This window comes from Cannabis sativa, chromosome 2 (genome assembly GCF_029168945.1).
Source record: "Cannabis sativa cultivar Pink pepper isolate KNU-18-1 chromosome 2, ASM2916894v1, whole genome shotgun sequence".
Classification (NCBI taxonomy): Eukaryota; Viridiplantae; Streptophyta; class Magnoliopsida; order Rosales; family Cannabaceae; genus Cannabis; species Cannabis sativa.
This window is the reverse complement of record NC_083602.1, coordinates 53,110,318-53,182,406: the sequence shown is the minus strand read 5'-3', so window position 1 is coordinate 53,182,406 and position 72,089 is coordinate 53,110,318. Positions and strand designations below refer to the sequence as shown.

The window sequence follows — 72,089 nt, the reverse complement described above, 5'->3', positions numbered from 1 at the left end:
CAATTCGATATCATTTTCATCATTGCAGGCCAGAAAAGGATCAAGCAAGAGTTCTTTTGCTGATAATCTCTTTGAAGCAGTGACTAAGCATTTCCCAATGAAATGTTGAGCTTCAAAATCTTGAATCTTGTAAAATGCTGCTGGCAGTTTCCCCTGACCAAATGAAAGTAACATGTTTGGTAATCTAAAGACTAAAAAAACAAGCAAAAGGGTTCTTTCACATCAGAAAACTCAGCTTACCGAGGTCACTTTCTTGTAAATTTGAGCTGGATTGGAACATTCACTGTAAGGGTATTCAGAAGTAAACATCTCCAAAACACACATCCCAAATGAGTAAACATCAACTAGCTCATTGTAATCTTCCTCATACAATTCTGGTGCCATGAACTCTGGAGTGCCTAAAGATAAAAAAGGTAGAAATTAGAGGTACAAGTTTTGGCACTACTCAAAAATTTATACTAGTTACGTAGTACCTACCTATAACACTGTGTGCTGATTGAGAGCCACGAAGAACTGCAGCAAGACCCAGATCACCAATCTTGACCTGTCCAAGATGACCATTTACAAAAATATTGTCACACTTAAGATCTCTATGAATAACAGGAGGGTCATGGCCATGAAGGTAAACAAGACCCTTTAGAATCTGTCTAGCCCAATTCTTAATGGCCTTGATATCAAGCCTCTTGTATTTTCTTCTGTATCTGCAAAAATACATATCAGTACTTAGAGAGGCTAATATCAAAAGGGTATTATTAATTATGGTAAGTAATGAAGGTAATTACTTACTCTCTTAAGGTCCCAGAAGTGAACATTTCTGTGATGAAGTTGAAAGTTCTATTATCAACATCGATCCAAGAGGTGTAGAATCGAATGATGGAGTCATGATTGAGTGTGCTGAGTAGATGAACCTCAGAATAAAGTCTCTGTAAATCATCTGGTGATCTAAGGACTTCATTCAGTTTGACTTGGCTCCATGCCACCTCCATTCCCAGCTTCTCATCTATTGCTTTGTACACTGTTTTCATTGCTCCTTTCCCAAGAACTTCTTCAATCTTTTCCAGAAAGTATACATGAAAAAAAAAGATTAATAATTTATAGAAAGTGTAATCATGGCATACTTAAAAATTTATAATAATAATGATAATCAAGAGCAGAGATAGAAAGTTAATTCATCATCACCAGTCACCACTACCAACTTATTATTGCATATAATATTGAACCTTCATATACTTTTTTACTTCTATAAAAAAAAAACATTATATATTATCTGGGTGGGAATAGATACACAAAACCAAAAGGAATCAATAAACAAAGAACAAAAAAAAAAAGACGAATTAATTATTAATTTCTCCAACCACATAACATAACTACATAAGTATACCAACACAAAAAATTTCCCAGAATTATAATAGTTTGAGGGGATTATATTACAGAACAAAACACAAGTAGTCAACGTTAATTATCATCTGATGTAACAAACAAAACGACATACCCGACCGTACCGACCAGTGGGATCGGTTTCGACATAACCGCTGCAGTCTGCTTCGTCTTCATGATCATGTCCAAGTCCAACAACAAGCTGTTTTTTCTTGTACATGTTCTTCTCTTTTGTTCTTCCAATGTTTTTTTTTTTTTTGGAGGGGTTGTTTTAAACTCGAAAAGAAAAAAAAAGTTTAATTAATTAATAAAGGAAAAGTGATGATGATTAATTTAAATTAATTAATCCAAGGCTTTTCCCTCGTGATTTTCATAAGAGATTACACCGAAGAAGAAGAAGGAGAAGAAGAGAGTTGAGTAATCAATCCTCGTCATCATCAGCATTATCATAATCCAATTCCAAAGAAACGATGTCGTATTATTCAGTATCAGTATCAACAACAACAATGTAACTGTTTTTTGTGTTTTGCGACTTTTCTCAATCCCAAACGACAACCAAAACACTCGAAAACGACAACTGATTATACTATCCTATTTTAAAACAAGTGACCAAAAGAAATTGAAGTTAAACTAGTTGTCAATGAATTGAGGAACTTGTGGGGACAATTTGGGAAATGAGAGGTTTTTATTTCGAGGTGTTACTGTTACGGAACTTGAAGAATCTTTGGCTGCGTGAACCATTTGTGGATAGGTATAAGAGTGAGCATTAATTAAAACAGAGAAGACAAAAAAACAAAAAATTACACGAAAAGATTTTATTTTAAGTTAAGGTGGCTGGAGTTTAATTTTATTTTTAAATAGTATTAAGAAGTAATTAATTGTAAGGAGATAAAGAAATGAAGGGAACCGTATGGAAATGGTACCATACAATATGATTACGTATAATAAAATGGGGTATCAAAGAATGGAATGGAGTGGAGCCCATGATGGTATATAGGTGGCGGCACCTTAATTCTTTAGAGTTTGAGCTTGTTGTCATTGTGTGTTCCAATTACGTATTGCTTTTCCCATGCCTTGACTACTTCATTTCCTTTCCTACAAAAAGAAATAGAGCATTGCTATCATATATTAGTTGTGTCTAACATCTTTTATAAGTATTATTTTATAATTAGTTAGCGATATTTTTTAAAAGTTATTTTTTTAAGTTATATAGAATTCGATAATTAATTATATCAATAGCAGTTTGACATCTAGAAGCATACTAGGCACCAATAATATCTTTTAACAATTCTCAAAAAAATAAAACAAATTAAGATTTTTACCCTAATTTTATCATGTAATAAATTATGTCTCTTGAATTTTTTAAGCCATAAAAATTTTCTTGAATTATTAATATTATTAGATTCAAAGACTTCTATTGTTCAATTTTATTAATGAGGTGATTGTTCATTAAATTACATTTAAAAAATAAAAATAAAAAACATGTATATTATTTTAAGTTTGGTATTTAATTCTAATTTTAGGATAAAAATAAAAATTCTGTTCTAAAAATGTAGTTCGGATAACTCATTAGATTTGGTCTAGGTGAGAAGTAATTAGAAATTGGGATGAGACCAAAATTTGAACTTTTAATCTCTTAGTACTGAGACTCTTAAGCCAACTCCAATCTTAAAAATAGGAGTGTTCATAAAATAGCTGATCCAATTCAATCCGCACGATCCAATCCAATCCGCAAAGTGCGGATATCTGCACTTGTGCAGATTTGATTGGATTGAAAAACTTAAAATCCACACTTGTGTGGATTGGATGTTGATTGACAAGTAAAAGTAACCGATCCAATCTAATCTACACATATTTTAAAAAAAAAACTTATATATACAAATAATATTTTAAATGTAAAGAAAATAGTAATTTAAAAGTCTAATACATATAATACAATTATATTTTAAAACTTTATAGATCAAATGTCTATTTTATTCTTATATATAATTTTTTTCTACATACAATTTAAAATAAAATTAAATATTTCTTTATACATACAATTTTTTTTGTTCTTTTGAATTTGTTATTTTATTTATTTTAATATGTTATTGGAGACATAAAATAACTATAGTTTGTTTTGTTTTGTCTCTAGTTTATGTGAAAAAAAAAATATTTTTTTCATAAATATTAAAAGTAACCAATCCAAAATAACTGATCCAATCCGCACTTTTACGGATTGGATTTGAGCTATTGTTTGGATTGGATTGGATCCAAAAAATGAATCTTCAATCTTAGAAATCTCCTACTTGATATTGTTTCCCAATTGATATAAATCCTCAATCTTAGAAATCTCTTACTTGTATGGGAAAATCTAACTTAGAGTTAAATTAGTAGTGGTGGTCCAAGATAGAATTAATCATAATATTTGGTATAAATTCAAGTCTTTGACTTTAATTTTAGATTCCAAACAGATATTTTCTTATATTTCTAATTCCAGGATGCAATACAGTTACACCTTCACAAGGGTTTAATATCCATCTTCTATTAATGGATTCAAACTGTATGGAATATGAGTTAGGTATTCTGTGACCAGGATCCACTTGCACTATTCTAAGAATTCTTTGATGTAACTAAACCTAAGTCATCAAAAGACACTACCACATTTTTTTTAATCTATGGCATTTGTATCTTGTTCATAGTGGATTTGACAAGATCAATCTCTGCAAGGAGTTAATGTGCCTATATCCATTGAAAGTAGTTCATCTCATTCGCAGATGGATGTACATTCAGGGGTGGATATGAGTTTTTCGTTGTATTCTTAAAACGATCACTCTAGATTATACCTTATGCAAAGAAATTTGAAATGTTTAAAAATTCATTACTTTCTAGCAATGGTTAAAACCATTAAGGTAAGTGGTTAAAGATCTTGCGAACTGATAGGGGTGGAGAAATAGTTAGTAGATATGCAGTTTAAAGATCATTAAATTAATTTTTGAATTATATCCAAACTTACCTCCCCAGAAATTTCGAGTTGCATATTGATGATTAGTTACTAGTCGTTGCCTAATTCCTTCTATGGTAATACAATTTCAGAATGATGTAATGGTTGTATACTTAATGTAAATCATTACTAGATTCATGGATGACCTAATCAAAATCTTAAGAAAAGCTAGAACTGTTAACCATGGTTTGTTAGCTATTCTAAGTGATTAGGGGTGGACCATCCCATTGTCAATAGATAAGAAAGTGTTTGTTCAAACAAATACTACTTTTCTAAGATAATGACTAAGTCTGAAAATAAAGTAGCAAATAAAGGAGATATTTTTCTTGATTCCAAAAGTGTTCTATCATCTTATTTGACATATGATGATCCCACTGCCTCTGTTGTCTTGTCACAACCAAAGAGGTTAATACCATTTAGTTTTCTTAGACATAATTCACGGTACCTTGTCGTAGTGGGAGAGTTTCTAGGAACTCACCTTCTTATGACTTGGGAGATACTAGTGATTAAAATCCATTGTAAGTTTAAACAAGTAATGGATTGTCAAGATAAGAAAATAAGAAGAAAGCCAATAGAACTATGGTTTAATCCATTCACATGGAGTAACCTAAAGTTTTCTATTACAAGGACATAAAAGGAAATTTTCGTTTATAAGTCTATTCACTGGACTTAACAAAACTTCATGTTCCTAGTATTATAGGTTTGAGTTTATCTAAACCTATGGCTTGTGGTATACCTGGTAATTACTTACTCTAATGCAAGCAACTTACTTTAGTAAGATGCTGAAGCATTTTCTTTCTAATGGCAATCTATAGAAGCTTCACAACTTCTTAGGCATAGATTTTATTTATCTAAGGAAAAGTCTCAACTATTCCAAAAAAGATAAAGTCATGAAAGAATTTCTTAAATCAACAGTGAGAGGTCTTAGATATGCTTTTGTATGCCTTAGACCAGACACCTGTTGTTGAGTGGGAGTAATGAGTAGGTATCATATTAATCCAGGAGAAGAACATTGGAAGACAATCAAGTAAATCTTAAGATTAAGAAGAGGAACTATATGTTAGTCTATAAGGGTGTGTTTAAAACTCTTAGACTACACCATATCAGATTTCGAAATTTGCCTTTGTGCTAGAAAATCTTTCTGATAAGATGGTGATTACTCTGGGGGTGGAATAGTGATTTTGGAGAAGTGTAAAAACCTATCTGAAGTCTCTAGGTCTACCAGAAAGGGACTGAATATTAAAGTTGCAGGAAAGGTACTTATTCAGTCTAAGGAAAGTTCTATACATTTTTGGCACCATTCCAAATTGCCTAAACTACTAGTGTTAATTTCCTAATTAACCAAAAGTAGTTGCCAAAGGTATAGAATCCAGTATCCCAAGAGAGTAGACATATAGAGAGGAATTTCACATTATCAATGATTTTTTGATTAAGGAAGAGTAATGGTGGAGAAAAGGTTGTGGTTAATTCAACCTTTCAGATCCTATTACGAGGAGTTTACTACTACTACACTTGATTTGTATATCAAGGTGTTGAGATTATTTGAAACTCACTTTTTGTTTTATATTAGTGTAAGTGGGAGTTTGTTGGGTTTTATGCCCTAAATAAAACTCATTTCAATATAATCAGATTTGCTTATTTAATATAGATCAGAAATAACATTTAATGTTGCATGGTTCACATGATTTATTTCATGATTGTATGTACATAATGTATGAATTCGTCTGAAACCCTTTTCACATACTTGATCCTGTTTATTGTGCTGTCAACACATTGGAAAGTAAACATGACTATGTGAATAAAGTTTCCTAGATTTATCAAACACAGGGTTTTACTGATATGATAATCTACAACAAGAGTTTACTTGCATTTGGAGAAATGCTATGTTCTTTCCAGAGCATTGGTTAAAGTAAAGCTCAGGTTGGATGCATGGAGTATGCATCGGAAGGGACCGATATTGAACTTTGACTTAGATTTATTAAACTTACCGTAATATCTATTCAAGTCAATATCGCCTAGTTGATCCTAGATCAAATGATCTTAATCCTGTTATGATTAGGCTCAATCTCAAGAGGCTATTCGTGTTCTTTGATTTGTTAGTTAAGCCTACTTTTAGGTCAGGGTGATACGTACATTTTGGAAACACGGTAGTTCAATTGAGTGGGAGCGCTAACATAAACATAGAATTTATAGCTTCTATCTGGCGAATAGTAAGTAAAGGATGATCTCCTTCGAGCTTAACCAAACGAAAATAAATGGTGGAGATCTCATTTCACATAAGCTGAAATATTATTTATACAGGGTTAAGTGTTTTAAGGATTAAATACATTGTAGGGTGTAACGGTAATCTAATCCCTTTACAGTGTAGATCATTCATATAGAGGATCATTGATCAAATTAAGATTATAACAATGGATAACTAATGATGTGTCTATATGGTGGAACATATAGAGCATTCTATATACTGAGAGTGCAATTCTAAGTTCTATGCGTGGATTCAACAAAGAATTAATAAGTTAGTGAATTTTAGTAATAAATTCTTGATCTACTTATTGGAAGCTCGGTTATATAGACCCATGGTCCCCGCACTAGTTGAGATAATATTGCTTGTAAGACTCATATAATTGGTTTTGATTAATCAATTATAATTCTCAAATTATATGTCTGTTTGTGAATTTTTCACTAAGTAAGGGCGAAATTGTAAAGAAAGAGTTTATAGGGACATATTTGTTAATTATGATACTTTGTATGGTTCAATTAATAAATATGATAAATGACAATATTATTTAATAATTATTTATAGTTATTAAATAGTTAGAATTGGCATTTAAATGGTTGAATTAGAAAATTGGCGTTTTTGAGAAAATCAGATGCAGAAAAGATAAAACTGTAAAATTACAAAAAGTAAGGCCCAAATCCACATGTATAGGGCCGGCCACTTTTGTAGGGAATTTAAACTGATATTTTCATTATTTTAATGCCAAATAATTCAAACCTAACCCTAGTGGAATGCTATAAACAGATAGTGAAGGCTTCAGGAAAATTACACTTAAATTTTCTACTTTTTTCATTCAGAAAAAACTGAGCTTTCTCTCTCCCTATCTTTGGCCGAACCCACGCTCTCTCTCTTCTTCCTTGAATTTTGAAATTCTTAGTGTGAGAATAGTGCCCACACACAGCAAGTGATACCTCAACCATAGTGAGGAAGATCGTAAAGAAAGACTTTCAGCAAGAAGGAGTTTCAGCACTAAAGAATCAGAGAAAGAGATGCAGGTTCAGATATTGATAATGCTCTGCTACAGAAAGGAATCAAGGGCTAGATATCTGAACGGAAGGAGTCATTATATTCTGCTGCACCCAATGTAAGGTTTTCTAAACTTTATACGTGTTTATTTCATCGTTTTAGAAAGTTCATATTTAGGGTGTTAATCAACATACTTGTGAGTAGATCTAAGATCCTGGTAAAATAATTCACAACAGTATTTACCCCTATAGTGGGCCTAGTTTGCACAATAAGCCTAGCGGGTCACGGGTATGCTGGGATTCGGATCCTAGCTTATAAATACTCTTTTATAGGGGTGTACGTCGGTCGGTTTGATCAGTTTATGCTACATTTTCTTCAGCCCAATGTAAAGATCGGGTTACAAAAATATAAGTGCAACCTGCCTAATTAAAAAAAAAAAGAAAATAGTAACTCGCCCAATGAAATTGGTCGATTTGGTCGGGTTAACCTGTCCGAATCGACCACTAATATTTTTTTTAATTTTTTCATTTTTACATTCAAATATTTATATTTTATTTAATTATAATAATGAGACAAATAAATATAGATTGAATTCAAAGTTCAAATCAACTACCATAAAAAAAAATATTAGTTTCAACTTTATATTTATTTAAATAGTCCTATAAATTATATGATATATATAAATATATATAAATATATATATAAAGCCCTTTTAATCGGGTTGATTAGGCGGGTTGGTATTATTTTCAACCCGCTCAATATAAAGATTGGGTGAGTTATATTTTCGTCAGGTTTCTCGGTTTGTATCTTTTGTCGGGCTATCTCGGTTTGGTTTGGACAGGTTATTCAGGTTTGGCGGTTTTCAAAAATTTATATACAACCCTATTCATTTATACCTTCATGCAAGGGGGACGAAACCTTTCATATTCTCTCTAGACTTTCTTCTACTCTAAGTTAGAAAAACCAGAGGGAAAACAATATAGCAAGAAGCTAGGGTTTCTTAACATGTAGGATAAGAGCCCATTGTAATACAACAAATTCTTTCGACCAATACATTAATTCATAAATTAGAATTAATTAACACTCAAACTACATAAAAATTTTCATCTCCATTATTTATCTACTTGTTTAATTTCTTAAACTTTTATTTAATTAATTTTCAAAAATTTTGATAAATAATATATATTATGTTTTGTGTAGTAATAACATGTTCTCCACTATTGCCCAAGTCACATTGAATGGCTAAACTTTAAATTAATGTATACCATTGATCACAAAGTCTATGTATGACAATAAATTAGAACGAAAGAAAACAGAACTGTCCATTTAATTAGCTTTAAAGAAGTACGTACCTCCAACTTATGTTTGACTTTACCTTCTAATTATTTAAAATAATTGTACAATTTATGTATAGTAAACTTAGGTAAAGAGATGAGATTAGAAGTTTTTCATACGAGTTTGAGTTATCCAAGAAATTTGTCAAATATATGGTTTTTGATCACATAATTAATTTTGTTTGGTTTAGGTTTTATTTTTTTTAATGAATATATATAGTCACCCATAATTATATTCTATATACAGATGTGAAATATAATGGGCAATAAAAAAAAAATCGGGCTCTTATTTAGAAGAAAATGTAATATTTTTCAAAATCAATTAAAAATGTATAAATTTAAAAGAGAAAAAAAAAATGAACCCCTAAAATAAGTGAGCTCTGAGTACAAATCTAGCCCGCCTATGCCCAAAACTAAGACTGTCTATACATAAATATATAGGGAAATTTACACCCATTACTGTTTTTTCCCAATTTTTTTCGTTTATACTGTTACACGCTCAAGTTTACTTTTATACTGTTTTTTTTTTGGCAGTATACTGCCTTTGGAAAGTTTAATATACCATAGTTTTTTTTGTTTTGAGGCACCCAACTCATCCCATTCATTCCCACTTTTCAAAAAATTATTCTTTGTGTCAGCCTAGAGTTTTGATGTGTTTACTTATTTTTATTTATTTATTTTTTTTGTATTTTAAGTGATAAAAAGTTGATGTGATTGGGTATTGTCACATTTGTGGCAGCTTTTTTTTTTTCCTTTTCTTTTAATTCAATTTAATCATCATTTCAATACAAATTACTCTCTCTTTCCCACCACGTTTTGGTGGTTTATAGTTATACCTACTATCCCATTTAATTATTCATCTTCTTCTTCTTATGTTCTTCTTTTTTTTTTTTTTTAAAAAAAAAAAAAAAACACATCCAGTTATTGTCTTATGGTCAAATTTTTGGTGGTTACTTTCTACATTTTTTTTTTTTTGTTGTTGTTGTTTTCAAATTATAATTTTCTCTCTATATTTTTCCCTATTTATTTGTTGGTTTTTTATATAAATACTTTGCTTGTTCATTATCTATGGCTATTACTCTATCAAAGTCTTCTTCTCCAGTTGTAAAAAATCCCCCAAAAATGCCTCAGAAAAACTTGTGTCGATCCTTAATGGGTAAGAGGATTTTTAAGGAACACCCCCAAGCCTTACCTCACCAGTTCCAAGCAAACGTAAATTTCTTGGTGAAACTTCGAAGAGGAGGATGTCCAAACGTCCTTGTCCTGTGGTTGAATTTCAGACTCAGATTTTGAGTTGGACAATGAATTTTTACATGTGTCCAAGCTTGATAAGGTATTTTTTAGTTGTTTTTGTATTGTTTTAGGAGTTTTCTTGTAATTTATCTTACTTACTCCTATATTTCTATGGAATGTATTACTTTCATATGTAATATGTCTTTTTTCTTCTTTTTATCTTGTCTTTGTGTGTTTGTTTTGTTTGAATGTAGTATTTTGTTGTTTAATAGTTGTTTTTGTGTTGTTTATTATTGTTTTGTTTTTATGTAGAGGAAGGGTAAATCCCAGTTAAAAATGTTGAATCAGATGATATTTTTGACAATGTCACTGTAAAAAAGGTTGTAGAGGTGTGTTGTTTTTTAATTTTTGTGTTGCTCGTTATTTATGCTTCATTTGTTTTGGGGTTGTTTTCGTGTTGTTTTAGTGTTGTTTTTAGTAGTTTTTATGTTCCTTCTATAGGATTGGACTCCCACGTACAGTTGTTTGAAATATTTTTACAGAATATCAGTAATTAAACATTTTAATTGACATACAACAACATCAAAAAAATAGTAGAAAACAACTCGTCGTTTCTTCTTTTGTTTTTTGTGGTCCTGTTATGATTTGGTTGCCTACTTATTATTCATATTCCCAAAATCAACTGATCTGTTCGAAGACATAATTAGGAAAGGGTTGTCTGAGGTGTGTAAAAACAATAGTACAACAACAGTAAAACAATAGCAAAACAACAACAAAAAAATCAACAAAAAAATAATACAACAACAATAAAACAACACAAAAACAACCAAATACAAATACCCATTATATTTTTTGTTAGTTTTTATTATTATATTTGTCTGATACATATATGTAGGAATGTTTTTGTATTACTAACAGCAAAACAACATTAGAACAACCCTAATTTTTTGTATGAATAATTGTACTAATTTATCAACTATTTTTTTCGAATCATTTTGTGTTACAAACGTCAAATTAACAATAGAACAACCCTCATTTATCTTTTTGCATAATAAATTAAAGAATATCACATTTGTGTTTTCGTTTTTTTTTTAAATTTCAGATCTAAATCTGGGGTTGTTTTTTTTTTTTTTTGGTTTCTTAAGAATTAAATTATTTTTTGGGTTTTGTTGTGTTTACCTCTGTTATTTTGGGGGGACAGTGTTCTGTACTTCTTGTTCTTCAATTCTGCTTCCTTTTACCAAAAACTCTTCGCCGGATTTAATGGTTTTTTCTTGGTGATGTCCGACTCCGGCGACTCCCCACACACGAAGCAGGTCGTTTTCCCGTGTGTTTTACTGTTCACAGTATAAATGTTAAGTTGTTGGGCTTGGGCAGTACAAAAGTAAAGAAAATGGGCTGGGGCAGTAAAAAAGTTGTTTTTGCCGTGTCCCAGTATTTTTGTAAAGTTTTGGTCCAAAAACAGTATATATGTAAATTTCCCAATATATATTTACGAATATTAATTTTGTCCTAACTTAGAAATATTTTCTGTTTTCGATACTTAAATAATCTATATTTATTTATATATAATATTGTATATTGTAATTATATAATAGACACCTATATAATTATAATATATATTGTCATATAAAAAATAAATTTATTATTTTTGTATGTGAAAAACTAAAAATGATATTTTTAGGGGTGTGTATAAACTGATCAAATCCAATGATAATCGATCTATTCAATTACAACCGACCGTCAAATTTTAGATATTCAATTGTGATTTGATGTTATAATAGAATATCGATTGGATCGGATCGAATCGGATGTTGGATGGTGTGTCTAAAAATCCAATACATCCAACTTTCAATCGAACTAATTAGTATTTTTATTTAGTTTATATGAGTAATTAAATTTTGAGATATTACCCCATATACTATTTTTTTAACTTTTTTTTTTTCAAATTTACAGTTTGGGTTTCTAAAGTGGTTGCAGCGCTAGTTGCAATAGGAGTTTCTATACGATTTTTTGTTACAATTTAGGTTACAGCGCTAGTTGCAATAGGAATTTTTATGTGGAATTCCGTAAAAATGTAAAAAAAAAAAACTGTTTAGAAGTGTAAAAATGAAAAAGGCCCTTAAATTTTATGTTGTTATACAAAAAATATATATGTATATATTAAAATTAACATTAAAATTTTACTCTATTTTTTTAAGATTGTATGGATCCAATTCAATCCAATACATATTGTATCTAAAATATTAGATGGATCTGATCTGATCCAAAAAATATTAAATAAACTTAATTTAGTTTTTCCCATTAGTCTTGTCTTTTGACATGGTTCTTTGGTCTTTTCCTTCTAGTTTTTCCCATTAATCTTGTCTTTTGACATGGTTTTTTAGTCTTTTCCTTTTAGTTTTTTTTTGGTTCGAGTCTTGTCTTTTGGCATGGGTTGTGTAGTTCAGAATCATCATGGTGTTATGGTAGAAGCATTCAAGAAGGAGAAGATTGGATTTGTTCAACCCGAAATTGCTGAGATAATAGGCATTAAAGAAGCATTGAGTTGGATTGCAATTCATTCGTGGGATAGAGATCATGTTGGAAACAAATAGCTTGGTGTGTGTCCAAGCAATTCAGAGCGGTATTTTTATGTCTTCACAATTTGGTCTTATTGTTCAAGATGTTCGAAATTTACTTTTGGCTTTATCTTTTGTTGATTTGTGTTTTGTAAAACGATATGCAAATAAGTTGGCTCATTGCTTGGCAAGAGACTCTTGTTTCTCTACAGGTCGTGTGCTTCAGTTGGAGGACTATTCCTCTGAAGTGCGTTCTATGGTTTTGAACGAATTTATTAATTAATAGATCTTATGATTTTTATTCAAAATAATATACATAAAAAAGGGATAGTTACATAAAATATGATTTTTTTTATAAAAAAAAAAAAATTATATTTTTACGTTTTAAGATTTTTTTTTTATTTTTTTACAGTTTTTTATAGAAATAACACGAAAATAACAAGAAAATTATATAAAAATAATAGAAAAATAACATTCAAACAACAACAAAAAATAACATACAGATAAGAAAAAATCAACAACAAATTAACAATATTATAACATAAAAAAATCGTATTTTCTGTAAATAAAATTTAAAAAATTGTAAAAATGTTTAAAATTCCGTACAACTATATTTTTGTAAATTTTTTTGTTGTTTTTGTGTATTTGTAAATAATCTCTAAAAAAATATACAATGGATAAAACTGATTCAATCCAATATCCAATGAATGTTGGATTGATTGAATGACTGAAATTAATTGGATCAAATCGGATGTTAAAATTTAACATCTAATTAATAATTAAATTGAATCTGGATAAGCTTAAAAATATTAGATGTGGTCCAATAAACACTCTTAATTCTACTTTAAAATATTTATAATCTTCACATTAATTAATTCATATATTTTCTTTTAAAAAATATATAATAAATCTATACCGGAAGGAGAGCAAAAGTAATTAAATGTGAAGTACTTTATTTGCTATAAAAGAATATTATGTTTCAAAGCAATTTAATGATCAAGTAGATCATATGGGATAGATACTAATGAAAAGGCAAGAGGAATTCGAATCCAAATCATTTTTTTTTTGGTTAAAGAGGCATATTTCTCATAAACACGCAACACATGGATTAATGTGGAAACTTAACAAAGTAATGATAAACTTTTAAATTTTATTTGGTTTGAGGTAATAAAATATAATAAATTAATTTTTAATTTTTTTTGTGTGGTTGTATTTTAAAGTATTAAATTTTTTTTTTAACTATTTAAGTGATATGACTATTCTATTTTAAAATAAAAAGAAAAATCCATATAATACATAAATACAAGATGAAAAAAATAATTATTTATTTTTTTATAATTCTTTTATCCTTCTTTTTATACATTTTAAATTTCATTCCATTTTATTTCTGTTGGATAAGTTGCTGCAAAAAATAAAAAGTAACGAAATTACTAAATAAAAATTTAGATTGAGTCGCGGACTAAGTCGCTCTCTTTAAGACGTTTGTAGCACTACTCCAAAATTGTGCAAGCAAAATATCAGCCTCGTCGTTCCCAGAATAAAACAACCCAGTCAAGCCACTATATCAGGCCTCTATTGCACGATAAAGAACCGTCAAAATAGTACCACACCCAAAACTCTACTGCATACTCAGAATACTTTGACCACCAGCCCATTCAACTTGTTCACTAGTAAGTTTAGTAAGAATGCAGTCACGATCCATAGACACTTCATCACTTTTCACATCTGTTAGCAGTTTCAAGGCTTTGGCAATTTCATCTTCAGTGAATGAAAACCAATGGCCACGAGCATAGACTTTACCAAAGAACTTAGACTTTTTGTCAAGCAAATCATCAGTTAAATTAGCATAAAATTCCTTAGCTATGTCATCAATATAACCTTCAAAGGCAGTTAAAGTGTCCTCCTAATTTCGATATTGAATATACTTCACAATGCCATAAACTCTATGAGCATGTAAATCAAAATTTCTCTCATTTTAAACTTACGGGTAGCATATAAATTCCAATCATGTTGATTGTCATTATAAAAAATCTAAAATTTACAACTTGAGAGGAAGAGAGGTTACCAGAAAAAGAGCTCTTCATAGATTGTTTTCCCTTTGCTACTGTTAATGCTTTGACTGCAGAAGCAGATCGAGAAGTTACTGGCAAAGATGGTTCAAGATCCTGATCAACAAAATCTTCCTCATTTTTAACTGGGACTTCTTCACTTTCAGAAGAGACACCATCATCTTCTACAGAAATTGCTTTGTCAAATGAAAAAGACTCAGTTTTGGAATCGGATTCCTTAGAAGACACTTCCATGGAATCTTCTTCTTCATCATTACTCGAGGAGGCCGAGGGAGAATTAAGCTTGAGCTTTTTAGCAACAGGAATAGGCATGTCATGACGCCTTTTGGTTCGTGCTTTCTTTTCAAGAGAAGCTTCCTGGCCACTGGTCCGAGATGAAGGACCTTTTAGGGTTGTGCTGCAAAAGCATCACTAGTTGCACCAAGTGGTGACTGAGAATCATGAGAAGGAGAGCCCTCAGCAGGTGGTGAATAGAGACATTGAGTGGCTCTAGAGGTGAATTTGGAGTTGTAGAAGTTGTTCTTCTTTGATTCGAGTATTGGATCAATAACCCTTAGGATTTGAAGAAGTTAATGGATGCTTGATGCAAGATTTTCACTTCATTGTTGGACCAGTCCAATTTATTTGATACTCATTATATAGTCACGATCCTTCAAATGACAGCCTCTGAAAGTCAGGTCAGACCATTCGATTGGAAACTCGTCGACAAAAAGGTTGTACCACGGAAAATACAAGGTAATAATCCAACTTTTTTGCGAATACATTTACTAAGTAGCTTAATTAAAATTTTCATAAATGTTGACCATAATTTACTAAATTATTGTTTATTTATTAATACAGTGGTGATTGCAGAATGTATATATTAGAGCATATTGAGCATAAAATTCTAAACCTCCCATATTATGTTGTAAATGATGATAACATGTAGCTCTTTAGAGAGAGATGGGGTGTAGATTTATTTATCATGAACTGTGTAGCTTTTTTTATTATTTTTTTGAAAAAATCTTGCCTTTTATTGTACACATGAAATATGTATTTATCTATTGCTTAGAAAATCTAATGAACAAGTATACACTCTATTTGTGTAAAATATGTGTATTTTTTTAGGTTTTTTTTTAAGTCTGATATGGAGCGATGATAGGACGAACCACGGTATGGTATGATAGTCTATAATTGGGGACGATGTAGGGATGATTGTGGGACAATAACTTGGTACGATAGTACTTAATAAGGAAAAAACTAAACATTCTGAACATCAGACAACCATCATACCTCATCGTTCCCATTCAAATAAAACTTCTATTTTACAAAAATATGAAAAATCAAATTTTCCCTTAATAATTCACAAAAATATTCCAACTATTTCTATTTCAGAGTTTTCATAAATGTACAAGTATATTATGGTGTAATTTAGTTTTGTAATTTATTAATTAAAGGGTAACCATTCGTGTGGTTGAAAGTAACAATGGAAGAGAATAATAAGCAACAGGAAACGACATGGGATATATCAAAGGTGCATAAACCCTCTATTTAATATTTCTTCGAAGCTACTTAGTAGTGGTTTGACAAACACACTCCACCTCTTCATTCTTTTCAAATTTCCTCTCAATAATTTTTGGAGCATAATTACATAACAGGTCCTTCCACTTATTTTATTCTTATCCATTTCTTTTCAACTTCTTTTATATTTTATATAATAATAATAATATATGATATGGGAACCCATTGTTTGTGGACAAATCTTTGAAATGGCCTCAATTAATTAAATAATTCTCAAATCAAACATCCAAAACACTATACATACACATATAAATATCATGTAGATTTTATTCATTTCTTTATTTGTGGAGGAACAGTTCTATCCTTTTTTAGATTTTCTCCTTTCAAAAAGTTTTGCCGTGTTGATTTTTTTTTTTAATATTAAAAAAATGCAAATATACGTACGCATATTTATTTAGTAGCAATAATAAATTTATTAAATGACAAATGTAGTTGGTGGACTTTTGTAATGTATCACACACACAATTACTTTAAATGCTTTTTTATAATTAGACAAATTAATTCATGACACTTCTTATTTTTACCAAGTTGACCCAAAATCTATAACAAAAGCACAAAACTAACTAATAAACAATAACTAGTATATACTAGTGGATTAATTTATTATTAATATTAATTATGTCAACATCATAATATATATTTAAAGAGAAATTTGATTTTCTATACTTACATATAACTAATATTTTATTTTTAAACTAATACATATTACCATTGAAAATATATGACCACTTTATCTAAAACCCAAAAATACCCCTCTCAAATTTTCCATACTTTTTTTTAGTGCAAAAACATAAAAAAAAAAAAAAAAATTGATAGTCCGATGGGGTTCCGATGGTGGTCCGATGGTCACCTGATGCTACTTTGGTATGTACAAAAACATAAAAAAAAAAATTGGTAGTAGATTTGGTCCGATGGTAGTCCAATGGGTGGTCCGATGGGTCCGATGGGTGGCCCGATAGGTGGCCCGATGGGTGGTCCGATGGTGGCCCGATGGGGTGGTCCGATGGGTGGCCCGATGGGTGGTCCGATGGTGTAAATGGGGTGATGTAAACAGGGGTATTTTAGGAATATCATAAAAGTTGTCATATCTTACAAATATTAGTTATTATTTGTTTAGAAAAAAAATATTAACCAAATGTAAGCATAAAAAATCAAATTTCCCTATTTAAATGACACAAAACTAAACCACATGTTTTATGTAACACATGGGTTTTTATTATTACATATTCAAATTACAACTACAATTAAGATGTTATTTGATTTAAACACACCCACAAATTATTGAAGACAATGTAATGATTATCTCTCGTATGCTTTTATATGCAGCCACCAGCTTTTTTTTTTTTTTTTGAACAGCAAACCAGACCTACCAAGCCCACCATATATATTACTATTTATCTCAATTATTCAATTTCAACCAACCAATAACATGCATGATAGAAAATGTTTTATGTTGTTATATACACACATATATAAACATTCATATATACATATATATTATTTCGATCAAAATAATGATATCTGTTTCTATTTGTTCACAGTAAATTGTCGTTGACATGACACATCAAAAATCCCTAGTAAATAATATAGAGGATGTTGTATTCTTTCTTGCTATATAACCTCGAAGTTTCATTCAAAATAACACATTATTAATTTATCTTTTTTTCTATTTCTTGAAAGAGACAAATTATACTTATGCATTGAAATGGACAGATGAAACGAACTTAGGCAATCATATGGCCCATAAAATTAGAAAGTTTAATGGTGTGAGAAAATTGGTGTTTATTGATTAAAACTCAATATAAAGTTATATTTAAGAAAAATAGAAAAAACAGCACAAGTCAAGTACTACTACTACTACTAGATAGTAGTGCCTTCAAATACGACTTTGTTTTTATGGGTACCACACAAGTGGCCAATTGATTGAATTGGCCTTATTCATATATTGTATTTTATTTGGTTGATATTGATGGCCCCAACCCTATAGTAAAAGAAGAAGAGAGAACTTAACTCATAAAACAATCATAAGAATAAATTCAACAAAATGAAAAAATAAAAATTCATTAGATTTTAGCATACAGTTATTCCAAATTATTTGGCTATTAATTGAGAATTGCTATTTAAAAGTCATCACTCTGGTACAAATATTAATTTGTCTTAAATAAAAAATAAATCTCTAATATTGAAAGAATATATGATTCAAAAGAAGAAAAAGAATGTTTCGAAAAAAAGAAAGAAGAATAAGAAAAATGAGCTCAGAAAACTGGGAATCATAAGTTAAAAGTCATCACTCCAAATTATTGGTATTAAAATTAATTTCTAAAAAAAAAACAAAAAAAGATTCGTTGGTACAAACTAATAATATGCGATTTAAAAATATTGCTTTGAAAAAAATTAGAAATGAGCTCAGAAGCGTTGACTTTTCGTCCTATAATCAGACGGTTGAGATAGACCCCTCTATCACAGATAACGCTAGATATTCCTCACAGCTCAAATGCACCAGCCGGGAATCGAACCCGGGTCTGTACCGTGGCAGGGTACTATTCTACCACTAGACCACTGGTGCTTGTTGATCAAGGTGTCCTATATAATTTTATATCTTAAAAACAATAATTAAAGCTTGTCACTAATATGATACATGCAGCAAATTTCTAATATTATCTTGTTTATCCTTAAACTATTAACTATTGAAATTGTGGAATTTAAAGACTGTTTTCTAATTTTATTTAATTTTACTAATTCGGTAATTGCCCGTGTACTAAATCTTGCTTTCCAAATTTTGATATCTATCGAAGCATGCTCATCGAACTTTGACAGGTGCCAAATCATACTCCTGAACTTTTCATCTATGTTAAATTTTTCTTACTAAAATTAGATAAAAATTCTTAAATCTAACAATGTCAATAGTTCAAGAAAATTTTTTAACGGTCTTCAAAGTTCAAAGTTCAGAGAACGTAATTTGGTACATATCAAAATTATATAAGAATATGAGTATGCATGATTTCAAGAATAACTTATATACAAAGACAACAAAATTATTATATATGTGAGTCATTAAAAACTTTTCATTAGAACACTATGAGTATAGAAATACAAAGAGTTTTCACCATCAAATGGTCATTTAACAAGTTAATTTCTTCTGCATTGGTTTTATTTTCAGAGCTTAGTAATAATAGCCTGCCTACTTACATGATTGAGCTCGTTACTAAAATAAAATGTGGAATAGAATAGTGTACAAAGCAAGTGATAATATGTGTGCTAACTGCTGCACCAGCAAACAAGACACCTCTTGGGGTTGCATTGCACCAGTTATAGCCCATATCAGTGGCTAGCTCCTTAGAAAATGTAATAGATATAATAGATATATAGATGAGATATCAAGCACAGGAGAGTGGAGGAAAATCATCTTCATCTTTCAGATGATATGTCTGCCCTCTAACACTGAAACAAAACAGAAAAGAAAAAAGGAATATAATAACACATCAATGAAGTTGCATTGCACCAATTGAGAAGTGAATTATCTTAATACTTATTACCTTGACCGATAGCTTGTTGAGGGCAAATATTTTCCTTCAAGCCTATTCAAAGTGTTACAAAAATAATTTTGCAGCTCTTCAGTCATTCTATCCCCAGAGAGTGAAAGAATCCAGCTGAGCTTGCGAGCCCCGAACTTCAAAGCACTGCATATCCGATACAAATTGCCTGAAAAATAAAGTCACAATAATTCTTCAGTAGGAAAACACATGAATCTAAAAAGGAAAACCAACAAAGAGAGCCTGCACCGAACCTCTACTGACACTTCGGCCAAGGTTGTTATTTTCTTTTAAGGGATCAATTATATCAAGGTGTTTCATACGAAAGAAAACCAAGTCTGTCTCAAGCCCATCAAATGGAATTTTATACAATTTCCTACAATTGATGAGAAATTCTTTGCTTAGTAGTAGAGCACTGTTATCATTTACTGGAAACTCAACTAAAGTGTGAGTGTGTTTGCATATTGGTCCTTTTAAACTCAGACAATGGTTTTCCCAATCAAACTTGCTGAAGTAATCCAAAAATCTATACAAAACCTACACACAAAGGAAACACAATTACATATTGCTGAACCAATGATATGATTTTGTACAAGTAAAAGAGTTTTAAATTGAAATAGAACAACATACAGATAAAGGGTCTTTCAAGGATGTAGGGAATAGATTAAATATGTGGATAACCAATGTTTCCAAAGCATATGTTGAAAGCAAACCATGTTGGCTACCAAGGATCCTACTCTCGTAATAGCACCAGGCTTTGATTAGAATAAGGCTGCGCTTGAAGAGATGAGCGTTTCCCAAACGGCGATCAATCTGCAATATGGCATTAACATAGAAGCGTAACTACATGTAAATAATAAAGCATACTCCTTAGTTGGGTGGGCTTTTAAAAGCTGTTTTGGGGCTTCTAAAACTCTAAAAGCACTTCTGAGTTTCAATTTTTTAGCTCTAAATGGCTCTTTTGACAGAAGCCAAGTTTAGTTCCTGAGAAGATAAAAGCAGAAGTCCAGCCAAGCCAAACAAGACCATATTCATCAGGAGCTGAAAGAACAGAAACCATACCTGTACCAGGAAACGATATGTAGTAAGTCCTCCTAGTTGATTGAAGGAAATGTCTACTACTATATCCTGTATAACGCATTTAACAAGCTTAACCTGCCACATAAACCATTAGAGAACTTTAAGATGTAGATCAAGTAAACTGATATTGGCATCTCTCATGCATGTACCAGCTTTTTCAATCAGAGTATAGTGTAGTACATTAAGTATTATGTAGTAAAAGACTATCACAAATAAAAATGTAATACAATACTAATACCAATTCAATTAAAGAGTCAGATTCTATTACACCTCCAAGCTTTTTATCTTGATTGAACTAGAGATTTTGTGCTAATTATAGTAGCGAAAAAAGGGCTTGAAATTGAAGACGATTCAAACAAGGAAATAGAAAAGAAATAAAGAAATGTAAAACCAACATTTGAATTTCAAGACAATGACTTGCAATGATCTGTTGCATTGTGAGGAAAGATATGCATAATCCATACATGTGATATGAAGTTTTTCCAATTGAAACTACGAAATTCAGTTTCAATGTGAACACAACTTGATTGAAATACTCTCAAAGAAAATGCAAGAAAATAAAATATATCATAGCAAAGCATCTGAAAAATAAAGTTGAAGATGCAACATTATCAGGATATACATGCAAGCAAACCCAAAAGATTTAAGATGGAAAAAAAAAAGATTAGACCAAGAAGATAGAACCTCAGCAGCGTCAATAAAATGGGTGTCCTTGACTTTGAATTGAGCAGCTTCATTACGTTCTTCATCCTTGAGAATTTTACAAACTTCCAAAGCTAACTGATCATTTGGAATAGTTGGACACAAGACAGTCAAGTCTATATCTCCATCAGGAAGGTAAGTATTAAGTGGAACAGATCCATACAAATAGACCTGTACGAAAGGATCTCACATTTCAACATATAAGACAAAGAAATTAAAATATCAAGAAATAACTAGCATTTCAAAGTGTTTAATGTTACCTGAAAATTTCCAAGAAGTCTTTCAACATATTTGAAAATGTTCATTCTCATCAGGTTGGAGCTCTTAGTGGGCTCAATCATGGAAAGTATCAGTCGGGTAGTCATTTCTGCTCTGTCCCAAGAATCGGAACTAATCAAAGTTGGTCCTTGATTTGATGCCGGCGGTAATGGTGAGAGTGAAGAAGGTAATGGGCAAAGTCGGTTATGGCCATAACACACCCCATTATGAGTTGGTACAGACTTCAAAAATTTAACATCAGCCATTTTTTTCAATCGAGTCAAAACCTATTCAAGAATTCAAAGGTTCAAACATAAGGCAGAGACCCAATCTCCCTCAAACTATCAAACTATTTTCAAGACTGAATGATGAAAAAAAAAAGAGTAATGTTATGAATTGGCGGTGGAAATGAGAAACGAGTTAGATGGTTTTCTGGTATTATCGTAACAGCAACCCTTCTCTCTCTCTCTCTCTTTTAATTCGGTGTCTTGTGTTCGTGTTCTTCAAACACATCTGTCAAAGCAGGCGACATCCGAGACATGAACAAACGCCAAAAGTCATATATATATATATATGTACGTATACATATATGATGAGATGATGTTATGGAATGAAATAATGGCAGCAGTAGTACTGATGATGATCGCTACTATTACCAACACGTTTACGTTAGAATTACGACACCTCAAGCTCGTAGTTTTTCCCTTTATTTTACCTTTTTTAGAAGTTGACGTACAAAATATTCTGTTATTTCATTTACATGAAATGCTAATGCTTTCGTTTTTTTAATAATTGGAAATTAACGATATTTAAAGTCAGAAACACTTCATTTCTTTCATACTCTCTGGTTTAACTGAAAAAATTGACTAACGAATCAGAGAAGAATATCTGTGGAATATCTTTACATGAGAAAATAAATATACGAAATAATACCTTCTTTATCATTACTAGTCAATTCGATAGATTCGGTACTATCAAATACAAAATAACCACTTACAAAAACATACGAGGAAGAGTAAGATTGGCACGGAAAATTTCTTGAATTAACTTGTAAATTGTAATTTAAATTCATTAACCAATAACAAGAACGCTAGCAAAAATCCACAAGACACTAATACACTGAAGTCTCATAGCGAACTGAATTAGGAAACCAAAAAAGAAGCTTTCAATAAAAAGGAAACCAAAAAAGACTTTTAAGGTAACATCCAATAACTAAAGCCTCGAACTTGAAGATGCTCAAGGAAAAAGAACAATGCATGTTACTTTGTTCAACTGCGAGCAGCTGCTGGGGCTCCTCCTGCTGGGCGTTGTCCAGCCTGGCCTGGTGCACCACCGGGCCTAGCAGTGTCCTCCTGTACAAAACAAAATACAGGCATAAATTATAGATGTAATCATAAAAACACCAAAGAAAACAAACATACAACTTCATCAGTGCATGCTGCAAAGGTGCAACAAAGTTGAAGTGTCGATTAACTTGAGCAACAATTTACATCTTCACCTACAATACCTTTATACAAAACAACAGTCTACCCATTACACTTAGCATATTATTTTCCCTAACCCAATATTGCATATTGAGAGAACTTTCCTAGCAAAATTGTACTGATCCGAAATTACCAAAAGAACTCTTTCTACTTCTACTTTTGCCTCAATGAAAACAATAAAGAAAAATTGAAATCATACATGTTTTTGACACAACTCAATAGCTTCGCACTACTTAAAATAATCAACACAGAAGGGGGAATGATGAATGATGATCATCCCGTTTGAAACACAGGAAAGGGCTGACCATGTTTTTACCAAAAGAACTCTTTCTATTTCTACTTTTGCCTCAATGAAAACAATAAAGAAAAATTGAAATCGTACACCTTATTTTTGACACAAGTCAATAGCTTCGCACTACTTAAAATAATCAACACAGAAGGGGGAATGATGATCATCCCGTTTGAAACACAGGGAAGGGCTGACCGAGCATTTTCCTAATTGTTGGTCAGCAGCTTTTGCAGGCTGCCAACCAGTAAAGAAAGACTAAACGGCCAGGTTGCTACACACAGCAGCAGTATATACAGAATTCATGGACCAGAACACATCAACAAAGAATAGAAACGGTCTATTAATCAAATTTTGAATACAAAAGATCTCATATAAAGGCAATTAATTTATGTTTAAAATTAACGAACATTGGTACAAAATGACACATTAAGAATTAACAATGTCATGGCTATTAGAAAACATAGATCAAAACCAAAGTAAAAGCGAACTGACAGCTAATGAAAGACATTTAAAATGAACATACCCGGCGTCTGAAACGCTGTGGGGGCTCACGGACCCTCCTGTTTTCCCTGGAACGAACTCTCACAACGTGAGAGTGAATTGCACAGGAGACACAGTACTGCATCTTGGCGTAGAGCTTGGGAAGAGTGTAACCTAAATGGCACAAATCAAGTTGAAAATTTAATTAAGCAAATATAATGATAATTAAAATCATCATTCTGAAAGAAAAATATGAATTACAGCCCTAGACCAGGAAATAGATAAAAAAAAAACAAAAGTACCATCGTATACACAGGCTTCCTGAACATCCCTGACAGCCGCTTGTTCGACAATGTTCCTCACCAAAAATCTCTTGATGGCCTTGTCCTATAAAATTAAACCCCAAAAAATAAATCAAAAAGATACTTCTAATTTACATACAAAATCTAACCAGAAGAAGAATGAGAGATAGCGATGCGATTACCTTAGGGCAACATTTACCACAGTTGGAACAGCGGATAAATTTCACATGGCCGCGACCATGTTTGTTTCTTCCACCATTCCTTCGCTTGAAAGTCTGAGAAAAAACAGAGAGATATGAATGATAGTCTTTGATTGAATAAAGATGAAATTGTGAGATGGATTGTGTGAAGAAAGCTTACCATGTTCGTTGCTGAACCCTACACTTGACCAAGATCTCAGAGTATATGTGCTTGGGTCGAGAAAGCATGTTATGAAACCAGCATAAATATGAATATATACTTAAGACCACTAGCTAGGGTTTTACTGTGTTTTGGGCTCTTTTTGGGCCTGGATTGGGTCGGGTATAGCAAAATATTTACAGATTTTTCACTAATATTTTTTATATTAAAGAAATTACACTCTATACTCTTTTTATATTGTCCTCTTTTATTTTTACCCTCTTTTTTAAAGTCTATCGTGTTTACCTCTTTTTTTAAATATTGTACTAATTTTGCCCGTGTCACTTCAAGATACTCTCCATGTGAATTATGTCAGGGTATTTTAGGTACAATACATATAAAAAGATGTATGTTTCAATAAAATATAAAATTAGAGGTAAATTTGATTAATTGATTAATAAAAGTGGTATTTTTCAACTTGCCCCTTTTATATTCCTTTATTGAAAATTATTTCTTTTCAAAAAAAAAAAAATTGGATTTTAATTCACATTAAAAATTGGAATTATTACATAAAAAAATATAAATTGACACTTTATTTACAAAAATATCTCCATAAGGTAAAGACAATAATTATACCTTTTATGTGATTTTAATTACCAAAATACCACTTACACTATCACTTACACAATCAGACGATGGTTGCAGGGTGGTTGCTGCGTGGTTGCACGGTAGTTGCATCAGACGAAAGTTTCAATCAGACGATGGTTGCAGGGTGGTTGCTAGGTGGTTGGCCGAAGGTTGCATCAGACGAAGGTTTCAATCAAACGAAAGTTTCTGGGTGATTGCTGGGTGGTTGGTCGAATGTTGCATCAGACGAAGGTTTCAATCAAACGAAATAACTGTTAGCAAAATATTTATGCAACTGTAATACAACTGTTGTGAAACATTAAAAAATCATAACAGTATTTCTACGTACGTAACTCTATCTACATGTCTCTTTATGATTTAATATGAATAAATTCATTATTAGAAATTTAGAAAACAACAAAAATACACCAGGATAAATATTTTACTATAGTATTGATGTAATTTTTTTTGGATTATTGGGAACTCCATTTCAACTTTTTGAGATCTACCTTTCATGGATCTAAAAATTGAAGTAAGGACATTAGTTTTATGCAAATTAAACTGGATTTTCGGTTGAATTTTAGTTTCGTAGTAGTTTTTCTACACTTTTTTTATGAATTTTAAACAACCCTTGTTTTGATTGATTCTGGTCGTCTTCTCAGGTGAAGTCTTCAGAATTAATGGTGGTTCTCTTTCTGGTTGAATTTTCTTTTCGGTTGCGTTGGGTTGCTGCGTAGTTGCGCGATAGTTGCCCAGGAAGCAAGGATCCTGGGTTGAAGGTGTGTGTAAGTGATATTTGTGTAATTTTTTTATTTGGGTTGTATATTTGTTTATTTGGCCAGCTAGAAGTATTTTTGTAATATTATTACTTTTTTGGTTAAAAATAAAAAAAGCCCTTAAAAATTATACTCTTAATTTTGTAGGAACTACTTGTAGATTTGGTGTAACAACTTTTTCTTAAGAAAAAAAATATGAATAGGAGAATTCATTGTTCGTTTGGCGTAATTTTTGGAAAAGCTAAAAACTATTTTTTAAAAAAGCTATGATAAAAAAATACTTGATAAGTAGTTAAAAATTAGCTTATTGAATAATTTATGGAGAAGCTAGAGCAGCTTTGATTAAAAGACTCTATATCTATAATAAATTATTTTATACTAAAAATGTATTCAGTTATTTTAAAAAAGCAATAATAAAAAAATATTTGATAAGTAGTTAAGAAATAGCTTATTGAATAATTTATGGAGAAGCTGGAGCAATTTTAATTAAAAGACTCTATAATAAATTATTTTATACGAAAAATGTATTCAGTTATTTATCATATATTACAAAAATAAAAATATTTTTAGAAAGAAAAAGATATTTAAAATAATTGATATTTAAATTTCTTAATTTTTTATATTGTTTTTTTTTTTAAAAAAAATTATATTTATATTTTTATTATTATTAGTAAAAAGTCACATCAACTTACAGTTTCTTATAAATTATAATTTTTTTTATAAGTTATAAAAATATAATTTAAAAATATTATAAATTATTTTTTTTAAATGCATATAAATTTATACTATAGAAAAAAAAATAATAAAAATTTTATATAACATAATTTTTTTATATATTTGTGATTATAATGAACTAGATTATAACATTACCATTATTATAATACAATCTTAATTGTTCACATCACTTTAAAATTTATAATTTACCAAATTCAGTCATTCGGGTGACTTTTTTGGGGCCTCCCTGAGTGTCAATGGGAGAGTGATTCTTCATGTGCTGGCTATGCTATCTCTAATAAACCCGACCAAATTAGTGGTGCATGGTTGTAGGTCATGCACACTTAATTCCATTTTCTCCAAGGTTGTCTTGTATAATAAGTTCACGCTACTACCGTTATCGACCAGGACTCTCCTTACCCTCCTGTTGGGGATTTGAGATGTTATCACTAGGGGATCGTTATGTAGACTTTGTACATGATGGGCATCCTCATTGGAAAATGTTATGGTTTGGTCTTCCATTCGGCTTTGCTTGGGAGCACGTTGTTCTGGTATGAAAAGAGTCTTATCCGAGTTTTTGAGCTCATTAATGTATCTCTTTTAAGCCCCATTCCTAGTCCTTGCAAAGTGTGGTCCTCCTGATATGACCAAACGTCCTCTCCTTCCACAAGTGGAGGAAGGTCCAGGTTATGTCCCGGTCGTCCCCCTTGTGTTTGTGCCGAAGGATTAGGAGCATTGTTTCCCGGTGCCACTTGTGGTTGCACATACAGGATGTTGTGCATTCGCTCCTTGTGGGTTGTATTCAATCTTAATCCTAAGTGAATTAGTATAAAAAGAAAAGAATGATCTCATAGATACACTATGAGTCATCCATTTGTTATTATCCCAATAATCAATGATCCTCTATATATGATTTACATTGAATAGGGATTAATTTACCGTTACACCCTTCAATGTATTTTATCCTTAAAACACTTAGCTACCTATAAATGATATTCTAGTGAACTAATATAATCACTGAAATGAGTACTCAACCATTTATCTCTGTTAAGCCAAGCTCGAAGGAAATCATCGTTTGACTTCTATATCCAGATAGAAGCTATAGATTTTGTATCTATTATTAGCGCTCCCACTCAATTGAACTACTATGTCCTTAACCTATATGTCACGAGAAGAACCATTTGGTCGACTTTAACGAACAGATTTAAGAACACAAATAATGCAACTGAACTAGAACCTAACGATCTCAGGATTGAGATCACTTGATCTAGGATCAACTAGGTGATATTAAATTGAATAGATATTACGGTAAGTTTATCATATCTAGTTCAAGTTCAATATCGGTCCCTTCTAATGCATACTCCATGCATCCAACCCAAGCTTACTCTAACCAATGCCTTAGAAAGGACATAACACTTATCCAAGGTGCAAGTAAACTACATTGTAGATTATCCTATCAGTTAAACCCTGTGTACTGATAAATCATAGGAATACATTTAATCACACAATCTTGATTACTTTCCACTGTGTTGACAACACAATAAACAAGAATATTAGTGTGATAAGGATTTGGATGAATTTATAAATCGAATAAATAAATAAATGATCACATGAACCAAATAACACATTAAACAAGTAATGAAATTAAATATGTTTCTTTATGACGATTGAATAGAAAAAATTACATTGAAATAGAGTTTTATTTAGGGCACAAAGCCCAACAGTTCAATCCTCATGTGAGTTTTTAGAATTTGAGAGTGGGAGCTCAAGAGTATGATTTCGTGAGTATCAAGTTTAGGATCCCTTTACAAGTGATTTCACTCCCCTTATATATATATTTTCATCTAGGATTTAAAATCCCTTAATCATAGGTGCACCTTCCCATAACTATAGTCGGATTAGGTTTAAGATACAAAATAATAATAATAAAATAATCATTCAAAAAATAAATATCTCTTCACTTATTATTTTTTGACTATATTTTCGAAATAACTTTAAGAGCACATGTCTTTCACATTTAGCGGACCCAGATCGTCATGAGCACACGAGGAGAGCCAATCGGGTCCTTGAGGTAATTTGGTAGCTGAGGAGTTCTTTGTGCCTTAGCAACTGACGGAGCAGGGAGCTTAGTACGCCCAATGTGCTCCACTGGTAGGAGGTGCAATGTACCAATGTGTCAATGTGCTCATTTGGTTGGTGGTGCAATGTGCCAAAGTGCTCCACTGGTAAAATGTGGAATGTGCCAAAGTGCTCCTTTGGTTGGACTTCCATATCTAGAACAAAAATTCATGCACAATTATCTTGAATTTTTTGAGGGATAACACCAGTTATCACACGAATTTGAGGAGGAGATAAGAATGCTTAAGATCAAGTCTCTGTCACGATTGTTAGACAAGTCAGATATCAACTTAAGATCCCAACTTCTGTCATCCACTGCCATAAGACAGTTCACCTTTTGCTCAAATAAACTTGGATGATAGGATGTAATATAAGGATTGTCAAGGTTAGGGAACCAAGGGTCTGTAGTAATAGAAATGGTTTCACCAGACCCAACTAACAACCGACCACATTTGATAATCACATCTTTAGCTTCGAAAATACTTCTACAAATATAACTTGAATTACTTCCCAACTCAAATTCAATAAAGGAGCCTCGAGGATAGTAGCTAGCCTGGAATAATTTACAAACCAAAAAATCTTTGAGAGTGTGAAGTCTCCACACTTGTTTACCAAGAAGAACAATATTATAATCATGCAAATGTCAAAATCTCATACCACCTTGCTCTTTTGGGGTAATACGATTCCAATATTCATCTAATGTATGCCAGTACCATCTTTTGAAGAAGACTTTCACCAAAACTTGCACATCATTTTCTCAAGCTCATCACAAATACCCTTAGGGATTAAGAAAGACGCTCATAACATATATTATGGAATGAAATAATGGCAGCAGCAGTACTGGCTACTACTACCAACACGTTTACGTTAGAATTACAATTTACAACACCTCACATTCGTCGCTTTTCCATTTGTTTTTCTTTCGTACTCTGGTTAACTAAAAGAATTGACTAACAAACCAGAGAAGAATACATGTGGAATATCTTTACAGGAAAAAACAAATATAATATATTCCTTCTTTTTCATTAGATAGATTCCGAACTTGTAAATTGTAATTTCACTCATTAACCAATAACAAGAACGCTACCAAAATTGAAGCAAAAATCCACAAGACACTAATACATTGAAGTCTCATAGCCAACTGAATTAGGTAACCAAAAAAAGATTTTTAAGGTAACATCCAATAACTAAAGCCTCGAAAGAGAAGATGCTCAAGGAACAAGAACATTGCATGTCACTTTGTTCAAGTGCGAGCAGCAGCTGGTGCTCCTCCTGCTGGGCGTTGTCCAGCCTGGCCTGGTGCACCGCCGGGCCTAGCAGTGTCCTCCTGCACACAACAAAAAAAAAGGCATAAATTATCGATGTAATCACAAAACAACAGTCTACCCATTACACTTAGCATATTATTTTCCCTAACCCAATATTGCATATTGAGAGAACTTTCCTAGCAAAATTGTACTGAACTGAAATTACCAAAAGAACTCTTTCTATTTCTACTTTAGCATCAATGAAAACAATAACGAAAAATTAAAATCATACATCATGTTTTAGATACAACTCAATAGCTTAGCGCTACTTAACATAATCAACACAGAAGGGTTAAGCTGATCATCCCGCTTAAGACGCAGGAAAGGGCTGACCGGGCATTTTCCTACTGGTTGGTCAGCAGCTTTTGCAGGCTGCCGACCAGTAAATGAAAGACTACACGGCCAGGTTGCTACACACAGCAGCAGTACTTACAGAATTCATGGACCAGAACACATCAACAAAGAATAGAAACTGTCTACCACAAAATTTGAATACGAAAGATCTCATATAAAGGCAACTAATTTATGTTTAAAATTAACAAACATTGGTACAAAATGACACATTAGGAATTAACAATGTCATGGTTATTAGAAAACATAGATCAAAACCAAACGAAAAGCTAACTAACAGCAAATGAAAGACCGTTAAAATGAACATACCCGGCGTCTGAAACGCTGTGGGGGCTCACGGACCCTCCTGTTTTCCCTGGAACGAACTCTCACAACGTGAGAGTGAATTGCACAGGAGACACAGTATTGCATCTTGGCGTAGAGCTTGGGAAGAGTGTAACCTAAATGGCACAAATCAAGTTGAACATTTAATGAAGCAAATATAATGACAATAAAAATCATCATTCTGAAAGAAAAACATGAATTATAGCCCTAGACCAGGAAATTAAAAAAAAATAAAAAGTACCATCGTAGACACAAGCTTCCTGAACATCCCTCACAGCCGCTTGTTCGACAATGTTCCTCACCAAGAATCTCTTGATGGCCTTGTCCTATAACATTAGACCCAAAAAATACTCTAATTTACATACAAAATCTAACCAGGGTACCAGAGTATCTAACCAAAAAGAAGAATTCTAGAGAGAGATGCGATTACCTTAGGGCAACATTTACCACAGTTGGAACAGCGGATAAATTTCACATGGCCACGACCATGTTTGTTTCTTCCACCATTCCTTCGCTTGAAAGTCTGAGAAAAAACAGAGAGATATGAATGATAGTCTTTGATTGAATAAAGATGAAATTGTGTGAAGAAAGCTTACCATGTTCGCTGCTGAACCCTAAACTTGATCAAGATCTCAGACTCAGAGTATGTGGTTGGGGTCGAGAAAGCATGTTATGAAACCAGCTAGGGTTTTACAGTGTTTTGGGCTCCTTTTGGGCCTTGAATGGGTCGGGTATAGGAATACAGGATTTACATTCACTAATTATGTCTTTTATATTTCTTTCAAAAAAAAATATTATGCCTTTTTTTTTTTAAGAAAGATTCACTCTTACTGTAATTAACAATCATTTACAATAACAGAGAAAATAAGATAATGAATTTCTCTCATCCAATAAGTGTCAACATTCAACCCAAGAGCATATTTTGCTAAACCATGAACAGCTTGGTTATCATTTCTCTTTACATGAAAAATAACAATAACAGGGAAAGAGGATAAAAGACAATGAATTTCAAAGATTAAATCAGAGAAACTAGATAAGTCCAAAGATTCATAATTTAAAAAAGTTGAGACACGAAGGGCATCTGTTTTCCGCATGAGTAATCTGCAATGAGACTTGAGAGATCCAATTAAGTGCATGGAAAAGAGCTTTCGCCTCTATTTCATATGATATGAAACAACCTTAAACAAGTTTTGACATAGCCGCAATGACTTGGCCATTATAGTTCCGGACAATGGCACCAACTCCCAAGACCTTTGATGCAGGATTTACCGCTACATCAACATTTAGTTTCAAACCATACAAATCGGGTGGTTTCCAGGGAATCCCTTCAGTTGGCAGATTTATATTGGCCGAAGAAGTAGTAGGTTCAATAACAAGATTGGAATGGTCTTTAACTTTTTGATAATTCTCCATGTAGTTCCTAGCATAAGCAGTTAGAGCATAACCGTCATGCTTTGTTTCACCATGAATTATTTTTTTAGTTAGCCCAAATCACCCACATTATGCAAATCAACATTTCTAATTCATGTTGACTGAGTAGCGTTGCAAGATGAAAAATATAATCACCACTAACCATACAACGTGCCTTCTTGAAATCAATTGGAAAGTTGAATTGTATCCATACAGCTTTAGCATGACTACAGTAGAAAAATGCATGGCCTATCGATTCCCAAGCTTGTGAACATAAAGAACAAGCTACAGAACTGAGGATTTTTTTCTTAAAAAATGCAACAACCACCGGAAGAGAGTTTTGAATTACACGCCACGAAATTTTTTTAATCTTGGTGGTAATTTCATTATCAATAAACGAACAAAATTATTATATTACTTGTTTAGTATAAGGCTTGCTTCATATGTTTGTTTTATGATCATATGTTTAACATATAAATTCTACTAAATCCTTGTCACATTGCTACTCATGATTATTATATTGTCTATACAGTAAAAAATAATCAAAATTATGTGATTAAACTAATTAGTCCCATGATTTATCAGTACATAGGATTTACACTGATATGATAATCAACAATTTAGTTTACTTACACTTGTATAGTGGAATGTCTTTTCTAAGGCATTAGCAAAGTAAGCTTGTATTAGATGTATGATTATACATCAGACTGGACCGATATTTACAGTGGAAAAAATATCATAAACTTACTGTAATATCTTTTCTAAGTAAATATCACTTAGTTGATCTTAGATCAATTATCTCAATCCTAAGATGGTTAGGTTCTGGTTTAAGTGTATTACTTGTGTTCTTTGACTTGTTCGTTCAAGATAACCAATTAGATTAGCTCAATACTTACATATGGGAAACACGATAGTGTAGTTGAGTGGGAGCGCTAATCATAAATACAGAATCTATAGCTTCTATAAATATATAGAATTGAAACGATAATTTTCTTCGAGCTTGGCTAAACGAGTTTAAATGGTAGAGTACTCATTTCAATAATTATATTAGTTTACTGAAATATCATTTACAAGTAGCTAAATATTTTAAGGATAAAATACATTGAAGGGTAGAACGGTAAAATTATCCATACTCAATGTAGATCATCAATAGATGATCATTGATTATTTGGATTGAAACAATAGATAATTTATAGCGTATCTATATTTGGTATATAGCGTTCTATATGATTAGGAGTGTAATTCCAAATCTATAGTAGAGTCAGAAAGAATTAATAAGATAGAGAATTTACTTGGTAAATTCTAAAAGTACATATTAGGAGCTTGATTATATAGGCTCATGGTCCCCACACTAGTTGAGATAATATTATCTTGTAGACTCAGTTAAATAATTTTATTAATCAATTAGAATTTTAAATAAGACCATGTCTTATTTATGAGTTTTCACTAAGTAAGGGACTATTTGAGAAGAAAAGAGATTTTAGGGTTTATTAATTAATTAAGAGACTTTGAAAGGTCTAATTAATAAATAAGTTAAATAGAAATTTTATTTGATAATTAATTATAATTAATAAATAAAAAGAATTGATATGAGTTAGAATTAAAAAATGGCATTTGAGAAAAGAAAGATAAGTTTCAAATAAAATGGCAAAATTGAAACCCAATAGGCCCATGAGGAATTCAGCCACAAGGGTTTAAATAAGGGATAATTACACTATACACCTACTTTTACATCTTAATGTTAAAAATAACTTAATTTAAATTAATCACTAATCTTATACCGTATTAACATTTATACTAACAACTGCAACTTTTATTTTTGCTAGATGCTGCCTGCCACTTTTTTTCTTTTTTCTTTAATTCCATTTGAATTCTAAACCTAACCCTAATAGCTATCATATAAATAGAAAATTATAGCTCTTATTTTTATAACTTAATTGACTTTTTGTCAAATAAATAGAAAATAAAGAGAGCTCCTTCTAATTTTAAATTCCTCTTCTCCTTTTTCTCAAATTTTCGAACCTTATAGTGTATGAGTGATTGCCCACACAATTCAAGTCTATATTCAAGATAGTGTAGAATATTGTGTAGTGTTCTTATCACCTGAAGGAGAAACTAGGTTCAGATCATGATCATACTTTGCGATAGAAAGAATCAAGGGTTAGAGATCTGAATGAAAGGAGTCATATTATTTCGCTGCCAATAATGTAAGATTTTCTATAACTTTGTATGTGTTTAATTTATTATTTGAGAGAATTTATATTTAGAATGTTAGATTATAGATTTATAATTAAACATACATGTTAGTAAATCAATATCCTGATAAAAATTGTCCAACAATGGTCTAATAAATAGTTAATACATTATGTATTTATATATTTTGTTAAAGCTCTTTCCATTGTTCTCGACATTTATGGGTGGGTCATTAAGCTTGGACTCGAGGGATATGTAGTTGTGAACAGTTCTTTCTTAAATTTTTATGTAAAATGTGGATGCCAAAAGGGTATTTTCTTATATGTTGTGCAAAGATTTGTTGCTTGGATTATGATGATTTCTGAGTTTGGAATATTAGTTAGGCTTACTGTACATGTTAGTTAGGATTCTATTATTACTGTATAGCTGTATTTATCAAAAACTTTTGCGTTTCTAATTGTATTGTACTCTGTTTATATATCTCGAGTTGTTGCTCCTTCTTAATGTAATGAAATAATACTTTCTCATTCTCTTTCTTCACTCTTAACATGGTATTAGAGTAACTTTTTTTTTCTTCTCTTTGCTTATGCTTTCATCTTCTCTATTCGTTGCTCTTCTCTCTCTCTCTAGCTTCCATGGTTAGCTTAAACCTTCAATCCTGTGGCATTTTCTCACAAAGTCTCCATCAAACTGGATGACAATAACTTTCTTCTCTGGCACCCTTAAGTTCTGTCTGTGTAATATCCAAATTAAAATAGTATTTAATTTTTTCTTGGGATATTAATAGTGCGAGGATAATTATCTCATTTATTTGTGTTGTTAGTGAGTAGAGATTATTGCTTAGAGTAGTTGTACCAATTTTCTAAAGAGAGTTAAAGTTGTATTAACTATGAAAGTAAAATATTACGATATTTTTATAAGTAGATAATCGTTTAATTAAAGCCCGATATAAAAATCCATTAGGGTTTTTATAATATATTTACTAGATTTAATTAATTGTATAACTGGTATTAAATAATATTATTATTTCATTAATGTTAGAAAATTCGTAAGTTTAGAGAAATTCACAGGTTTAGAAACTGTTTTACTAAAATGACCATATCTAGAGTTTTATAACTCCGATTGAGGTGATTCCAGTGGAGTGGAAAGATAATTCAAAGATCTATAAATTTTGTAGAAATAGCTATATCATAATTCGTAATTTTTTTAGGTCAAAATTAAACCCTAAAGTTACGAGATTGAGAGCTTACAATTTAAATTTAAAAGTTAGATATTTATTTATTTAATAATTTATCATATTATTATTGTTATTATTATAATTATTCATAAAACTAAAGAGTCAGGATATTATAGGATTCATTCAACCCTAAAATTATATCGTTCTATTCTTCCCACCCATCTAAGCAAGACTAACCCTAAATTTTTCAAGTCATCTTTTCATTACATCCTTAGCCAAATCTATACCACTCTTCACTCTCGTCTTTGATCACCATCATCTAATGTCTACCGATCCAAGCAGCTTGATGTATTTGAGGTAAGAAACTCTACATTTACTTATTTATTGATCACAATAGGAGAATATTCGCAGGCCTCCTTTTCTTATATTTCAGAATAAAATATGTCTCAGTAAAACTGTTATATCTCTTTAAATACTCATTCGATTCTTACAATCTTGGTGCCTATAGAAAGCTTATTGAATTTCCCATAATTCTTATGAAGAAAGGTTTTACTGAATCGAAATTTATCTATGTCAAAAATTAGTATTTCTACGCTATTTGTTGTAAATCGTTTTTTTTATATTTTCTATATAAGTTGTCTTAGTAAAATCCGAATATCTCTCTAAATAATGATCTGATTCTAGCGATCTTGATACCGTTGAAAATATAATTCAATTTTCTAAATGTTTATGAAGAAACCATTCACCAATTATTGATTATTCTAAGTCAAAATTATTGTTTTATTGTTGTAGTTCGAAATCCATTTGTTTCAAGATTTCTAAAAAACTGTTTCGGTATAATATCTATATATCTTACGTTATAACTCCGGTTTTAAAGATTTTAGTGTCATTAGAAAGGGAATTCAATTTTCTTAAACTTTTATGAAGAGAGTATTCTCTGATTTGGAATATTTCCGTATTAAAACTTTGTATTTCCGATGTCTCTTGTGATTCGTTACTCCATATTCCTTCTCAGAAATAGTTTCAGTAAAACTATCATAACTCCCTCAGTTTTAATCTACTTTTAATGATCCATATATCTTTGGAAATATAATTTAATTTCCTATAATTTTTATGAAGGAAGCTTTCACTGAATTTGTGTAGTTATTGGTCAAAAATAGTGTTCTTTCTGCTGTACTGTAAGAGTGCGAATTTTAATGTTAGGGCCTTGACCCATGTGTTGTTATAGGCAGTAGTGAAGAGATAACAAGTCTTAAGCAGCGGGATTTGAGGTAAGGAAATTAGATAGTTTTGTATGTGTTTATCTGCATAAATTTAAATTCTTTATGTATTAAAATATGATTTATGATTTGTGATTATGAATATGTATATGGTACTGAGAATGTGTGGTATGGACACAATATGAGTTTGTGAATTGTTACATAGATTATGATTGTGTGACTTGTATATGTTGTATGTTGTATTTGTATGTTTTAGGTTGTATGTTGTATGTTGTATTTGTATGTTGCATGTTGTATGTTGTATGCTAACGTCTCAGGTAAAGTGGGGGACCATGGTGGGGTATATGATACGGGATAAGGTCGTTGAATGTAGAGATACCCTACCCTGCATTTTACTGAGTCGTGTATGAGATTGTTATGGTGGGTATGATACAATGATATTACTGTTGAATATAGAGATACCCTATCCTATAACAATGGTAGGGTTGCATAGGCCCAGGTTATTATATGGGTAGATTAGGCCCAGGATATTGTAGGGCCAGGCTAGGCCCGAGTTATGTAAGTAATGGCTATGATATGCCAATGTCATGGCAATTACATTATTATTTATAGTATTGATATGATTATGTTATGAATATGATACTGGAGTTATGATCTCTGTATATATGTATGGTGTGAACAATTATTATGGATCTATATGATTAAGGTTTCTATGTATACAGTTATTTGGTTATGGTTATAAAATAAGGTGTATGATATTGCTAAAACTTAATAAATACATTAATGGTATGTGTGATATTATATGGTATTGTATGATAAGCATTTCCTTACTGAGCTTTTAGCTCACCCCCTTACTTTCCCCCTACAGGTATTAGACAGGGAAGTATGTATAGTGAGCAGGGTCAGTTCTGGTACGTATACTGTGAGCGGTTACGGACGGGCAAACGATCTAGAACGCCGGTGGTGCCTTAGTTTTATTTTAAGCAGTTGATAAATCTAACACAGTGAAAATGCATTATTTAAAATTATTTACTTACTGTATCTTGTTTTACAAATGAATGATCCTTCTTTGTTGCATTTTGATTTTTAAAATTCATTGTTGTATTTAATTTTTTTTTTTCATCTTTTCAAATTATGCATGAAAATAGTATTTTTTGTAAAATAAGGCAAAATATCGGGGCGTTACAGTTGGTATCAGAGCCGATCGTCTGTTAGCTCGAAGGATACTCACAGTATACATACAGAAGACTAAAAAAGATCCCTCTCACTATAACGTAAGTGTTTCTTTTAATATATTTGGTATTGCCATTAATAGTTTTATATGTGATACGCAGATTTTTGATAAAAATATGCCACCTAGAATAAGAGCGTCACGTGATGTGGTACTTAGAGAAATTAAGAGCATCTTATCGCTTAAGATCGACCATGTTTTGGGCATGGAGATAAAATACTTAGAGCTTTGAGGGAGATTATTGCTATTAATGGAGAGATCAATAAAATAGTAAGAAAACGGGGAGCTTTGATCTGGTCACAAGAGAAGTTTTTAGTATTAATGGTGGCACTATCTCACGTCCCCGAATTGCTTTATTATATCGATAGCATTTGGCATAGTACCATAAAGAATGTTGATGAGACAACTAGGTACACAATGTTAATACAGGAGTTAGCAACGAAATTCCATAGTTTCTCTTTCGAGAAGACTTATACTGCAGAAGTCAATGGTGTGGAGAAAATATGCATCAAGACCGTACGGTACAAACTTAGTGATAAGAGTAAGAAAGATATTACCAATTTCATTGACCCTACAACTGAACGAGACTGTAAGGAAACAAAAAGGCGTGACTATTTCAAGGTCAGAGAAAATATGTTAGTAGTGGAATTAAAGAGTCCACCAAAAATTGAAGTAGAAGAGATAATAGAAACGATGGAACTCCTTTTGGACTCAAAATCTGAAGATGAAGAGATGGTAGAAAATTTAGACGAATCAGAGTATTCCCCATCGTTAGATAATGAGGAATTAGAAAATGCAGAACTGTCTCCAATAACAAATGATAACAAGTCAAATGGAGATATACCAGATTATCATTTCGAGGTAGAGATCGGAATCAGAGTCAGAAAATGAAAATTTACCGGCATACCACCCATCGCCAGGACAAGAAGTCTCAGTTGCACCAACACCAATTTAAGAGGATGTGAGAATGGTAACATATTCAGAAGAAGGGCTTGAAGAGTCAATAGTTGAGTCATGCGTGGAGGACAATTAGTTATTGAGAATTTTTTTAGTTGTTGAGCTATGTAGTTTGTTTATTTTCTTTCCACTTTTAAATTTTAGAAGGAAAGGAATTTAACCATTTTCTCAAAAATTTAAAATTTATGTTATTAGGAATTCATAAGACTTTGTTTGATAAATAGAAAAATATATACTTGTCGTTTTTTGCAACATTAAGTTTAGATGTGCATGGGATCTTCTCTCCCATGAATTAGACCCTTTTATACCTATTAAATCAAGCTTTCTTGTAAGAGCTCACAAATACAACTAGAAAATCAATTAGAATCAATGTGAAAGGAACAACCAATAGAGGTGGGGGCTAAGGATGTGTGTTCCGCTGACCCACATGTGGTTGATGTTCCAAAGAAACCAATAGTAGTTAAGGCTAACGATCTAATAGAGGCCTTGGAAGGAATACGAGCATGACTGAGACGATTTATTGAAGAGTTTTCATAGGTTTAGCGCCATAGATCACCAACACTAGTAGTGCAACTTGAGGCACATAATAAAATGTACCAATAACTAACTAAATACCGATGCATAGGATTGTACCTGTCTACAAATGGTTAAAGAAGCAGTCCCCACACCTAGTTATGAAAAAAAGCGAACCTATAGGAAGTAGGTAATGGCTTAGGATAGTTGATGCTATACTAAACTGGGACAGGGCATTTCACCAAACTCGATTATTAAGAAGGATGAAAAATACATCTTTAAGGAAAAGTACTATCTTGATGGATGTTTTATAAGTTACACCCTCCTAAGTTAGATAGTAAGAAGTATGTATGTGAAGACTTTAGAGATAAGTCTGTTATAGAAATTAGTCCTAGGAGGACAATGCCATCATGTAAAGGAGTGTAGTATGCTGAATAGAATCTAATATAAGAAGTTAGAGAGTAGATCACAAATTCAAATCTTGAGGAAAAGGAGAAATTTACATTCAAGGTGACATTCCTAGATTCCAATACTCATCGATACAACAACAACTGTGTGGAGCATCACTCAAGGAGGAGAGGTTTGGAAAGCCTCACTTAGGGATGAGAGACAAGTGAGACACAACTAAGACTAAAGTGACATGTCTTGAAGAATTTTATGGCATGGAAAGGATGATACTGGTTTCAGAGAAGTGTTGGGATTATTAAATTCTCATGCAACATACATGGATTCAAGGAACAACATAATCAAATGATACTACAATCTACTTATGATTCATGGAAAATAGCATAAGTATGTTGGAGTGTCACTGCAAGGAGAATTAAGAGGTAAACTTTCAATGAGTGCCAATTTTTGGTTTAAGAGGTGGCATTTTAGGTCTTATAGTGCTCTAGAAGAGAATGACAACAAATCTCTCAGAAAGATAAAGCCATTAAGATCTAAGAATTTTGACAAATATTAGGAGATTTTCTCGACCTAGAAGGCTAGTCATGGGGACTTTTAGATGGACTTTCCAAAGTCCGAATACTCCATTAACAAACGTCTATACAAACAATTGAAGATCATCCAACTAGAAGTGGGGAAATAAGAAGAAAAGAACAAGATAGGTATTGATAATTTGGTTGCGCTTGGATATAAAATGAACTGCTTAAATAAAGTATAGACTTGTGCTTAAAGGTAGTATGGGAAGTAAGAATCAAAGATCCCTGACTAAGGAATTATAAATAGTGAGTCTCTAGTAGTAAATCAAATACAAGTGGGGGTATAGGAGGTATAATAGTGATGGACAGAGTAAGGTCTGTTCGTCATAGTTTGTCAATTATATATATAGTATCCTTGCCCTAATAACTTGGTTGATCAATACATTATGGGATAGGTATGGTTGACTTATTGTTAAAAGTCAATGGAAAGTAAATAGTTGGGTTACGATAACCCATGGTAGGGTTGAAGTTATTTTAAAGGGGTTATTAGTGTGTTTTTTTAATACATATATGGTATAGTCTTAAGTAAATAATCAATATAGGAATGTATGTTTAAGAGATTTGGAAGTTTTAGAGGTACAATTAAGAAGTTAAGATATGTTTTGGCGAACTAAAAAGAAGTGCAAGATACAGGGCATAGATATGGCTGGAATAATCAATGGTATGATAAGTATGAAGTTATGTGATACCTCATATAGTTAGTATTATAGAAAAAGTGATCATTGAACAGAACTATAAATTTATCAAGATTACAGATTTGACCACTATCGTAAAGTATCACAAAAGTAGACAAAAGTTATTGCGTAAAACTAGCTAATCTCATAATTAAGTCGACTTGATTGAAAGAGTATTGGAGGACCAGGAACTAAAGGAGAGATTAGCAAATAAGATACAATGAAGTGGTAAAAGAATCAAGAGACTACAATAGGAATTAAAGTCTATGCAATCCGGGAAATAAAGACAAGTGCAACGAGCATACTACTAAATGAGTTATATCCAATACCGATTGGTGGCTTAATGGATCATTAAAATTATATAAAAGGAATTTTAAAGGGCACAAGTGATTATTTTCATCGTAATAGAACTCCACTTTTGACTCAAATTGAATAAAAATACCAACCTACTAATGAAGATAAAAGAAGCACAAAGCTACTCATGAGGAAGATTTTTATGAAGATGAAAAGAAACACAAGTCTTCTAATGAAGATCAAATGCAGTAGAAAAGTTGGAGCCAATACAAGTATTACAATTTATGTGCTCCTCTCCTAAATAGGCTTACACTTTTGAAAATTCTATTACTATTAAAGATGCAATGTATATGTAAATAGGTCATAACTTTGCAGGTTTTTCTCTTGGTGGAACACTTACAAGGCTTCCACTTTTGACAATAGGCCACCTTGGAACATGTAAAACATGCAAGTTATACTTTTTTAAAGTTATGTAAAAATGGAATGGATATGTAAGTAGGCTACAATTTTGAAACACTTCTAAATAGGCTTATACTTTTGAAAGTTTCATTACTACTAAAGATGGAAAAAGTATGTGAATAGTCAACAATATGAAAGTCACTATCTTGCTGGAACACTTGAAACTTTGTCACTTTAAATTATTATAATGTGTGTTTTATATGATATATGCTATCCACGTGCTATCATTACTAGTATTTATATAAATATATGAGAATGTAAAATATAAAGTATATATGAGAAGACAATAGTTCTCCATCAGTATTTAGTGAAATTTGGTATATATAAGATAAACATATAGGTTTCTCTCAAGATAACATCGTCCAAATTGTTAAGTCCCTTTCTACAAAAATATTAAAGTAGCTTGGTGATATTTTTATTTTTAAAAATTTTAATTATAAAATAAAAGCAAAATTTTTGTTTTTAAAATTTTAATTTTAAAAAATAAAAATATATTTTATAACTACTTTTATTTTTTAATTTTAAAAACAGAAAATAACATTTTTTTCTGTAAATATTATTTTTATTTTAATTTGTTGATTTTATTTAAGTTAGATTTGGGTCTGAAGCGCCGCGGGGATGGGCGATCAGATCTGAATCTGGTGTTAGGGCCAGGATCTATTCGGGTTTCAAGATCTAGTTTGGAGTGAGAGTTCAAAATATTAATTATGAAAAACAATTATTTAATAAAATTTAGAAAGCAATTTTTTTTTGTTTTCAAAATTTTTAAAATTTTAATTCTCAATTAAAAAATTATTTTATAGAACATCATTTTAAAAATAATTTAATTTTTTAATTTAGAAAATAAAATATTAATTCAAAAAATGTTACCAAAAGCTAAACAAGTTTCGCACCAATGACAATGTCATCACATACACTTTAACATTTCTTTAAAATAATTTAAGCAAAGTAGATATATATAAAAACTGCAAATTCAATCAAAGACACTTATTTAGACTTTCAACAAAATAAAAAGGAAAAATTAACTTCACAAGCTGCTTATTTGAGCCATAATAATAATAATAATAACAATAATAATAATAATAATAATAATAATAATAAAGCTGCTTAATTGAAAAGAATCCAAGAATAAGGAATGTATGCCTAAGCAAGTGATAAAAGGAACATGTACCACCCACTTATAGCTAGTGGGCATAGAATAATAACAATTATTATTAATTATTCTGCATTAATAATTAAAATATTAGTTTGGCTTTAAAACCAAAATCTCTAGAATTTCTACATATATATATATAGACAACCATGATAGCATTGACAAAAAAAAACTAAATTATGGTCATCATGGCAACTCCTCTTCACTACTCTGAAACCACTGCTAAACCCCACGTGGCAGTCGTTTCAAGCCCCGGTATGGGACACATCATTCCTTTACTCGAGCTGGCTAAGCGCTTAGCTGCTGATCACGGCTGCAACATCAGCTTTCTCAATATAACAACCCAAGCCTCCGCTGCACAAACTAAGCTCCTCAGCTCCACTGAATTCCCACCGAACTTCCACGTCATCAACCTCCCTGAAGTTGACGTGTCAAAACTCATCCCACCCGACTCCCAAATCATGACCCGACTTTCAATCATCGTACAAGAAAGCTTCCGATGTCTCAAGTCTGTACTTCTGGACATCGGAAAACCCGATGCTCTCATCATTGACCTCTTTTCCAGCCATGCTTTCGAGGTTTGTAAGGAGCTTTCCATTCCAGTATATTCTTTTGATACTGCTTCTACTACTCTGTTGTCTTTGTCTTTGTATCTTCTCACTTTAGATAAAGAGATTGACTCTGATATTGAGTTCGTTAACCTTCCTGAACCAATTCGGGTTCCGGGTTGTACTCCGATCCGAACTGAGGACTTACTTGATCAAGTTCGGAAACGAAAAAGCGAAGAATGCAAGTGGTATCTTCTCCACATCAGTAGGATTTCAATGGCGGCAGGTGTTTTATTAAACACGTGGGAAGATCTTGAACCAATAACGCTTAAAGCCATTAGAGAGAACCCTTATTATCACAACAAAGCCTCCATCGTTACACCACCGGTTTACACGGTAGGACCGCTGATCAAAGAGACTGAGCCCATAACAGAGTCTGGCAATGAGTGCCTGGCATGGCTTGATAGCCAACCTCCTGATTCCGTTGTCTTCGTGGCACTTGGCAGCGGTGGGACCGTCACTTCAGAACAACTCAACGAGATTGCATGGGGTCTGGAAATGAGTGGTCAACGGTTCGTATGGGTGGTCCGAGCCCCTACTGAGTTTGATGCCTCGGGCACCTTTTTCAATGTGGGTGGTGATATTAACGACCCGAAATCGTTTTTACCTGATGGGTTCTTGGAAAGAACTAAAGAAGTTGGGTATGTGGTTTCATCGTGGGCACCGCAATCGGCTGTGCTTCGACACCGGTCTACTGGGGCATTTTTGTCACACTGTGGGTGGAATTCGATAGTGGAGAGCTTGAGTCAAGGTGTACCAATGATTGCTTGGCCGCTTTATGCGGAGCAGAAAATGAACGCTACAATTCTAGTGGAGGAGGTTGGTGTGGCTGTTAAACTAGCTGTGGATCTTCGAAAGGGAATAGTTATGAGGGAAGAGATTAAAAGGGCTGTGAGTTTGGTGATTAATAATGGAGGGAATGATGATGATGATGAGGAGGAGGAGGAGGAAAGGAACTTAGGGAAGGTGTTGAGACTTAAAGCTAGAAAGCTTAAACTGAGTGCAGAGAAAGCATTGAGAAAGGATGGTGGATCTTCTTATGATTCGCTAACTCAGTTAACTAATGATTTGATGGTTTCGCGAATATCTTCTTAATTAATCTTAATTAATCAACCACATCAATATCAATAATGTATATTTTCAATAAACGTTCGCATAATTCATGATAACTATGATAAAGTGTGTTTTTTTGGCATAACTACGTCCACGTATAAATCATAACTATGTTAAAGTATGTTTGTTTAGTTGAAAATAAATATATATCAAGTGATTTACATTGCTATTGTTTTTTGTTTTTTTATTTTCAAATAATTATTTTTTAAAATGAGAACAAAAAAAATAGGTTTTGAAATTTTCAAAAGATAAATCGGTTGTTAAACATTTATATGTATAATATAAAATATATGTATGTGTATATAACATGCGGAATAAATAAACATATACACTATATGAATATAAGGATCGAAATACCTCCAGCCATTGATTCTTTGAGCATTAATCCCACATAAGCTTGATCTGCAAAAGAAACCGATTGATGTGGGTAATCGGGCTTCCTCGCTCTCTCAACTCTCTTTAGATGGATTTTGCTGTTATGAACAGAATGAGTGAGAAGCTCGGGGACCGAGACCCTATATTTATAGGTGAGATACTTCATCAGTATCTGCGCCACATTAATTGTCAGAATATTTTGACAATTAATTCAGGAAATCAAATCAGGTAATAAATATAGAAATCTGACCATATATAGAATATTACATAATTGATTTTGTCCCGATTCAATGAATATAAAATATTCATTTATCAGAAAATCAATTATTTATTTATTTCCTTAAATAGAAATTTATTTCTTTAAATAGAAATATATTTCCTTAAATAAAAATATTCTTATATTCTCCCACTTGGTCAGCATTTAGACTAAAACATTCAAACCCAAACGTTCCTCATTATATAATAAAGATACGAATCATAGCGACATGTCCTCATTATAAGTCGAGTATTATCTTCCATGTATTACGATATATTTATTATATAACAATGTACTTTATGTGGCAATGTACTTAAGTGAATAAACCCTAACCCTTATGTTTATTCAGGTCCTCTTACGATAATTTTCTCAGATGAAATTAAGGTGCACATAAATATGAGAAAATATCGAAATTAGAGTTTCATTAAATAATTTTTGGTTGTACAAATAAAAAAAAAACTGCATATGGGTTAACTGAATCCCATATTTACTTTATGATCCTTGAATTTGTGTTGCGGCATGCCTTTAGTCAAGGATCTATGCGATCACCCAATTCAGTTTGCGTGATTAATGACCACTTATCACGCCTTTTTATGGCTAAATACTTAATGTCGATATGCTAGCTTCGACCAATACTCTTAGAGTTATTAGCCATAAATATTGTAGCTGAATTTATCGCAAAATTTTCTTAATGGCCTAATGAAACTGTAATTCTGAACTCTAGGCCTACTATGAAACTCTATAATACATCATACGAGATGTATCCTCAAAACAATAAATGAATCTGACTTCTATAGTGGAAATAATAATCAAGATTCTCTACAATATAACTTACTGGTAATCTTAAGGACGTAATAAAATATTAATTTACGTGAATCAATACAACCAGTGAAGTACGTTAGAATCTAATTGGTTAACTATATTTCCAGATGGTCAATTCATCTTAGCAAAATATGTATGAATATGATTTTTAGTATCTTAAAGACACCTCATCACTTTGTATGAAGAATAAAGTGGTCTTAACTTTAGTTATTCTGATACTACTTAACGATCCTGAAACAAATGTAATGCAAAGTCTTATTCAGACTCTTAGGCATACATTAGGCTTCTAAAATAGAAGCGAATGAATGTTCTTAATTTATTCTCACTCCAGATCATTTTTTAGATGCTGGGTTCGAGTTGCATTTATCACACTTAAAGATAAAAGTTATATCAGATGAATAATACATAATTTTATTTAATCAGAGATGCTGTGGCTACTCTCTAATTAATTAAAATTATATATATTATTTATATTCCTTATCTCAAAATAATAATTTAAGATATGAATGATTTCAACTTATATAGAAAACTTTTATCATCATTTGCAAGTAACATATTGTCGACGTATAAAACAAATATTACTCCCACTAACTTTCTGGTATATAATTATTTCCATAATTCTCTTTTCAAACCTAAAGGAAAAGATGATATAATACCAATTTGTGAGATGTTTGTTTTAATCTATAGGTAGACACTTTAAGCTTGCATATGTTCACCACTATTAGAGGAAAATCTTTATGACAGTCTATATACCTTCTCCTCTTAGTTCACTATTTGGAATTTATTAATAAATTGAAACGAGCAACAAATGCCAAGGTCTATAATAGAATCTTTTATAAAAACAAGTGAGAATGTAAATCTCCTTTGTTATTGATTCTTAGTTCAAAATGAATTTCTTAGCAATGAATATTCTTTTATATCTTTATGTTTCTCAATGTTGCCTAATGAATATTATTGGTGAAAAAACTTATGCTTAATTAATGTTCTCCACCCCATTAGGCAACTTTACTAAAGATAAACTTTATTGCTCTTTAAGATATTCATTTCTTCATTCATGGCATGTTGTACTACAACTTCAATTCTTTATCATTCTATAATTTAATTTGTGTCTCAAATTAATATTGTAGTTGAACTCTTATTGTACAAAATGTAATCACTAGAAAACATTGATCTTACTGTTCTAATAAGTCATCTTAAGGATGGACCAACAAACTCTTAAAAGAGCAAATGGTTCAATAACATGTTATTTTAGAAATTGTAAGCAATTACTAAATAACATAACTTATTAGAATTTTACCAATGACTTGTATATTATTAATGATTAGTAATGAATTCTCAAAAACCATTAATCTTAAGGGATGTTGTGAATCATAATTAATCTAACACTTGAGGTGGAAGTTTGAGAAAATATGAATGATCTTTCTCGGAAACTAGGTTCCTAGATTGATCACTCCCACTGATCAAGTCAATTCTTAATTCCACAATTCTAGTGTTGTGAGATGGATAATAAAATATGTAACCCTTAAACCTTATAGCTTTTCAAATGAAATATGCTCATTTATGGTTTAGGGCCCAGATCTTTTCTTTGACAATTGTACTCTAACTATATATGGGTATTTATAAAATGTGTACATGTCATCAAGTCGGTTTTCAACCATATCACAACTCAAAATATGTTTGAGAAACAACTTTGGTTAGAACACGATTCGATATGTACACCCCCATTGAAGAGTATCAATAGACAAAGATTTAGGAAAGATTGGAGTTTGCTATGTAGGCTCCACCCCATGTCCAAAAAAATGCTTAGTTTCTTAAATCTGTTACACACTATAATTTGGGTGTACCAAGCATATGTATCGGGCAATGAACCCATGCTTTTAAAGAAACTTTGCAAATAGACTGGGAGTTTATCCATACTCACGAATTTTAATGTAGTATTCTCCATTGTGAGTAATCGTTAAAAATGAGATGCGAAATTTGAGTCCATGTCTTCAAAATTAATTGACTTATATGATTTCTAATATGATAGAATTTTAATATGCACCGATTTTGACTTGTTGGAATACATATTCTTAATGAAATTCACACAAGTTCTAAATAAAGTTAGTAAAATCTAGTGTAATGAAGATCCCCACCATTTATTAACATTTATTCTATTTATGGAGATATGTTCCATAATTTTTGGTGCTATAATGTAGAAGAATTCTTATTAATAACACATTTCTTATTGTCAGATTGAACTTGCATATCTTTATGAGTGACATCATTTGTAGTAAAGACCTCTAAATGTGTCTAAATCAAGTTTCAATAGAATCTTGGAACATAAAAGTCTTTGCCAATTTTAAAAAAAAGTCACTACTATATTGCTTGTTCCTTAAACTTCTAAATGTGAGAACTTATCTTGTCTGTGGATAAGATTTGCTCACAGTTACTGACTTTCTTAGGTTTATTTGTAAACCTTGCAAGAAATTATGAATGTGGAATAACAATCTAAAATAATCCACTATGTGTTAATAATCACATTAACTATATTAGAATGAATTCATACACAATAAATTAAAATTTATTGGTGATAATAAAGTGATTTATTTTTCTTAATTATACAGTAAAAACTGTATATTCTAAATGAAGTTATCAGAATAAATTTTGAAAATTTCTACTGGTATGGAAGAAATTTATGAATAGTGATGTAATAAAATTACATATAGTTTTGAGGTTTAAATGAATCATGTTTTTACCAATGAATAAACATGCTTAAATATGAAATCTTATTAAACAAAAATTGCCTGTGGGCTAAATTTCTAATTTAATAAGATTAGATTTAGATGTAGATTATGATAGATTTACATAATTTATGAAAAAACTTAAAGTTTAATATTTCTATCTCAATGAAAAGTATGAAACACTTAATTATTTATAAATGTTTCAAAATTTTATACTTTTTGATAAAATTATTAAATTAAATCTACATAATTCCCTGTGGGATAAATTAAGAGAATTTAATTTAACATATTAATTATGTAAAAATAATAAAATCCCTGTAGGGTAAGATTATTATGTTAACATAATTCATGTCCATTATGTGATCTTAATCCACTTAATATATATAATTTTATATAATTAAGGATGCTGTGGCTACTCCCTAATTATTTAAAATTATGTGGTTCACTAGACACCAAAGTATAAACTGAAGATTAAAATTTTACTAAATCCAAAATTGCCTGTGGGCTAAATTTTAAATTTAATAAAATTAGATGAACTTTATGATAGATTTAATTAAACAATTAGTTTTGGAAAATGAAGGTTTATTATCTATCTTTAATTAAATTTGTGATAACACTATTAAATTAAATCCCCATAACTCCCTGTGGGGTAAATTAAGAGAATTTAATTTAACATATTATCCTAATTAATTATACAAATATAATAAAATCCCTGTGGGGTAAAATTATTATACCTATATAATTAATTACAAGTTATGTCCATTAAGGTGAATTTTAATTAATATATAATTTTATACAAATAAGGATGCTGTGGCTACTCCCTAATTATATAAAATTATATTTTCACTTTGACATTAGGTATTGGGCTCTACCTAAAAGTAATTTCGTTATTAACATAGTAGACAATCACTGAGATTAATGCTCCTAGTGTGGTCGTCCGAAGATCATTAAAAACCGTTCTAGATATGAGCATTTGTCCCAAATTCATGTTTTCTTATGTCAAACCACAAAATTACTTACATTTTATTCATATTTTATTCATTTTAGGAAGTTTTATGAATATTTTATAAAGTTTTATGAAACTTAATGTGCTATATAAAATATTCAACCTATCTTAATGTTTGAATATTTCTAAATATATCTAGCACTATAAAAGGAATTTATGTATAGCATTTAAATCATACAAATCTAAATTAATTGCATTAAACATAAATTTGCCAAATAAATACAAATTAATACAATTATTGTATGATAATAAATTAAATGCTTAATTCCATAATATATAATTAATTATGCATTTATGACCATATAATATCTTAAATATTTATACTAATAATTAATTTGTATAAATAAGGTAATTATACAAATTAGTACAATTAATTATATGGAATGAATTAAATGCAAAATTAAAGACTATACTTAATGGCAGATTTTTCAAATTTTATTAATTTAAACAATAAATTACATAAATTTGGTAATAAATAATTAAATGCACAATTATACAAATTGCACAATTATTACATGCCTAAATAAATCATGTAATTAATTACCATATTAAAACAAATTTCCATTTTCAGTTTATACTAAATAACATATTAATTCTAAATATATGTATTAAATTAAAAATGGAAATTAATGAATGTAATTTATTGACTAAATTAACAATAGGAGAATAATTTATATTTCCAAATAAATAAAAAATATATATATAAAAAAAAGAAAAATCGAAATTTTTTCCCTTTTTTTTTTCTTTTTTTTTGAAAAATACACTGCCATAAACGACATGATAAAATTTCCTTAAACTTCCAAAAATCATGAAATCAATTCCAAATGAATCTAAATGCAAAAATTAAGACATTCATATAGATTTTATGCATCGAAAATACATAAAACAAAGACTTTAAAAATCACCAAAATTTTCTGAAAAATAATTTTGAGATTTCTTTGTTTTTTTCAAAGTGGATTTTCATGCTTAGAACAATCTATATTAATATATGAATGTATTAATACATATACAATATATATATATATAAATATATATACATATATATACAGAAAAATAAAAATACTGTATGTATATATATAAACATGAAATGTATATATGTATATATTTGTATATAGCATTTAGATATATAAATAATATATATATATACAACATATATACGTAATGAAATGAAGAAAAAATATATATATATGTATATGAATATATATATATATATGAACTGAATGAATAAACAAGTATATATGTATGAAAATATATAATATATAATTGGGATTGAATGAATATGAATATATAAATATATACACAAACGAAAATAAATATATATATCAACACTGAATTAAATATATATATATATAAACACTGTATATACGAGTATATATATATATATGAAACTCAAACTAAAATCAAGGCAGAGATAAAAACCGCTCTGATACCAACTGTTAGACATTTATATGTATAATATAAAATATATGTATGTGTATATAACATGCGGAATAAATAAACATATACACTATATGAATATAAGGATCGAAATACCTCCAGCCATTGATTCTTTGAGCATTAATCCCACATAAGCTTGATCTGCAAAAGAAACCGATTGATGTGGGTAATCGGGCTTCCTCGCTCTCTCAACTCTCTTTAGATGGATTTTGCTGTTATGAACAGAATGAGTGAGAAGCTCGGGGACCGAGACCCTATATTTATAGGTGAGATACTCCATCAGTATCTGCGCCACATTAATTGTCAGAATATTTTGACAATTAATTCAGGAAATCAAATCAGGTAATAAATATAGAAATCTGACCATATATAGAATATTACATAATTGATTTTGTCCCGATTCAATGAATATAAAATATTCATTTATCAGAAAATCAATTATTTATTTATTTCCTTAAATAGAAATTTATTTCTTTAAATAGAAATATATTTCCTTAAATAAAAATATTCTTATATCGGTTTCTAGTGTTTTCTAAAAATATATGATATTGACCAAAAGTGAATTATTTTTTAAAACATAAAATAACATTTTGTTATTTTCAAAATTTTCTTTTTTGTAACTTTATTTTTTGAAAACTGTTTTAAAAAATTAAGAACAAACAAGCTTAATTGTTTTCAAAACATAATTTTCTGTTTTTTAAAATAAAAAACAATTTTTTAGTTATGATGTCAAACATGTACTTAGGAGTCAGGTTATTTCGTGAAAGTACATACCGATTTTGACCCATGATGTACTTTCACGGAATGTATTATGTGGTACATTAGATGGGTCTCAGGATACTTTAGATAGTTCTCAGGTACGTTACCATTATCAACCCCAGTACTTAGATCAAATAACTCCCGCATCTAGCAGCATACAATAACAGGATAAAATCGTATCCATATATATCTTACCTACTATACCTTTTTTGAAAAGATCTTACCTACTATACCTAATATATTATAAATGCCTATAAATAACGTTGTTTGTTACGTTTTGAGAGATTAACTAAAAATCTAACAAACTCATTTAAAAAGTTGACAATCTATATGAGACGGTGACATGACACTCTGTAATCACTCTAAATAGCTTAATCTATTCTCTCATTAATTCTCTCATATTTTTTTTATTAGATTAAATATTAATCAATTAATTAATCTACTAATTTTCTATTTTTTCTAATATTTTAAATTAATAATTATTAGTAGTGATGTGGCAGTTTTAAAAATAATATTTATTATATACATTCTCTCACTATTTGAAGCTCACGTTTTCATAAAAAAAAAAAAATCAATATTAATATATATAGTTAAAAATATCAATATACATTTAAAATAATATCATAGCAACCCTAATATATTAATTTTAACTATTTATTTCAATACAATCAAAAAATACTCACTTTTTCTAAACCTAACCCTAATATATTAATTTTATAGTCTTAATATTTTTTTCTCACCTCATAGCAATCATTCTCTCTCTTCAAAATTCTACAAGCAATTACCAAGATTTTTGTCAATTACTTTATTTACGATGATGTTCAACTCGGCGGTGTTATTTCTATAAATATTGCGTGAGTTTCTACAATGAATATTGTAATTTTTCTATTTTCATATATTCAAAATTCTCATTCCATAAATTTTCTATTAATATTTTTCAATCAATGCAACGAAAAGGCAAACTTTAATTCCCGTATAAAAAATCAAACTCTCAATCCTAATAATCAACAGAAAGAACATCAAATTTCAAGTTCTCAAAATCTATAAACATAAATTAAAAAAAATAAATCTCACAAACACAAACTCAAACATTACAACCCCAGTAAAATACTAAAACTCAAACATTAAAAACGCACACAATAAAATTCGAACCCAAAACTTAACACACATATCAAAATAAAAAAATAAAACCATAAATGAAGATTTATGATGCTATTTTTCGAATTCCGGTATTTATTAGCAACAACTTTAATATTTTAAATATTTATCTCACAATTATTTTAATAGTAAAGTTAAAATTTTTATATAATCTTATTAAGTAATTATTATTAATTAAAATATACAATTTATTTTTTATATATAATTTAAAATATTTTATATATCCGCCGCGAAATGCGAAATGTTTACGCTCGAAGGGAAGGGAATAAAAAAGAAACGCACGTGGAAGGGAAGGGTGAATCGAGCCGCACATATTCAATCTCAAATTAAATAAAATAAAAAAAATGAAATTAATAATGGACTCCTCATGTAACACGTGGATAAGTATACTTTGGACTCTTCTTGAAGAGGTTAAATTGTTAGGTGAGGTAAATATACGAATTTACAATAATATTAATACCATTTCCACTCTTCCACTCTTCTACTCTTACCTTACGTGTTAAGGGCAAATTTGGAACTTCGTACGACGTCGATATAGTACAATAATCTACAATAGCAGAAATTATTTTTTCTTTTTTGTAACAAATAAAGTTACAAAAAAATAAATAAATAATATTTCGATTTTTTTTTAAGAAAAAACTTCATTAAAGAACAAAGCATGGAAATTCTGTAAAGAGCAGAAAAACACAAAGAGGTAGGTCCTCAAGCTATTAATATATCTTGAAAAACAGTCCTTTCAATTAATAGTTTTGTCTTTCTCAATCTCGAGAAAAATAAATAATATTTATTTATTTAATACGTGAAAAATGAATAAAAACCTGAAACAGTCTAACTAATCAATTAAAAAAAATCCGCCCAAGATTAAGGATAAATTATTTTAAAGTTTATTATTATTATTTTTTAAATTACAAAAAACTAATTATTTCCAGACTAATTGTGATAATGAAAACAATGGCATTATTGTAATTTCACTTTCATTTCCTTAAGCTAAGTAGCCTATATTCCATAGTTCCATTTAGTCTTAGATATTCTATTCCGAAGAGAGACGACGACTCAGCCTCGACTCGACTCATATTGTGTATTTCTTCGTTCAAATCCATCTACGTGAATGGAGCTTCAGAGATCAGTGATGATAAGGCTCTTTCTAGGGTTTCTGCTACTGTCTTTCGCACCTATCTCAATTCATGGAAGATTCGTGGTGGAGAAGAATAATTTGAGGGTAACATCACCGGACCGAATCAGGGGAACTCATGACAGCGCCATTAGAAACTTTGGGATACCTCAATATGGTGGTAGCATGGCTGGGAATGTTTTGTACCCAAAAGATAATCAAAAGGGTTGTAAGGAGTTTTCTGACTTTGGGATTTCGTTCCAATCCAAGCCTGGAGCTCTTCCGACCTTCGTTTTGCTGGATCGTGGAGGTAATCTTCTCATATTTTTGCGTAATTTGCTTGATTTTGAGGGTTTTTGAGTTCGCCTAGTTATCTTATAATGAAAAGGCATGAAAGTTTAGAGCTTATTTGGCTGTGTTTTCAGTTTTAAGTTTTCAAAAGTGAGAATAGAAAATAGTTTTTTGTCATTTTGAAAATATAATGGTGTTTGACACAAATTTTTAAAAACTGTTTTTAGATTTTTTTCTTACGAAAAAAATCAATATTTTAACACCATACCATGACATTAACTCATCCGGGTCTAGGTTCGGGTATGGTTTCGGGTCTAGAATCCGAGTATGTGAGCAAAATATAAAATATAATATGTTAGACAAAAAAAATTGTTTTTGAAAATTGAAAACAACATTTTGTTGTTTTATGTTTTCTAGTTTTTTAAAACTCAATTTTTAAAAAACAGTTTTAAAAATTTTTTACTAAACGACCTCTAATAGTTTTTAAAAATTGTTTTCAGTTTTAAAAAACATAAAACAATTTTTAAACTGTAAAGCCAAACAACCTCTTAATTTTTTTAAACAAGTGCACTAATTAACTATAGTATTCTCCCTAAAAAAAATAACTACACAAGCTTTTTTATTTCAACGGTATTAGGCCTATAAAAACGAAGTTCATTTTTTTAGGGTATTTTATAATAATTTTTAATTATATATATTTATTGATTATTTAAATTTTGTATCAACCATAGTAAATTTTAATAAGTTCGTCGCAAAACATAAGTTAAAAATAAATTTTAAAATATAATTTACTTTTGTAGTTTATAAAAAAAATAATATTATTATTTAAGCATTTTCAATTGTTCTTTTTCTTATTAAAATTATATTACCACATATTTATAAATCAACAATAAAATATACTATAAATGGTAAAATATAAAAATATGAGGGGCTAAACTTCTCTCTAGTTATTATATGTGTCCCCTAGTATTTATCTTTTTTTTTTCTTCTTATTATTAATGCATATGAATATAATAAATTAAAGTATTAAAATATTAATATTAATATAATAAATAAAAAATATTAATATAATTATTTTTCTTAAAGTATTAAAATAAAAAAAAATTATTTGAATTTAACACAAAAACATAAATTATAGTAAATAAAATAAATAATAAAAATGTCAATATTTAATAGTGGGAACTTAATGTTGCTAAAAAAATAAAAGTTTGGGGATTAATTTACCAAAATATAAAGTTTGAGGACCAACTTACCAAAACTTATATAGTTTAAAAACTAATTTGCCAAAAAATAAAATTTGAGAACCAACTTGCCAAAACATATATAGTTTAGAGACTGCTTAAGCTATTTTTTTTATGAGTTTCACACTTTTCTTTTACTCTTCTATTCAATGTTTGCAAGTCATTCAATATTTCAATATTTTATGTTTTGAATATCTCCTTTCTCCTTCCTCCATACTCTTCTACTTTTTTTTTTCTTGTGAGTTCTACTCTTTTAGTTTCTTGTTTATCTGCAACATACATTTTTTTACCCCACACATGTTAAGTGTTCATTTCTCTCTCCCTTATTTATCTTCTTTTTTATTTTTTATTTTATATTTTCTTATATTTTGTGTTTAAAAAATTACACATGTGTTTGTTGTTTAATATGCGCTATTCGATGTTTAATATCATATACTTTATTTTTATATTTTTTAACAGTTGTTTTTAGTTGTTCTGAATTTTTTTTTTTAATGTATGTAGGGTATGGGGAAATTTTCCAAGGTGAATGTTCCCTCTCGTAATGTTATGGTAGTCTCACACTGACAAAAGAGTTATTGAGGTATAGTTTTTTTTTTTGTGATTTTATTTAGTTTTGTTTTGTAGTTTTATTGTTGTTTTACAGTTGTTTTAGTAATTTTTTATGTTATTGTTTTAGGATTGAAATTTTAAATATTTACATTCTAACTGAAAAAAATAGTTGTTTTCCAACTGTTCTAGTGTTGATGTGGTGGTTTGGTCTGTAAGTGTTGAAGATGGAGGTTTCCTATATAATTTGGGGTATATTCAATATAAAAGAAATAAAAAACGTCCAGAATAGTATATTTGTAAAAAAATTCGTGTAGCAGTAAAAATGTAAAACTGTCCCCAAACTTCAATATTTTTGTATTAGTATAATAATCTGTGTCTCTATAATATATGACCTACAAACTCTTTTAATTATGAAATGATAATTGTTGAGTTTATGTGATAAAATGTTCAAAATAGAGATGAATAATCATGGTCGGCCATGAGATTAAGCAAGCTAGGCGTGTGTTTTGGACCCCGAACGCTCAAGTTCTAAAATTATGAAGAAATAATTTAATATATAGATAAAATATAATGATTATTGTTTAGTATAGAAGTAAAGAATCTTATAAAAGTTAAGAGATTAATTCCCAAAACCTTAGAGTTCTTAATAATTTTTAAAAAATTTATCGACCATAAATAATTGAAACACTATTTCTTTGAACGTGAAACAAAGTTGTTGAGTTAAGCATCAATACTTAAATGGTTGAAATGGAATATCAACAATCACTTACAATAAAAATTGATTTTTTTTAGTCTTGAATTGGGTATAATAATCAATAAATCATACGACCAATCAAACAAAAAATCATCACAAATTATATAGAAATTTAGGCCATCATCAACGGAAGCAATACAATCAATTGCTATAGAGAACTTATGTAAAAAAATTAACTAATCAATATATTATTTTTATTATAAAAAAAAATAAAAATTATTGGTCAGCGTAGCTTGTTAAACCTCTTCGCCATGGATGAACCAGATGAATAGCAAAACAGAGTACGAAGAGAGAGAAGAAAGGAAAAAAGAGAGAAAGACAGTAAAAGAGAGAGATTGAAAGAAAGAGCAATCTACTCATTAATGAATGATTAGAGGCATTATATAGCCTCAGATTACAAGAGAGATAGTTACATTTAACAGAGTTAGTTACAACTGAAATGAATACAAAATAACAGAACAAACTAACATTGCTAACTATCATAACAGACTAACTCTCCTAACACGGCCCCTCAAGGTTACAATTCGAAGTGTCAGAATTTGAAGGAACATCTTCAATTGTAAGCTTGGATCGAAAATGAGGAAACCGTTGAGTTGAGATTGCTTTTGTTAAACCATCTGCAAGTTGGTCCTGTGCTGGAACATGTTTCACTTGAACTAGTTGCTGCACTTGTTGGAATTATTTTACCAGGATCTAGATTTACTAACAAGTATGTTTGATTAACAACCTAATATGAATTCTAAAACAATGAAAATAAACACATATAAAGTTTAGAAAACCTTACAGTGGGTGCAGCGGAATAATATGACTCCTTCCATTCAGATCTCTAGCCCTTGATTCCTTTCTGTAGCAGAGCATAATCAAGATCTGAATCTGGATCTTCTTTTCTCCTTCTTTGATGCAGAATTTCCATAGTCTTACATACTATGATTGAGATACCACTTGATGTGTGTGGGCACTACTCATCGCTCAAGGAATTTCGAAATTTAGAGAGAAGAAAAGAGAGAAGGTGGCGTGTGGCCTTTTCTGAAGGAAACAAAGTGCAAAGTTGTGTGTTTCCTGAAGCCAACACTTTCTATTTATAGAATTCCCTCTAGGTTTAGGTTAGAATTGTGTGGCATTAAAATAATGAAAAAATAAAATGGTAAAGTCCTATGCATAGTGGGCGGCCAGAATAGGAAATTGGGCCTCACTTTGCAACTTTCCCATTTTGTTATTTTTCATTCCCATTTTCTCAAAAATGCCAATTTTTCAATTTAACCATTCAAATGCCAATTCTAATTATTTAATAACTTAAAAACAATTATTAAATAATATTGCCATTTAATATATTTATTAATTTAGACATGTAAACTCTCTTAATTAATAAATAAACTTAGAATCTCTTTTCTTTACAATTTTTCCCTTACTTAGTGAAAATTCATATAGTATACATAGTCTAACTTTAGAATTTTTAATTGATTAATTAAAATCAATTAACTGAGTCTTACAAGCAGTATGGTCTCAACTAGTATGGGGACCATGGGTCTATATAACCGAGCTTCCAATAAGTCGAACCGAATTTACCAAGTAAATTCCCTAACTTATTAATTCCTCATTGAATCCACACTTAGAACTTGGAATTGCACTCTCAGTCATATAGAACGCTCTATATGTTCCATGATGCAGACACGTCATTAGTTATCCATTGTTATAACCCTAATGTGATCAATGATCCTCTATATAGATGATCTACATTGAAAAGGCACTACTGTTACCGCTACACCTTCAATGTATTTTATCCTTAAAACACTTAACCCTGTATAAATGATATTTCAGCTAAGTGAAATGAGATCTCCACCATTTATCTTCATTTGGTTAAGCTCGAAGGAAAGCATCCTTTACTTCTATTTGCCAAATAGAAGCTATAGATTCCATATTTATGTTAGCGCTCCCACTCAATTGCACTACCGTGTTCCCAAAATGTACGTATCACCCTGACACAAAATTAGGCTTAACTAACAAATCAAAGAACACGAATAACACTCTTGAGATTGAACCTAACCATATCAGGATTGAGATCATTTGATCTAGGATCAACAGGTGATATTGAATTGAATAGATATTACGGTAAATTTTAACATATCTAATCAAAGTTCAATATCGGTCCCTTCCGATGTATACTCCATACATCCGATACTGGTAAACTTTGCCAATGTCCTGGAAAGGACATAACACTTTTCCAAGGTGTAAGAATACCTATCGCTGATTATACCATGTCAGTCTAAATCCAGTGTTCTGACAAATCAGAGAATAAACTTTTGAACATATAATAAAGATTATATTCCACTGTGCTGACAACACTATAATCTTTAACCAACACATATGTTCTGGACTTAAAAAGAATTCATACATTATATACATATAATCATGAAATAAATCATGTGAACTATGCAACATAAAATATTATTTCTGATCTTTATTAATAAGTAAATCTGATTATATGAAATGAGTTTTATTTAGGGCATAAAACCCAACAGTATAGACCTTCTTGAAGCCTCCCTCTCAGCAGAACTTGGCCAGTGGTCTTGTCCTTGACAAAATAAGAATTTTTATGAAATTTAAGAAAAACATTATTGTCATTAGTTAATTGAGAGACACTTATCAAATTTTTTGTAATAGAAGGAACTGTAAGAACAGAATTGAGATTAAGAGATGTGTGAGAGGAAGAGGGTAAGGAGGTAGAGCCTATATGAGAAATAGCCAATTTCTTACCATTACCTACAGCCAATGTGTCATTTCCAGTATAGACCATAGCAGTTTCAAGGTTTTCATTGGTATTGGTGACATGGTTTGTAGCCCCGGTGTCAACAAACCACCCAAAGTCATCACCAAAATTAGGAAGAACTTGAGGAGAGTAGCTGGTATGATCCTGATCAGTTTCCATTTCAGCAAGATAGGCCCGAGGGGTGTTGGCATTGGGTTTGGGGGTAACCCAATTCTTATCGAATCTATAGTGACATACAACTATTGTATGACCACTTTTTAGACAAAGTTGACATTCAAGACGCGAGTTGAAGGTGAATCTGTTGGAAATTATTTTACCAGGATCTTAGATCTACTCACCAGTATGTTGATTAACATCCTAAATATGAACTTCTAAAACGATTATGAAATAAACACATATAAAGTTTAGGAAACCTTACATTGGGTGCAGCGGAATATAATGACTCATTCCGTTCAGATATCTAGCCCTTGATTCCTTTCTGTAGCAGAGCATTATCAATATCTGAACCTGGATCTCTTTCTCTCCTTCTTTAGTGCTGAAACTCCTTCTTGTTGAATGTCTTTCTTCACGATCTTCCTCACTATGATTGAGGTATCACTTGTTGTGTGTGGGCACTACTCTATCACTAAGAGGTTCAAAATTATTCAAGGAAGAAGAAGAGAGTGAAGGTGGCGGTTAGGTTTAGAGAGAGAAGGCTCAGGTTTTTCTCTGAAGGAAACAAGATGTGAAAGTATATATTTCCTGAAGCCTTCACTATCTATTTATAGCATTCCACTAGGGTTAGGTTTGAATTATTTGGCATTAAAATAATGAAAATATTAGATGAAAAACCCTATAAAATGTAACACCCCGATTTCCCGAGATGTCACATAGGATAGTTCGTATAAAACAATTTAATAAGATAAAGACAATCAAATACTTCTTTATTGAAAAATATCCAAGCATGAGATCTCATTGTTTAAAACAAAATACTTTTAGTACTGTAAACTTAAATAAGAACTAGTTAAGTCAAAATAATAGTTCCAAAATGTTTAGCAGTTAAAAAAAACATTAAAAGCAAAATACTGTGCCAGCCCCCTAACATGCGGTCCACGCCTCGAGCTCTTCATTCTCACTGCTTAGCCTTACCCTTACCTGCACACAGAGTACCCGTGAGCTAACGCCCAGTAAGAAGAGCTATGTAGGACATAACCCTCCTAACTAGTTACTTGACATAATTTACTCTTTAATATTAATCAACAGTAATTCACATTCCATAAATATATCCACAACGCATGTTGTTCTCACATGCACACATCAAGTCTCATACCGCACATTATACTCACATACGATAATCAACTATTCTCTCATGTTGATCAGACATGAGGTAACCTGCCCTGCCTTGTGTTATTCTCACACTTGGCATCCAACAGGGCAATTAATTACCATAAGTTGTACTCACCCATGATAAAGTTATAACCTGCAACTGATATGCTCACACAAGCAGCAAGACCCTAATATTATTCTCATGCTAACGATGCTCACTAAATATAAGGAAATCACAACACAATCAAATTAAATAGCAACCCATCCCAAGTTGTATGCATAACATACACCTTGTGCACAGATGTCCACTCTTCTTACCTCAGTTGCTAAGACCACACTTGCTAACTCGAGCACCTCAACGAATTTCCTTGTTGAGAACAAGATCCTAAACATTCATTAACACAACAATACACTCAAAATACATTCAAGTATGAATCTCTAAACTCATACAGAAACTTACGTAAAAATACGTAACACATAGGTCTATTTCACTTGCATGACACACCATACATAAGCATTTATTATTTTGATTCACACAAACATATTGCATGGACTCAAACAAACATTCTTAACGTAAAACATGAATTCATACAACATATTTTTACGTAAAATTTACTAAAATACTATTTATTCTTATTAAAGTCTAAATAAATAGTTAATTAATCACCAATAATTATAATAAATACCTACAGCAACCAATAAATAATAAAACCTATTCCATTCGATATCATAGACAGTAAATGGTATTTCAAAAATATATTTTACTATTTTAACAACACTTATCCATTTTTCATAATTAACTTAAGCATTAATTAAGTAAATTCATGAAAAATACCAAAATTGATTAAAAACCGAATCTAACTCTTCTAACACAGTTTATAATCTGTACTAAGTCATAAATAATTTTCTTTGAATTTTCTAAGCAACCTAGGTATTTTTCATAATTAAAATAAGAAATAACATCAATAATTCATGAAAAATACATAATCGCCTGAAAATTCAATCTACCAATTTTATAACAAATTATATATCATAGTCCAACATATAAAATAAATCTAGATTTTTCTGAGCACCCTAAGTATTTTTCATAATTAATCTATGAATTATACTAAATAATTCACAATAATTCCAAATAAATTCAGAAAATTATGAAACTTCACCAAGCACCTTAGACTAAAATAAGGAATCAAAATATACAAAAATATCTAAGAAAAACACCTCAAAAACGGTCAGAGCGCGGTCGCCGGCGTTCTCGTCGGTTTCGTCGCCGGTAAAGTGTAACTTTGTCTTCGATTGCTCTTGAAGCGTCCTTTCGATTGGGGAAGCTCTCCACAATGCTCAGGACCTCAAAACAATCAAGAAAAGTGGTCTGAGAAGGCAGATCGGGGTTGTCTTCTTCGTTGGCGGTGTACCGTCTTTAATGGAGTCAAAATGTTATTTTTTTTTCGTTTTGGACGTTAAAGCTTCGTTTTCTTACGTCAAAAACAATCCTTAGGGTCCCATGCACTCAAATATAACCTCCCTTGACCCAAGAACAAGCTTAAACACGTTCGAATTCGAGTCCGTAACTAAGCCGCACCTTTGAAGCTTCAAAAATGGCGAATCTCAAAACGACGACTTCCGCCCCTTATACCACGTTAAAAAGCTTCCTTAGGTCGTATATAAGTGATCCCAAACCCCCACGTTCACCCAGGTTGCGCTCCGCTTGAAGAAACGAAACTTTTCGGTATCGTATACGCCGTATATGTGCTCTCTCTCTCTCTCTCTCTCTCTCGTTGGTTCTCTGTTTTGGGTGTACGAAAATAGAGCTTAAAACCTATTTTCTATCGTGTTTAAACCCAAGAAAAATATCGCTTTGAACCGAAGTGGAGCAATTCCCATTCCACAAAAATAGGCGTTCGGTTCGTGCATATATACGTTCGTATATGCATGCATAACAACAGTAACAATAACAATAACAATAATAATAATAATAATAATAATAATAATAATAATAATGATAATAATAATAATAATAATAATAATAATAATAATAATAACGTTAAAGATAATAATAATAATAATAATAATAATAATAATAATGTTAAATATACCTTTTAACACTATAATAATATTTACCCATATTATTAGACCAAAATAATAATCCCAATATTATTATAAGTTAACATTCATCATTATTATTATTCCCACACTAATAATAATATGTACCAAAATCAAACAATTCACACACCCATATAATAATAGCCAAATATATATATTTATTAGGCATTATGCACATGCCAATAATATCATATCATCACAAAGAAAAATCTCATACATATTTAAATCCATAAATATGTAAAATAATAAAAAAATACTCTCAACTAAATAAAATTACAAAAATACCCTTTCGGAGTTAGCGGATATTACATAAAAGTGGCCGGCCCTAAGCAATGTGGATTTGGGCCTCACTTTTTTACAATTTTGCAGTTTTATCATTTCTGCATCTCATTTTCTCAAAAACGCCAATTTTCAAATTCAACCATTTAAATGCTAATTCTAACTATTTAATAACTACAAATAATTATTAAATAATATTGTCATTTATCATATTTATTAATTGAACCAATCATAATTAACAAATATGCCCATAAAACTCTTTCTTTACAATTTCGCCCTTACTTAGTGAAAAAATTCACAAATAGACATAGTCTAATTTGAGAATTATAATTGATTAATCAAAACCAATTATATGAGTCTTACAAGCAATATTATCTCAACTAGTGGGGGGACCATGGGTCTATATAACCGAGCTTCCAATAAGCAGATCAAGAATTTATAACCTAAATTCAATGACTTATTAATTCTTCGTTGAATCCACGCATAGAACTTAGAATTGCACTCTCAGTATATAGAATGCTCTATATGTTCCACCATATAGACACATCATTAGTTACCCATTGTTATAATCCTAATTTGATCAATGATCCTCTATATGAATTATCTACACGGTAAAGGGATTAGATTACCGTTACACCCTACAATGTATTTTATCCTTAAAACACTTAACCCCGTATAAATGATATTTCAGCTTATGTGAAATGAGTACTCCACCATAAAGTAGACATACTCTAACTTTTAGAATTATAATTGATTAATTAAAATCAATTAACTGAGTCTTACAAGCAGTATGGTCTCAACTAGTATGGGGACCATGGGTCTATATAACCGAGCTTCCAATAAGTCGAACCGAATTTACCAAGTAAATTCCCTAACTTATTAATTCCTCATTGAATCCACACTTAGAACTTGGAATTACACTCCCAGTCATATAGATCGCTCTATATGTTCCATGATATAGACACGTCATTAGTTATCCATTGTTATAACCCTAATGTGATCAATGATCTTCTATATAGATGATTTACACTGTAAAGAGATTAAATTACCGTAACACCCTACAATGTATTTTATCCTTAAAACACTTAACCCTGTATAAATGATATTTTAGCTAAGTGAAATGAGATCTCCACCATTTATTTTTGTTTGGTTAAGCTCGAAGGAAATCATCCTTTACTTTCTATTCGCCAGATAGAAGCTATAGATTCCATATTTATGTTAGCGCTCCCACTCAATTGCACTACCGTGTTCCCAAAATGTACGTATCACCCTGACCCAAAAGTAGGCTTAACTAACAAATCAAAGAACACGAATAACACTCTTGAGATTGAACCTCACCATATCAGGATTAAGATCATTTGATCTAGGATCAACAGGTGATATTGAATTGAATAGATATTACGGTAAGTTTTAATATATCTAATCAAAGTTCAATATTGGTCCCTTCTGATGTATACTCCATACATCCGATACTGGTAAACTTTGCCAATGTCCTGGAAAGGACATAACACTTTTCCAAGGTGTAAGAATACCTATCGCTGATTATACCATGTCAGTCTAAATCCAGTGTTCTGACAAATCAGGGAATAAACTTTTGAACATATAATTAAGATTATATTCCACTGTGCTGACAACACTATAATCTTTAACAAATTCATATGTTCTGGACTTAAAAAGAATTCATACATTATATACATATAATCATGAAATAAATCATGTGAACCATGCAACATAAAATGTTATTTCTGATCTTTATTAATAAGTAAATCTGATTATATTGAAATGAATTTTATTTAGGGCACAAAACCCAACAGCACTATCTTGTCCGCACGAAGTAGAGATCGAGCTCGATATGCTTGGTCCGTGCGTGAAGCACAGGGTTTGCAGTGAGTAACACAGTGCTGAGATTATCACACCAAATGATTGGTGGCTGAGGAAGTTTGATGTGGAGCTCAGAGAAGAGGGAATGTATCCAAGTTAACTCAACAACTGTGCTGGCAAGGCTACGAAATTCAGCTTCTGTGCTGGATCTGGAAATGGTATGTTGCTTTTTGCACTGCCAGGCAACAAGGTTAGGACCATAGAAAATGGTGAATCCAGATGTCGATCGTCTGTCATCGGGGTCAGTGGCCCAATCAGCGTCACAAAATGCAACAATTTCATCGAGAGGAGCTTTGGTGAGATGAAGTCCATGAGTGATTGTGCCACTGAGATATCTAAGGATACGCTTAACTGCAAACCAGTGAGAGACAAGGGGATTGTGCATAAACTGACAAACTTTATTCACACTAAATGAAATTTCAGGCCTGGTTATAAGAAGATACTGAAGAGCACCAACAATTGAACGATATAAGTGAGGATCCTATACAGGTTCACTTCCATAGGCAGATAACCTAAGGCCACTTGTCATTGGTGTGGGGGCTGGTTTAGCATCATGCATTTGGGCTTTAAGAAGCAGGTCTCGAACATATTTAGCTTGGGATAGATGTAAACCAGATGAGGTATGATGAACCTCCACACCAAGAAAATAATGTAACTCACCAAGATCTTTAAGAGAGAATTTATGATTGAGGGCAGTGACAATGTCGCTGATGATTGTGGGGTTGCTGCCTGTTATCAATATGTCATCAACATATATGAGAATCATAGTAGTTGATGTAGGTGTGTGTTGAATGAATAAAGAATGATCAGACTTTGATGAGGTGAATCCCATATCCAACAGGCAGTGGTGAAGTTTGTCAAACCAAGCACGAGGTGCTTGCTTAAGCCCATACAGAGCTTTGTGTAGTTTGCACACTAAGTGAGGGGCAGATGGAATCTCAAATCCTATTGGTTGCACCATATAAACTTCCTCATTGAGAGTGTCATTTAGAAAGGCATTGTTGACATCAAGTTGCTTGATAGTCCAACCACGAGACAGAGCAATGCTTAGAACAATTCGAATGGTTATAGGCTTGACTACGGGGCTGAATGTTTTAGTAAAATCGAAGCCCGGTTGTTGATGAAAACCTTTAGCAACTAGTCGAGCTTTGTACCTATGATGAGTTCCATTTGAATTCTCTTTCTCTCTGAACACCCATTTACAACCTATGGGAGTTCTTCCTTCGGGTAAAGGCACCAATGTGTAAGTTCCATTCCTTGTTAGAGCCAACATTTCATCTGTCATGGTTTGATTCCACTGTTCAAGTTGAAGAGCTTCTTTAACTGATCTAGGTATTTTTGTTGTAACATAGGCCTTTGGTTTGCGTATGCCAGACTTAGCACGAGTCTGCATAGCATGAGAATTTGCTGGTGTGGTCTGTAGAGTAGCAGCATTAGGTGCTGGAGCAGGTTGCTGATGTTGAGAAGTAGCACTAGTCTCAGTAGTTATTGTTGTATCACCAGTAGCAGGAGCAAAGACAACAGCTTGAGTATTGGTGATTGGTTCAACAAGTTTATCATTGAGTGAAGGCCTTTGTTGCTGTGAAGAAGTATGCAACTCAGAGACAGATTCCTGCACATGGACAGAAGTGCTTGCCACAGGTGGCACAAATGTATTAGTGATAATAGGTTGGGAATCATCATTATGAGAGTTAGACATGTTGGCTATGGGAATTTGAGCTGGAGTGAAGAACTCTGTGTAGGAATAGGAATCACTGGTGAGTTTGGGAATGGATGCAAATAAAAAGAATGTCTCATCAAAAATTACATCTCGAGAGATGTATAATCTGCCTGAAACATCCACATTTGTATATTTTGTGATTCAAACTATAGCCTAGAAAAGTACGCGGTGAGGACCTAAATTGAAGCTTGTGCTTATTATAAGGTCGAATGTTTGGAAAGCATTTGCGTCCAAAAGGTTTGAGTTGGCTATAATCAGGTGTGATTCCAAAGAGTTTTGTAATGGGGGATGTATTCTACAATACAGGGGTGGGTAATCTATTGGCTAAGTAGACAGAAGTTCTAAATACTTCATCCCAATATTTGAGAGGCATGGAAGCATGTGCAAGAAGAGTAAGCCCATTTTCAACCACATGTCTATGTTTTCTCTCAACTAACCCATTTTGTTCATGAGTTGTTGGACAAGGGTGTCTATGAATGATGCCAAATTGTTTTATGTGATCAATAAAAGATCTAAACTCCCCTCCCCAATCGGTTTGAAGACATTTAATCTTTTTGCCTAATTGTAATTCAGTTTCTGTTTTGAATTGCAAAAAGGTTTTCAAGGCTTCAAATTTATTTTTCAGCATATAGATCCATGTGAACCTAGAGTAGGCATCCACAAAATGAATATAGTATTTGTAACCATTGACAGAGGTGGTTTTAGTAGGACCCCACAAATCTGCAACAATTAATTGCAAGGGTTCAGTATAGGTGGTAGATGATGACTTCGGAAATGGAAGCTTATTGATTTTGCCTAAGCAGCAGGCAGAGCAAACACTTAAGGGATTTTTATTACAAATTGAGATATTACAACATTGAAGCACAGCTTTGACAACTTTCTCAGATGGGTGGCCAAGCCTATTGTGCCACAGATCATAGTCAGAAATCTGAGTTTTATTACAGTTATTACAAACAGAAGTGGGAGGCTCTATATTGGAAGACATGGAAGCTGTTAGCACCCTTGGAGCAGCAACAGAGTTGGAAGGTTGCACATGAAATTGAGAGGAGTTAAAAGTATAAAGGCCATTCTGGTGTGTCCCAGTGAGAAGGATGGCTTGAGTTTCCTGATCCTTAACAAAGCATTTATCAGCATGAAACTCAAAAAAAGACATTGTTATCATGTGCAAAACGAGAGACACTGAGTAAATTCTTTGTGATTTTTGGTACATGAGGTAAATTGTTCAAGATAAGGGGGTGTGAGGACTGAGTTTGAATGAAAGACTGACCTATGTGTTGAATGGGCAGTCCAGAACCATCACCAACATAGAGTTGCTCCTCTCCCTCATATTCGATGTTGGTGTTCAGATTCTGCATGTTGGGAGTGCAGTGATTCGAGGCACTAGAATCTGGATACCAGCTTATGTCATCCATTTGTGTTGTTTGAGCAACATTTTCTTGGGCATTTTGAGTATTAGAGCCGGTGAAAACTCCAGTGAAGCTTTTATCAAAACGATAGAAGCAATCAAGAACGGTATGCCCAAGTTTGTGACAAAGTTGGCATTGAACACGATTCAAGGGAGTGGGAAATATATTGCCTCTGCTACTGGAATTAAAACCACCACGACCATTAGTGCTATTAAAAGAAGGCAGATTAGTATTGTTACCTCCAGTGTGAGCTCCTCGATTGTTGAATCCACGGCCAGACCCTCTTGAGGATGAGGGAAGGATTCTGTTTTGATTGTAGAATCTGTTGGTGCGATTTGGATAATTCTGGTACGCCATGTTGACTTCAGAGTATTGATCCAGATCCAGATCCAGATCCATAGTAGCAAGGTTGGCACTGAGCTCAATTTCTGGTTCAAGATCAGTCTTTTCTATTCGAGATTCTGAGGCAAGCAAAAGTGCTTCGATTTCAGCAACTGAATACTCTTCAACACGAGTATTAGTGGAGATGATGAATGTGTCATACTCAGGAGGCAGTCCTTTGAAAATGGCAGCTATGTGGTCTCTAGCGCTTAGAATTTCTCCAACTGAAGCTAGCAGATCTACATGTTGTTTAATCTTCAGAAGATATTCATTCAATGACATAGAACCTTTTTGAATTTTCTGCAGTTTGGTTCGAAACTCCAGGATCTTGGAAGAGACTTGCAGAGTGAAGTGTTTTTCCAGGGCATTCCAAATCTGCCTCGCTGTGTTGCAGCCAACCATGCGTGTTAGAAGGCTTTCTGTCATTGAAGATAGTAACCAGGACACTAAGAGTTGATCTTGAACCTCCCAGTCAAGAAAATCTGGGTTGAAGATGTTCGATGCTTGATCATCATCATTCAAGAATCGAGGTGGAGGAGCTCGATCTTGAATGAATCTTTGCAATCTGTTTCCACGAATTGCAGCAAGAACCTGTTGTTTCCATAAGAGGAAATTGTGATCATTTAGTCTAATAGACAGATTACGATTGAAATAGCCCTTAATAAAACTCATTTTAATATAATCAGATTTACTTATTAATATAGATCAGAAATAACATTTAATGTTGCATGGTTCACATGATTTATTTCATGATTATATGTACATAATGTATAAATTCATCTGAAACCCTTTTCACATACTTGATCCTGTTTATTGTGCCGTCAACACATTGGAAAGTAAACATGACTATGTGAATAAAGTTTCCTAGATTTATCAGACATAGGGTTTTACTGATATGATAATCTACAACAGAGTTTACTTGCATTTGGAGAAATGCAATGTTCTTTCCAGAGCATTGGTTAAAGTAAAGCTCAGGTTGGATGCATGGAGTATGCATCGGAAGGGACCGATATTGAACTTTGACTTAGATTTATTAAACTTACCGTAATATCTATTCAAGTCAATATCGCCTAGTTGATCCTAGATCAAATGATCTTAATCCTGTTATGATTAGGCTCAATCTTGAAAGGCTATACGTGTTCTTTGATTTGTTAGTTAAGCCTACTTTTAGGTCAGGGTGATACGTACATTTTGGGAACACGGTAGTGCAATTGAGTGGGAGCGCTATCATAAACATGGAATCTATAGCTTCTATCTGGCGAATAGTAAGCAAAGGATGATCTCCTTCGAGCTTGACCAAACGAACATAAATGGTGGAGTACTCATTTCACATAAGCTGAAATATCATTTATACGGGGTCAAGTGTTTTAAGGAATAAATACATTGTAGGGTGTAACGGTAATCTAATCCCTTTACAGTGTAGATCATTCATATAGAGGATCATTGATCACATTAGGATTATAACAATGGATAACTAATGATGTGTCTATATGGTGGAACATATAGAGCATTCTATATACTGAGAGTGCAATTCTAAGTTCTATGCGTGGATTCAACGAAGAATTAATAAGTTAGTGAATTTTAGTAATAAATTCTTGATCTACTTATTGGAAGCTCGGTTATATAGACCCATGGTCCCCCCACTAGTTGAGATAATATTGCTTGTAAGACTCATGTAATTGGTTTTGATTAATCAATTATAATTATCAAATTAGACTATGTCTTTTTGTGAATTTTTCACTAAGTAAGGGCGAAATTGTAAAGAAAGAGTTTTAGGGGCATATTTGTTAATTATGATACTTTGTATGGTTCAATTAATAAATATGATAAATGACAATATTATTTAATAATTATTTATAGTTATTAAATAGTTAGAATTGGCATTTAAATGGTTGAATTAGAAAATTGGCGTTTTTGAGAAAATCAGATGCAGAAAAGATAAAACTGCAAAATTGCAAAAAGTGAGGCCCAAATCCACTTGTATAGGGCCAGCCACTTTTGTAGGAAATTTAAACTGATATTTTCATTATTTTAATGCCAAATAATTCAAACCTAACCCTAGTGGAATGCTATAAATAGATAGTGAAGGCTTCAGGAAATTTACACTTAAATTTCTACACTTCTGATTCAGAAAAAACTGAGCCCTCTCTCTCCCTATCTTTGGCTGACCCTTCTCTTTCTCCTTCCCTCTTCAATTTCGAAAATCTTAGTGTGAGAGTAGTGCCCACACACAGCAAGTGATACCTCAATCATAGTGAGGAAGATCGTGAAGAAAGACTTTCAGCAAGAAGGAGTTTCAGCATCAAAGATTCAGAGAAAGAGATCCAGGTTCAGATATTGATAATGCTCTGCTACAGAAAGGAATCAAGGGCTAGATATCTGAACGGAAGGAGTCATTATGTTCCGCTGCACCCAATGTAAGGTTTCTTAAACTTTATATGTGTTTATTTCATCGTTTTAGAAAGTTCATATTTAGGGTGTTAATAAACATACTTGTGAGTAGATCTAAGATCCTGGTAAAATAAATTCCAACAACTGGCCTCAGAGCCATGGTAATTGATTTACTTGCAAGAAATTTGGACTTTAAACGATTGTTTGTTTGTTTTTGGATGGTATCATGTTGTATTGAGTGTTATTTGATGATTGATTGATGTTTGTAAATTTTCGTGAAAAATAATTGCGATTCTGTTTCTGGAATTATTTTTATTGGATAGTATGGAAAAAATTAAGCAAGTTAGCCT

At 31.4% G+C, this 72,089-nt stretch overlaps 5 protein-coding genes, 1 non-coding gene and 1 pseudogene across 6 annotated transcripts in view; 1 reads left to right on the top strand and 6 right to left on the bottom strand.

Annotated features, from left to right (window-relative positions):
• Window positions 1-2,121, bottom strand: part of LOC115719542 (probable serine/threonine-protein kinase WNK4) — a 3,724-nt gene extending 1,603 nt beyond the window's left edge. Inside the window, exons 1-5 of the mRNA XM_030648625.2 lie at window positions 1,493-2,121; window positions 787-1,052; window positions 478-701; window positions 241-398; window positions 1-153 (exon numbers count right to left, since the gene is read on the bottom strand). The exon at window positions 1-153 is cut by the window's left edge and continues 157 nt beyond it. Coding sequence (XP_030504485.1) covers window positions 1-153; window positions 241-398; window positions 478-701; window positions 787-1,052; window positions 1,493-1,597 — 906 coding nt within the window. The 5' untranslated portion in view covers window positions 1,598-2,121. The remainder of the gene's footprint in view (window positions 154-240; window positions 399-477; window positions 702-786; window positions 1,053-1,492) is intronic.
• Window positions 2,122-18,763: 16,642 nt separating this feature from the next.
• Window positions 18,764-18,853, bottom strand: LOC115721606 (small nucleolar RNA snoR114; annotated as a pseudogene).
• Window positions 18,854-18,856: 3 nt separating this feature from the next.
• Window positions 18,857-18,927, bottom strand: TRNAG-GCC (transfer RNA glycine (anticodon GCC)). Its single transcript has one exon. It is a non-coding gene; the product is annotated as a tRNA-Gly (tRNA).
• Window positions 18,928-19,396: 469 nt separating this feature from the next.
• Window positions 19,397-22,824, bottom strand: LOC115718824 (uncharacterized). The gene is made up of 7 exons (XM_030647642.2): window positions 21,937-22,824; window positions 21,659-21,847; window positions 20,957-21,049; window positions 20,525-20,707; window positions 20,149-20,431; window positions 19,898-20,063; window positions 19,397-19,802 (listed from the first exon to the last, which is right to left on the bottom strand). Exons 1-7 carry the CDS (start codon window positions 22,198-22,200, stop codon window positions 19,739-19,741), a joined length of 1,242 nt encoding a protein of 413 aa, XP_030503502.2. The 5' UTR covers window positions 22,201-22,824; the 3' UTR covers window positions 19,397-19,738.
• Window positions 22,825-22,955: 131 nt separating this feature from the next.
• Window positions 22,956-24,973, bottom strand: LOC115719155 (small ribosomal subunit protein eS26x). Its single transcript, XM_030648085.2, has 5 exons — window positions 24,850-24,973; window positions 24,672-24,764; window positions 24,490-24,574; window positions 24,231-24,361; window positions 22,956-23,286 (listed from the first exon to the last, which is right to left on the bottom strand). Exons 1-5 carry the CDS (start codon window positions 24,850-24,852, stop codon window positions 23,203-23,205), a joined length of 396 nt encoding a protein of 131 aa, XP_030503945.1. The 5' UTR covers window positions 24,853-24,973; the 3' UTR covers window positions 22,956-23,202.
• A 5,074-nt stretch (window positions 24,974-30,047) lies between these two features.
• On the bottom strand, window positions 30,048-31,799 carry LOC115719156 (small ribosomal subunit protein eS26x-like). Its single transcript, XM_030648086.2, has 5 exons — window positions 31,642-31,799; window positions 31,476-31,568; window positions 31,287-31,371; window positions 31,031-31,161; window positions 30,048-30,390 (listed from the first exon to the last, which is right to left on the bottom strand). Exons 1-5 carry the CDS (start codon window positions 31,642-31,644, stop codon window positions 30,307-30,309), a joined length of 396 nt encoding a protein of 131 aa, XP_030503946.1. The 5' UTR covers window positions 31,645-31,799; the 3' UTR covers window positions 30,048-30,306.
• An 11,643-nt stretch (window positions 31,800-43,442) lies between these two features.
• Window positions 43,443-45,196, top strand: LOC115720703 (anthocyanidin 3-O-glucosyltransferase 5). Its single transcript, XM_030649871.2, has one exon. The coding sequence runs from the start codon at window positions 43,486-43,488 to the stop codon at window positions 45,007-45,009; it is 1,524 nt and encodes a 507-aa protein (XP_030505731.2). The 5' UTR covers window positions 43,443-43,485; the 3' UTR covers window positions 45,010-45,196.
• The last annotated feature ends 26,893 nt before the right edge of the window (window positions 45,197-72,089 follow it).

What these genes read in the sequence shown, in the direction of transcription:
- LOC115718824 (XM_030647642.2), bottom strand. Translation starts at nt 22,200, where the DNA reads ATGGCTGATGTTAAATTTTTGAAGTCTGTACCAACTCATAATGGGGTG. An exon ending in CCTTGAAAGACCCTTTATCT is followed by an intron (nt 20,432 to 20,524) that starts GTATGTTGTTCT and finishes CTTTGTGTGTAG; the next exon opens with GTTTTGTATAGATTTTTGGA. An exon ending in TGGCCGAAGTGTCAGTAGAG is followed by an intron (nt 20,064 to 20,148) that starts GTTCGGTGCAGG and finishes TTTATTTTTCAG; the next exon opens with GCAATTTGTATCGGATATGC.
- LOC115719155 (XM_030648085.2), bottom strand. An exon ending in GTGGTAAATGTTGCCCTAAG is followed by an intron (nt 24,575 to 24,671) that starts GTAATCGCATCG and finishes TTAATTTTATAG; the next exon opens with GACAAGGCCATCAAGAGATT. An exon ending in GGAAGCCTGTGTATACGATG is followed by an intron (nt 24,362 to 24,489) that starts GTACTTTTGTTT and finishes TGTGCCATTTAG; the next exon opens with GTTACACTCTTCCCAAGCTC.
- LOC115719156 (XM_030648086.2), bottom strand. An exon ending in GTGGTAAATGTTGCCCTAAG is followed by an intron (nt 31,372 to 31,475) that starts GTAATCGCATCT and finishes CTAATGTTATAG; the next exon opens with GACAAGGCCATCAAGAGATT. An exon ending in GGAAGCTTGTGTCTACGATG is followed by an intron (nt 31,162 to 31,286) that starts GTACTTTTTATT and finishes TGTGCCATTTAG; the next exon opens with GTTACACTCTTCCCAAGCTC.
- LOC115720703 (XM_030649871.2), top strand. Translation starts at nt 43,486, where the DNA reads ATGGTCATCATGGCAACTCCTCTTCACTACTCTGAAACCACTGCTAAA.